At 36.7% G+C, this 72,089-nt stretch overlaps 4 protein-coding genes across 5 annotated transcripts; 3 read left to right on the forward strand and 1 right to left on the reverse strand.

Annotated features, from left to right (window-relative positions):
- Positions 1–798: 798 nt before the first annotated feature.
- Positions 799–35,967, reverse strand: usp45 (ubiquitin specific peptidase 45). Of its 2 annotated transcripts, none has more exons than XM_048152843.1 (18): positions 35,665–35,967; positions 33,542–33,607; positions 33,141–33,310; positions 32,635–32,735; positions 32,104–32,204; positions 19,003–19,151; positions 18,235–18,330; positions 17,979–18,109; positions 10,982–11,069; positions 8,099–8,180; positions 7,818–7,909; positions 7,509–7,565; positions 7,253–7,381; positions 6,033–6,687; positions 5,692–5,789; positions 4,563–4,649; positions 4,315–4,456; positions 799–2,087 (listed from the first exon to the last, which is right to left on the reverse strand). In XM_048152843.1, exons 2-18 carry the CDS (start codon positions 33,603–33,605, stop codon positions 1,957–1,959), a joined length of 2,373 nt encoding a protein of 790 aa, XP_048008800.1. In that variant the 5' UTR covers positions 33,606–33,607; positions 35,665–35,967; the 3' UTR covers positions 799–1,956. The 2 variants fall into 2 exon arrangements, with proteins under 2 accessions (XP_048008800.1, XP_048008799.1); XM_048152842.1 differs by having other exon boundaries at positions 33,542–33,650.
- Positions 35,968–36,415: 448 nt separating this feature from the next.
- tstd3 (thiosulfate sulfurtransferase like domain containing 3) lies at positions 36,416–39,504 on the forward strand. The gene is made up of 4 exons (XM_048153141.1): positions 36,416–36,720; positions 37,009–37,197; positions 37,283–37,442; positions 38,994–39,504. Exons 1-4 carry the CDS (start codon positions 36,594–36,596, stop codon positions 39,058–39,060), a joined length of 543 nt encoding a protein of 180 aa, XP_048009098.1. The 5' UTR covers positions 36,416–36,593; the 3' UTR covers positions 39,061–39,504.
- A 405-nt stretch (positions 39,505–39,909) lies between these two features.
- zgc:172323 (uncharacterized protein LOC564165 homolog) lies at positions 39,910–46,332 on the forward strand. The gene is given in 12 exon segments (XM_048153140.1): positions 39,910–41,457; positions 42,573–42,726; positions 43,411–43,560; positions 43,935–44,042; positions 44,044–44,055; positions 44,142–44,237; positions 44,317–44,451; positions 44,605–44,715; positions 44,840–44,950; positions 45,040–45,164; positions 45,316–45,660; positions 46,140–46,332. Coding segments are annotated over 12 exon segments (1,659 nt in total). The 5' UTR covers positions 39,910–41,233; the 3' UTR covers positions 46,228–46,332.
- A 4,529-nt stretch (positions 46,333–50,861) lies between these two features.
- prdm13 (PR domain containing 13) lies at positions 50,862–57,782 on the forward strand. Its single transcript, XM_048153139.1, has 4 exons — positions 50,862–53,183; positions 54,647–54,778; positions 54,859–54,979; positions 56,330–57,782. Exons 1-4 carry the CDS (start codon positions 53,043–53,045, stop codon positions 57,769–57,771), a joined length of 1,836 nt encoding a protein of 611 aa, XP_048009096.1. The 5' UTR covers positions 50,862–53,042; the 3' UTR covers positions 57,772–57,782.
- The last annotated feature ends 14,307 nt before the right edge of the window (positions 57,783–72,089 follow it).

Genomic DNA, 72,089 nt, shown 5'->3' on the forward strand with positions numbered 1-72,089 from the left:
CCTATCCATCATACAGATTCATATCATACTCTTCTAGTTTCTAGTGTCCAGTGACAGGGAATATAATTCACCCAGCCTCAGACGAGTGTAACACTGCGCTGCCACCCCAAACAGACAGAGTTGCATTTGCAAGCATGACAGGAGAGGTTACATGTTGTCGAGTAAACCAGAAACACAGCTGGGTCAAAAAAGATAACAAGCATCATCTCTAACCACTTGTTATGTCTGCCCTGAAGGTATGAAGAAAAGCAAAATCCTTTTCCACCCTGACATGTCTTCACATTCAGCGGGTTCTTTTGAAAGCAAAAGCATCTCCACCCGTCTCCCATATCAGGTTTCTCTGTCAGTTCAGACCGAGGGAACGCATCCTATCATTAACTCACATTAAATCACTCGCACAATGTCCTAGAACCAGAGCCCTGCTTTAAAAATAGACACACACGCTTCACAAAGATTGCGCACTCTTGTTGGTGTCTTTACACTTGGTTGTAACTGATCACTGTCTAACAGCTTGATTTGAATGTCACAGAATGAGGAGAGGAGGAAGGCAGGAGGACAGGATCGTTTCGGACGTTGCCCTTTTCTGGATTCCACACCCACCTCCTCTTCACCAGTCAGCGACATGGTCTAAAACAGCACGCCTTTTCACCCGTCACGCCGCATCGCAGCCGTGGACAGAGTGAAAATGGCATCCTGGGATTTGTGGCGACAGTGGAGACTAATGGTCGACAACATCTTGAGAGAGAGAGAGAGACAAGACACCCATAGACAACAAAACAATTCAGCCCACTCAGAAGGTTTTTGTCAACTAAATGTATTTAAATTATTTTAAACGAATTATACTTGATTATTTTCACAAAATTCAAGCAAAAGAACAGCTTGAGGAACCCTGAAGCCTTATACACCACACAAATCTATGGTGTTACAATATCTGCCCAGTAAACAGAATAAATAGTATTGAACATGATACATATTTTACATACAATTATGTATATTTCTAATCTGTATATACACAAAACTTTCTCTTTATGCTCCTATATGAATTTAATACTTCGCTAAAGGCATGCACAAACAATCTCAACCTTCATAAACTGTAGGCACTGATCTGATGTAGTTATGAGTGAAAAATAATAATACAAAAAATTGTTTTCTATTCATATTTAGTTCTGAAACAGAAAACAATTAGGCATGAGGCAAAGACTAGGAATACTGCACCAACTCCTTAACCATTAGATATTGAGAAATATGTTATATCTCAGTTGTAAATTCATAAAACCTTATAGAAGGACCCACTCTGTCATTTAAATCAAACTATACGTTAAATAACATGAAAAATTAGTCTTGATCAAGCAAATCAAAGTTAAATGTGTAAGCAAAAATAAATGAATGAAAATCAACAAATTACAATTTATTATGTTGTTGTCAGTCAGCCTTGTGAATTTAATATTTTCTCCTAACAAATTATGACATATTGTTTGTGCAGTGACTAGCTTGTGTGATCCAGTGCAGAATATGACAGGTTTAAACAGCTTTGAAAGCAACAGCGGCATATTGTGCTGAGTTTCCCTTTCACAACAAAGGTTATAGACTCTTTTGGCACAATCTTCTCATATTATATATTCTATACATGTTTTTACCCTAAATTACTCTTTGGCAATTTCTCCTGCAAAATGAAAACACACACAAAAAAAAAAATGTCAAGCTCAAATATTAGCTGTAAAATATAAATAACTTAAATTTCAGAATATTATTTTACATCAATAATAATGGCTCCAAATTTTAATTCAGATCATCTTGGGTAATGAATGAGTCAAAAGTTCAAGCTTTTAGTACATGGAATCCATTCTACTTTAAAATACAGGGATATAGGCATGCAGTAAGTGCTCGCTGTTGTCTGAGCTGATATTGCCTGTTGCATTCATCTGGATTGTGTCGAATTCCCAAGGTCGCACGGCTCTATAGCAGTTCTTCATAGAAAAGTAAATAAGCTTGAGAGTTCAGCACTCTGGACTCCGGTACAGTCTGTACGTTGGTGTCGCTAACATACACCCACTGGCCTTGTGGGGCAGAAATTGCCTCTCTGGAACCTAAAAAAAAAAATTAAAAAAATGGAGATGTTGGTTTCCAGAGGAACACAAAGTGGCTGAGATGAGGTTGAACATCAAAAAAACATCCAGATTGCATTACTAGTCATCAGTGTTAGCATTAAATTCTTTGTGTTTCACTGTAAAAAAAAAAAAAAAAAAAAAAAAAAAAAAAAAAAAAAATCACAATCAAGTGAAAAATAGGGCTGTGAATTAAATTTAATAACTGAATTGCAGTTTTTAAATCACACCTAATATTAAACATTTAAAATCTACTATTTGTACACATTGAAATAAAAATGTGTATCAATCAACTTAAAGGGTTAGTTCACCCAAAAATGAAAATTCTGTCATTAATTACTCAACCTCATGTCGTTCCAAACCTGTAAGACTTTTGTTCATCTTCGTAACACAAATGAAGATATTTTAAATGAAATCTGAGAGATTTCTGTCCCTCCATAGACAGCTATGCAACTACCATTTTGACGCTTCAAAAAGTTCATAAAGAGATCATAAAACTAATCCATATGAATTGAGCACTTTAGTCCAATTTTTCTGAAGAAACACGATCACTTTATATGACGAACAGATTTAATTTAGGCTTTTATTCACATATAAACATTCATTAACTCACACATTAGTTATGGTAAACGGAGGCTGAAGCTTGACGTGCGAGAACCAATGAGGTTCGTTCTCATGTTACGTAGCACATTTGAGCTTCCACAAGAGGTTTATTCTCGTGCGTCAAGCTGTTATGGTCGAGTTCGCTGATCATGTTTATATGTGAATAAAAGCCTAAATTCAATCTGTTTAGCATATAAAGCGATCAAGCCTCTTCAAAAAAAATTTGGACTAAACCACTCAATTGAGCACTTACAAAGACCCGACCCCTTTAGTTACTGTTGCTTTGTCTGACAAGCCATTGCGTTCTCCTGCCACACATCATGTTCTCAAAGAGGACACTGACAACGCATCGACAGACAAGACAGAGCAGGTTACTTTTGATATGAAACAGTCTCAGATTTCAAATTTTGTAATGTTTAAAGAAATTTAAACAATAAATACCATTTTGTGGCTCTTTAATGTGTCGTGACAGATCGCCCTCGCACCTCAGTTCAAGCGGCTCGTGAACCGAATCATTTCTTCCTACTAGTTCATTTATAGCATCAAATAAACATGAATTAACATCAGAAGGAATGTTGTTTCAACCACGGAAAGACGTCAGTACACCATTTTTCAAGTTCAAGTACACTGACGTTAATCTACTTACTCTCCTGACTGCTTTGTCGGACATAACGGTGGATTCTGCGTTATGATTGGTTAGATCACCTCTCAATCAAACTCCCTGTGAAGGGTCAATTCATATTGGATTAGTTTTACAATCTCTTTATGAACTTTTTGAAGCGTCAAAGTGGTAGTTACATAGCTGTCAATGGAGGAACAGAAATCTCTCAAATTTTATTAAAAAAATCTTAATTTCTGTTCCGAAGATGAACGAAAGTCTTGTTTGGAAACGAAAGTCTCATGTTTGGAAAAACATGAGAATGAGTAATTGACAGAATTTTTTACAATCAATCTTAAACAATCTTTAACTTCAACAGACCTCAACAATCATCACCTAAACCCATTCTAATAAAATGTCACATGTGGCTTTGCCTTTATTTAGGATGAAATAACTCCATAATAACAAATAAATAACTGTGAGGATCAATCCTCTTGACACTTTAGGAATTATTTATGCTCTATTTTCAATTGTCTTTTCAAACACAAGAAGGGCGACTGGAAAAAAAAAAAGCATGGAGACAAAAGGGAAAAATGTATTTTCAGCCCTTGCTGCCATTCGAAGAGTCTTGCACTTGTTACACCTTTTTACAACAATACATCTTGAATTTGTGCACTACAATAGTTAACTACAGAGTGTGCACAATTTTTTACCACAGCTCACCCTGGGCTTTCACTCCCTGTTCCAAATGCTGCTGAAAGGCAGGCTCTTTGCTTGAGTAGGGAGTGGAGAAGAATGCATCTATACATCATCAACAACAAACAAATCCCACGTGGTCTTTACTGAACGAGCCGCATCTTCAAGGTTGCGGTGAATGGGGGACCAATGACGGGATGCTATCAACCCTTTGTTTACTCACAGGTTATTCAGGCATTTCAGAAACACAGCTGCGAAGAAGACATATTGACGCACACATAGAAACTATATACTGCTTGGTAGGCATTGTACCTGACTGGTTCCGGCGCTGCTCAGGTTTACGCTGAGTCGTGCGGACCTTCACGTAGGCTGCGTAGTGCCCCCCTCGCATCGATCCACTGTGCTCCACAATGCCATACAAGCTGTAAAGCACACGCTCTCCTGACCCGAGGTTCTGCCGCACGCATAAATACTAAGTTAACACTGCACACTTAAACGCCGAAGAATTGTGCAGATTCATAAATCACTGGTCTTGACTGATATGTAACTCTGAACAGTACCTTACAAGTGGCAGAGCAGAAAGGAGCCAGGTCCAGCATAAGAGGAAAGTCCACATGTCTATTAACTTTCCTCAGATTCATCCCCGCCTATAAAAATGAAGACAGCTCAATCAGTGCATCGCCACACAATAAAGCACATACCATAACCTTGCTCGGGAAAAACATGATTATAGATTTTTTTTTCCCCCTAGAGCTTTTCTCTTTTGAAAGTATGCTCTGTTAATAGACTCTAAAGACGGCAATGAGCGTTTCATCATATCAAACTACATTCTTTGTCTAATAGTGATGATATTGTAGCAGTTGTGTTTCGTTATAGGATTAGTTCACTTTCAAAATAAATGTTCCTGATAATTTACTCACCCCCATGTCATCCAAGATGTCCATGTCCTTCTCTCTTCAGTCGAAAAGAAATTAAGGTTTTTTAAGAAAACATTCTAGGATTTTTCTCCTTATAGTGGACTTCAGTGGCCTCCAAACAGTTGAAGGTCAAAATTACAGTTTCAGTGCAGCTTCAAAGCGTTCTACACGATCCCAGACGAGGAATAAGGGTCTTATCTAGCAAAACTCTCTTCTTCTTCTCTATTAGATTTCCAGCAGTGTAGACGCTGCTAAGTGTATTACTGCCCTACACAGGTTAAAGTTTGAACTAATTGTTATATACTTGCACTAGCATATTGTATATGATAATTTAGTTCAAACTTTGACCTGAGGAGGGCAGTAATACACCTACACTGCTGGAATTCTAATAGAGAAGAAGAAGAGAGCTAGTTCAAGATGAGCATTTATGGTTAAAATGTATAATATTTTAATTTCTTTTTAGAAAATGAGTGATGGTTTCTCTAGATAAGACCCTTATTTCTCATCTAGGATCGTTTTGACCTTCAACCGTTTGGAGGCCATCGAAGTCCACTATATGGAGAATAATCCTGGAATGTTTTCATCAAAAACCTTAATTTCTTTTTAACTGAAGAAAGAAGGACATGGACATCTTGGATGACATGGGGGTGAGGAAATTATCAGGAAATTTTAATTTGAAAGTGAACTAATCCTTTAACAAACTGGCTAAAATGACACAAAAAATGATGAATGCAAGTTTTACTCTATGAATGCATATACTGAGGATTCTGACCTGGTGAAAGCGTTTAAGGTGAAGAGTGACCACGGGAGGAAGCGCTGAGATGAGCATCTGTTTGCGGGCACTGGTGTACACTTTCTCAGCCTTCTTATCTGAAACATACATATAAAACATTTTTATATATATATATATATATATATATATATATATATATATATATATATATATATATATATATATATATATATATATATATATATATATATATATAAACTTTTCTTTTTTAATATATTTTTAAATTTATTCTAATATGCTGATTTGGTTATCAAGAAACATTTCTAATAATTATCAATGTTGAAACAGAGAATAGTGGTATGTGGTATGAGAATACATACCACTCCTCTTCATCTGTCTCTGCCTCCTCTCAGTGCAGTTCTCACAAAGCAGTTTGTTGTTGCCCATGAGCAGCTCAACAGAGGTGAACTGATGCAGACAGGACTGTACCGAGCACTCTTTAGAGCTGGGGGTGTAGCTGTGACAGAGTGCTTGGAAGGCTCCTTGGTGGTGCTGACGGTCTCTCTCCCGGATTTCGGTTGGTTCCTCTGGGCTGTGGCTGACCGGTAGAGTGTCGGTGGAAGTGTGCACCAGGCCCAGCTTGGACACAGCACTGACAAGCTGCTCCACAGCACCGCCCTGATGAGGTCTAATGGAAGCGAAGGGAGTGGGGCTCGGGCTCAGGTTAGGTTTTAGACTTGGATTGTGTGCCGTTGTGGTTGCAGTCGTTAAGACTTTATCTGATGTGCTACTATGACTGGACACAGATGGGATTCGAGGAGACCATTCGCTCTCAGAGGCCTCGCTGTCTGCATCATTACTGCTGTCCTGCAGGTTGGAGTCTTTCTCACTGCAGTCTGACTGGCTGCCCATTGTATCCGTCCGGTAACTTGCCAGGCCACGGCCAGCCACACAGAGCTCCTCCTCTTGTCGGTTAGAAACCGAGTCTGCGCCTCTCTCATCGTGAGAAGTGGATGAAAGGCGACCCTGTAGCTTCTAATCACAAACACACACACATAAAGTCATATTAAAAACAAGGAAGCTAGGAAGCACTTAAACTACCATTTAAAAGTTTGGGGTCAGTAAGATTTTTTGAAAGATAAATATGTTTATTGAGCAAGGATGCATTAAATTGATCAAAAGTGATTTCTATTTTAAATAAATGCTGTTCTTTTGAACTTTCTATTCATCAAAGAACCCTGAATGTATCTCAGTTTTCACAAAAATATTAAACACTACAACTGTGTTTAACATTGATAATAATATGAGATGTTTCTTGAGCACCAAATCAGCATATTAGAATGAAGACTGCTGAAAATTCAGCTTTGCAATCACAGGAATAAATTACATTTTAAAATACATTCATAAAGGAAAAAGTTACTTTAAATTGCAATAATATTTTACAATATTACTATTTTTATTGTATTTTTGATTGAATTCATACAGCCTTGGTGAGCGTAAGAGACTACTTTCAGAAACATAATCTTACAGACTACAAACTTTTGAATGATGGTGTATAAGAACTACATAATGCTTCTCTTATAATAATGGCTCCATCTACCTGTCCACTCAACCTCCTGCTGTTTCGATTGGCTTGTGAGTGGGCAGCTGATGAGTCATCATGAGAGACCAGACCGTCTTGCTCCCGCCCACTCTTCCCAAGTCTACCAGGGTTTGTGGGTTTAGAGATCTGGGCAAGAAAACAGACAAACCCTCAAACGAAAGCTCAGGACATTCAACGTAGTATTAAATGGATTACATTAAATGGAAGTACAATAAAGTACAATTTTGGAATAATAAAGTAAGGCTGCTCTCACCCTTTCCTCTATGATGGGAAGGGAAATGTCAATGAAGGCTTCCTTTACTGTGGAAATCTAAGAGTGAAGATATAAACATGTTACATTGTGGTATTCAGAGAGACTCCAATTTGTCTTTAGGCAGTCACTTAATTACTGTATTATTTAAATAAATACTATATTAATAAATACTATATATTATATACATATTATAATAAAATAAAATATTAGAAAATATTATAACATATAAATTGCTTTTATTTATTTTTTAAATCGCGAACGTTTATATAATCTTTGTATCTGGACATTGTACAAATGAGAAATGCTCACATGTTCACACTCTTCACACATTATGGTGCTGGTTAGCTCTCCGACAAAAATCCGATCTACAAAATTCATTTTCACTCCTTCCTTTCCATAAGCTGTAGAACATGAAAACAAGTAAAAATATGAATATTAAGCAGAACACAAATAATAGATCCTTTTTAAAATGCTAATTTAATGTAAATAGTGGCATTATTTCTAGAAGCTTGTGAATGCAAGCTGTCACTAGATGGCAATATTGTTCTGAGCGATGTGAAATGCAGGTGACAAAAGCAGAGATGGAGCACCCTTCACTTGTCGTTTCGTCTCCTCATCAGCTGTCTTCTCCGTGGGGTTGTTAAAGGCTTTGAGGATGCCTGCTTTAATGCGCTGTCAATGTAAACACAATGTGATGCCACTTTGTTAGATAATGAAGCTCAAACAGTTGCTGTCACAAAAACCTCCTTTTATCATGTTCAAAATAACAGAGGCACAGTAAAGAAGTTTGCATCTTTTAATAATGAACAGTTGACATTTCAATTAAATAATAAAAAAAGAAAAACAAAAATGTCAACATTTTAGTAATGTGAAAAATTTCCCGTATCTGTCATCTATAAACAATCAAATATGACATAGCCGCTCCCCCTCAGACTTTAAACTGTTCACCCTTGGAAGTGTTCTTTTTTTTCCTCAGGTTTTTGTTGCTGTAAATTAACTAAAGCAAACGCAAGGTCATGAACATGCACACATGGTGAAAAGTAAATGTGTGCTTCACATATTTTACACGGCACATGCATTGTATATCCCATGTACGTGAGGGCATAAAGACATGTGAAGGCCAGTGTCCCTGTGCTCTTAATGAGAGGTGACATGGTCAGTGACTGTGTTGGTGAGAGAGCTGTTAGAAGACACAGTCACAGTAAAGCACCAATCAATAGATAATTGGCCGTGGTGGCGATGTCTGTGGGGCTCGACCAGGCTCCCCCATTGTCCCGTCCCCACGCTCAGGGCGGCCTATTTAGGTCAAAAGCCTGGTTAATCCCTCTCCTTCAGCCAGTCAACCCCCAAACCCCCCATCTGTGTCGGACCCCTCTACAACACACACTAATTAATCACACAAACACACACGTACCCTAAAATAACTAGGCCACCACACTCTCTTGAGAAGTTGAGCTCACTTAAGCGCCCCTTTCTTAGCATTTTTATTCAACAGCTAATTGGTGATAATTCATTGATGTTAATTAGCATATTGTGAGCAGCAATCCTATTGGCTAATCAACATAAATATTTTGGTGTCCATGTTTAGTGACTGGCTTAAGGGGTCTCAGCTCTGTTACACCGTAGCTAAGAGATTAATTGAAGCATTCTGAAGCATGCTTCTATAAAACAATCAATCAAATTCCCAACTATTTTTGAAGTTGACAATCTTTTTTTTTGCACAAAAACTTGCATGTATATTTCACTTTTACATCTTTAGATCTGTAAATCGGTACATAACTATAAATACAGTACATATAGTTTTTCTTTTGAAAGAAGTCTCGTAAACTCAGTAAAATATATATATATATATATGTTATTTCATATCCTGCCCAATGCTGTCCTACAAACAATGTTAATATTGAAGGCTATGAAAACAAATATAGTGAATGTAACCATGTAAATCTAAAACCAAATATAATGCTGTTTAAATCACTAAATTAAAAATGAAAATAAAAAAATAAAAGGACAGACTTAATGTTAACTGGTAAGAGGAGCACACATTCACTCATCTGAGATTAAAAATTATATTAGCCTACATTTGATTACCACTCGCTTACATAAGGCCACGCCTGACAGCAAAATGGAAATATTTGCATGACCTTCTAACATTTACAAATAGAGAATATACCTGTGAAATGTAAGATATGCACTGAGGAAAACACCACATCTCAAATGCATTAAACAGCACAAGTATCTGTCAGAGCATCTGATGTGTCAGGCCACATTAAACTATATGTGTTAACTATATCTTACGAGTTATTTTGAAGTCCTGAAAATAAAGCATGCCTCATGTTTAGGACAAATTGGATTTTGCACATTCCGTGCAGCAGCTTATTCTATGTCCTCTGCTATTTTTCAGATGCGCTTGTAATATCAATATAAACAGTATTGTCTTATCCTACTGTATATCGTTTATATAACAATATATTGCACAAACTCGATATACCGCCCATCCCTAATGAGGAGCATTTAAATGAGATTGTTTCCTGTATTCTCCCCCTCTGCAGCCCCAGAGTGTGGAGGGAGGGAGGTGGGGACGGACCTCCATCACAAAGCCTCAACAAGCAGCTGACTGTTTCCCAGGATGCACAATGAGGCCAGTCGCGCCACTTGCAAGGTTCCTAAGTGGCACAACTGTCCACATTCACAAGTCTGAATGGGCCTGGCTGGCCCTGGGGCTCATCGCCCAATGCTGCACCCGCTTTCTTAGGGCAGTTAGGGCCACTGGTGGGGTTGTGTGGGTCTTGGCCCCTGGCACGTCCACATTAAGAAACCCACAAGCTGTATCATTCTACAAGAAGCACCCTATCAAACCACTATGCGTCTGCTCGTGAGAGGTCAATGTCCTAATGTCGGTATGCGAAAGCAGCCCTTTGCAGTGACTGGTATAGTTTATATATGCACTGAGGAGGACTGAGGGTGTAATGCTGAGAACAAGACCCCCTATAGACCTGGTATTAACATCCGTTTTTGGGCGTTCCAGTTGAAGCAGGATGACACTAAACAGATAAACAGGTTCTAGAACTTGACCACAATACCCTTGTAGTATAAACATTCAATCTTTAAACAAAAGCTAGGGTTCCCCTTCTCACCTGCTTTTATATTTAGACCAGCCAAATACCAACTTAAAAAAAACTAAAAAAACTAAATTGAGCATGAATTTTTTAAAAATATAATTAATACTTAATAATAATAATAATAATATTTATTTGAATACATTTTTAATTAATCAATCTAGATATGCAGCAAGTAGGGTTAGGATTTTAACATTCCCCTCAAAATGAAATCACAATCAGATGACAGAAGAAGATGCATATAAGTTAAACATTTCTGCCAGGTCTAAATGGTCTGACTTGTCTATTTTTGATTGGATCACATTAGACTGATCATCCTACCATGTGTAAGAAAAACTAAAAATCACACACACTCACCTTTGTCTCCTCCACTCTCATGGAGTCCAGGAGGTAGTGTAGCAATTCCTGACTGTCCTGTTGCTGGTAACCCTTAAAGCGAGGGGCCCTGTACACACACACACACAGGGGCACAGAATGAGAATTCCTGTCACACAAACACATTCGCACAAGTGTAAATATATCCAAAGGGACAAAAGGAGCCAAAGCCACGCAAACACCAATTAGCCACACACAAAAAGCAATCAGCAGCATATAGACGAGTAAAGACGAGAGAAGAATGGACATAATCTTCTCTCAAGGCCTTTTCTCTGATGCTGCATAAGGTGTCTCGCTTTCTCTCGGCAGGTTTCAGTATCTTAAAGGCAGCTGTTATTTTTCCCTGACAACTTTTCATCATTCAATCATTCAACCAGCTGAGGTCGGTCACACACATGCAGCCACACATACACTTTCATACACAACCAGATATATAAAAGTATTCTGAGCTTTAACCAGTTCTCTGATTCTAATGAATTACAAACCCAAGATTGGAATTTATTTCTCTCAGTTCTTTTTTTTTTTTTTTTACTTCAAAGAACTGCAAATTAAATTAAAAGTAAAAAAAATAAGGTCTGTAAGTATTCAATTACAAAGTTTTAATATGTGAAAAACCACCTCATACAGCAAAGTCATTTTTGGCATGAGTATGTATCATCTTTGCTCACTGTTGCTGATGTGTAATTTTGTTCGATTCTTCAAGGCTGGTGTGTTTATGTTGCTTAAGCGTACTTTTGTAACTGATATTTCAAATGGCCAAAAAATACTCACTGAAACTAAACTGAGAACAGCTAAGTGTTATAGTGAGATTTTATTTTATATTATATATAATATATAATAAGTGACTGCAATAAAATGCAACAAAATTAATAAATATTGCATGTATAAAAAAATTTGTAAATGCATGTGTAAATGTTGATCAATATGATACTAACTTTTATTACCATTTTCTTTACCATTTTTAAAATGAGATCAACTTAAAACAAGCTCTTTCAAGAAAAAACATCCTCATATAACAGTATTTACAGTTCAGCCAAGATTTTCTGACTATTTTCTAAAACCGACAACAGCAATTTATGGCATTTATGAATAAAAAATTGATGGTGGCCTAAATTTCGGTGCATCTCTAAACACGTCATATTTTGGTGTCCTTCAAACACATTTAACGCCACATGTTCAAAATAACTGAAATTACAGAACAGAACCAGACAAGACCACCCTAAATATTGCAGAATGGAGGACAATGCCAATATGGAGATATGTTCGTCCTTCCTCCCAGCTAACCCCATGGTAAATCTAACGGAAAAACGTGTTGGGCGTTTAGAAAATATATCTTTAGACTCTCTGCTGGGGAGCCCAGGCCAGATGTGGGCCAGCTGTGGAGGACATATGGGCAGCTGGAGCCGGCCCTGCATCAACCTGTTGAGCAGTGAGGCTGGATAGCTGGTCAAGATGATGGGAAGGCCATTTGGTCTGGTGATGAACCCAAGGGTAAAGGGGCAAGTCAAGGTGTTGGACCGGGTTGAGACGCCTGAGGTAGTACAGATGCTCAATGATTTTGCTATTACCTGCTAAGCTTGCAAGCACTGTGTGTGTGCGCGCGTGTGTATGCTGTGTGAGGGCAGGCTGGGTGAATGAATGCATGGGCAGGACGGATGGTCGGGCAGTCTGGAACGCCTCTACCATGGGCTGATGAGGTCTGACGTTCTGCCCGGCTCTGTGTGACTGAAGTGTGTTTAAGAACGTCCAGCCACCTGCTTCTAACACAGGTCATGAGCAGGGGGTCTGGAGACTCAGTCTCCCTCCCCTTCCTCTGTTTCTCACTGCTTCTTTTCTCTCAGCACCACCATTCTAATATATTAATTTAATAAATTTACTTTAAAAAATGTACACTTAAGTTCAAAAGTTTGGGGTCAGTAAATTAAGTAAATTAATAATTTTATTCAGCAAGGGCACATTAAATTGATTAAAAGTGACAGTTAAGACTTTCACAAAAAATTTAATTTCAAATAAATGTTGCTCTTTTGAATTTTCTATCCATCAAAGAATCCTGAAAAAAAAATGCATACAAAATATGTTTTCTACAAAAGTATTAAGCAGCACAACAGTTTTCAACATTGATAATGATAATAAAAAAATGTTTCTTGAGCACTAAATCAGCATATTAGAGTGATTTCTGAAGAATCATGTGACAATAAACCCCAACTTATATTTTATATAAATATTTATAAAACAATTGACATTTTTTTCTCATCATTTGTAATAATTTAATTTGATTTTGAATCCCACTGTTTATGTATATTAGATATTGACTAATATTGCTTTTTATTTTTATGTTTAAGTGTCTAAAAACAAATAAGCAGAAGCAATTTCAAAATGTCTCTACATATCTGAATCTGCCAAACAGTAGGCATAAGCTGCAGAAAGGCAGGAACAGAGTGAATGTGTTTTGGAGGGAAGCTGACGGGTGAGATGGGCTCCAGTAGGAGAGGTGGGAGAGAGACTGAGAATGTTCTGGAAGCTCATTCCACTGGAAGAGAAGGCTGAAGGAGCCTGTAGCGGTGCGCCCAATATGGCCTTGTCACAGACGGACAGCTGTAACCACTAACACAATTAACAGCGGATGAGTTAGTACCAGACGCCAGGCAGCCCCAGCACAATGCTGCAATGCACACACAAGCAAGCATACTACATCAGTCGAATATAAAACACTCCCATACATGCATCTTACACCAAGCACAAAACACACACAACAATCAGTTCTATGAAACTGAATTGTTCTGATTTTGGCCACTAAATAATTCATCTGTCCCTTGAAATATCAGCAGAATTACTACCCACAAGAAAAAAAAACAAAAAAAAACAATGGATGAAACAAATGATTGGGACCAAAAAAATAATATATCTATTCAATGCTTTTATTACATGGCTCTCCTGAATACTTGATTCTAATTGGCCAATTGCGACATTCTACAGTCACATATTTTTTGATCACTAAACTGTATAATTGACTGTTGGCCTAGGCAAGTGACTTCCCAATTAGCACTGTTAGCATGCTACGATAAATGAAGTCATTTCAATTTATTCAATTATTTCTTTAATTCAATTAATTTAATTGGTTCTCTATCTTTTTTATGTCCCACAATATTTAAAGCCCTCCTCATGAAGGCTACTGTATGTTTTCTCTGGTTCATCTGCTGTAATGATAAAATGTTATAAAAAAAATAAAAAATAAAAAAAATAATCTCAGGATTGTCCATAGATTAAAATACTTAGAATAGTATTTATTATGTATAATAAATTTATAATTATTATTTATATTTAATTAGTATTAACACAACTTTCAGAGTTCCAGTTAATAGCTGAATGTTCACTTTTTTTTTTTTTTGTTTAATGAAATTACATGACTTTTCCAGATATTTGTAATTTACTGAATAGGCAGCCTTAAAAAAAAAAATCTACAAAAACTAGAAAAATTGGTAACATTTTACAATAAGGTTCATTAGTTAAAAAGTTAATGGATTAACTAACATGAACTAACCATGAGCAATACATTTGTTACTGTATTTACTAATCTTTGTTAATGTTAGTTAATGAAAATACAGTTGTTCATTGTTTGTTCATGTTAGTTGACAGTGCATTATCTAATATTAACAAGAATGTATTAGTAAATGTTGAAATTAACATTAACAAAAATTAAAAAATGCTGTATAAGTGCAGTTCATTATTAGTTCATGTTAACTAATGTAGTTAAATAATGTCAACTAATGAACCTTATTGTAAAGTGTTACCGAAAAATGTATATTCTTTATAAAAATGTGTATGTAGTTTTTGGATTTTATTAATGTACATGACATCTAGAAATCAAACTTTTAAAATTAGACTAATTCATTTATTAAGGTTTTCCAAGAACATTGGAACCCTAGTTCTTCAAAGAAAAAGAAAAAACACAGTTGTTAAGGGTATGAACTGGATTTTTTGTTGTTTTAGCTTATTTTAATGCTTGTTTTATCTTATTTTAAATCATTTTAAGACATCTTGAGGTCCACTTTGACTTTTACAGAGGCTCTCCAATCAGCCTGCTGTTTGAGAAGCAATGAATTATTTGGTAAGCAGCCAATAAACTGGACACTAATCTCATCTAGATTACCACCCCTACATCGATCATCAACAAAACTGTCTAACTAGCTACATTACATTACATATTACGTCTACATTATCCCTCACATATAGACAAGAACTAAACGTAAAGAACATGAATGCTGTCGCAGATGATCTAGAAATCTAACAAACAACAAGGAATAAATTAATAAATTTCTGATGTTCTTGCTCTTTTAAAATAAAGAACAAAACTAACACTAATCAGCCTTTTGAGAAAGCATAACCTGTAACCGACTTAGTTTTGTACCCCATAAAATTGGTAACAATGGAGAGAATTTAGGAGATATGAAGATCAAAATCGCAGCCAGTGTGACTAAAGTCTATTATTCCACCTCTCATAACCAGAACATCCTTGAAAGTGCTGCATTTCAAACCGGTGCATGTATGCTTGAATCTCTGTACTAAGAGACATGAAATAAGTACCATTCCACCTCAATGTGAAATATGCAAAGGGTTTGAGAGCTGATTATAATACAAATTCAAATGTAGTTACAGAAAGCACAAGATGAGGACACTTCACAAGCTGGGACCCTCAGTAGCACCAGGAGCAGTGTGTGTTGAGCAGGGAAGGCTGCTCAATGCTCTTTGGACTGCTGCTGGCGCTGGTGCTGCTTAGATCTGTCCAGCTGGCAGCGTGACCTGGCCCTCGACCAACCATGCCAACAACACTCAGCTGTGTAACACACACAAACACACACACTACTTGTTCTTCACCCATTTAATGGTTGGTGTCATCCCACCTTCAAAAATACTGTCCTTTAAAGCACAATGTCTCAAAAGATGCCATTCTGCCACATTGACCAAAATAGCAAATGTACAAGATGGCGTTCAAGATGGCGCAGTAGTTCAAGTACCCCATCAGACCAGCAGCTGTGACCCGCAGTTTGCCAGTCAACAAATGCATTAAACAAACAGGATCTTTCCCGTCAAGGACATGTTGGATCACACAAGCACACACACACATAAACCGTGCAGTACAGAACGCCTTCACTTGACCCTACGGGCTGCTGCTCTAGTGCTGAAAGTGTGTGCATGTGGGTCTGCCGTGCAGAGAAGGAATTAGATTAAAGGTGTATGCAAGGCAGAGAGAATCACCGTTTTAAAGGGTTAGTTCACCCAAAAATGAAAATTCTGTCATTAATTACTCACCCTCATGTCGTTCCACACCCGCAAGACCTTCGTTCATCTTCGGAACACAAATTAAGATATTTTTTAAAATATCCATTGGTATTGCCAGCAAGAAAATTAACAGTTTCAGATGCCCAGAAAGCTACTAAAGACATATTCACAACAGTTCATGTGACTACAGTGGTTCAACCTTAATGTTATGAAGCGATGAGAATACTGTTTGTGCGCCAAATAAAATTTAATAACGACTTTATACAACAATATCTAGTGAAGGGCGATTTCAAAACACTGCTTCATGAAGCTTCAAAGCTTTACGAATCCTTTGTTTCGAATCGGTGATTCAGAGTGTGTGTGTCGTTGTATCTCGTATCCTCACTGCTTCATAACATTAAGGTTGAATCACTGTAGTCACATGAACTGTTTTAAATATGTCTTTGGTAGCTTTCTGGGCATCTGAAAGTGTTAATGATCTTGCTGGCAATGGAGGCCTCACTGAGCCATCGGATTTTATCAAACATATCTTAATTTGTATTCCGAAGATGAATGAAGGTCTTACGGGTGTAGAACGACATGAGGGTGAGTAATTAATGACAGAATTTACATTTTAGGGTGAACTAACCCTTTAATGCTTTCACAAGTTAAACACCAGACTTGTGTGTGAACTTCTGTGACTAGAGAGGGTGACAACTGTGTTTGACTTGCATGATAGGCCAGTTAATTGGTCAATATTTGAGCTTTTAAAAATATATATCACATCTGATTTTTGATCAAATAAACAGCTTTGGCAAGCATAAGAAACTTATTTTAAATTAAAACAACAACAACAAAAAAACTACAGTCCCTAAACTTTTAAATAGTAGTGTATGTGGAAAAATTAAGTACACCCCATGAAAGTTTTGTACTTTTTCAACATATTTTGGGCATGTTGAGTTCTTCCTGAAGCATCTTGTGTTCAACTCTTGAGATGGCCCAGCCAGAACAGACTGTTCTGAAACCTTTCATTTATTTTACTTTAAGTGAAGAGAACATTTCAATAGCTTGGAAAAGATTCATATATTTCAACCATTGTCCTTCTGAGGAGCTTTTCTATGAACATTACAAAATGTACAGTCCAAGTAGAGCTTGTAAATTCTATTGCTTTTAATTTTTTAACATTAGCAAAATGCCTATATAATATAAAATGCCATATGTCGAAGAAAAAAGTATATTTTTTCATGGGGTATACTTATTTTTTACAGCACTGTACGTTTTATGCATTCGTAATGGCTGATGTGATGTGTATATGCTCAAATGAATTGGTGCGCTTAAGGCTGAGATGATGCCAGGTGAGCAGGACACACATGTACACATATGCAAACCCACAGGTCTGATAAAGGCACAGTACCTGAGTTAATATCACAGAAGCACCAGAGAGACACCCAACTGCCTGGCAGGCTCCTGTCTGAGCCACCCAACCATTCAGCACGTTCAAACAACGTTTAAACAACAGCCAGTGAACCGTTCAGCCTGTACACGGCATAAAAATCAACCCCCGAGAGCAGGGATCCAACCAGCCATTTAAGTTCAAAACAGGCTTGAAACCGCTTGGCATACAGTGACGATCAATTAGCCACATTTAGATCCACCATCACACACAGCTTTTTGAGACTTTCATAGTATATATTTACAAATGGCGACAATGTAGACATACTTCTGACAGAGCTGGTTGAAAAGGATCTTGGGGGAGACAGGCCCTTTCCCAGGCTCCTTCATGCTTTGGAGAAACAGAAACATGGCTGAGGTGAGGGGTTCTGGGCTGGGCAACGTCACAGTTAGTGGCCCCTACAAGAAAGCATAATACTCATATCACATCTACCATTCAAACGGTGAGTTTTTTTGCATATTTAAAAGAATTAGAGATTATGAGAGAAACTGTTCTAGTCCAGTCCAGTTTAGTTGGAACATACCAAGTTAGCCTCAGCAGAGGGAGAGATCTTCATCTTATGGCCTTTTTCCTTGACGTCTTGAATCAAGTCATTCAGCATGTGAGTCTGGGAGAGATTCTAAACCAAAACAAACAATGGAAAAAAGGAAAATTATCACACACTCCACTTTTAGAATTTCTCTGTGTTTTCTGTTTTCCCCAAAGACGTGTTTGAGAAAACAAGATCACATGGCATATAGATATCTTCAGATCGAGGTTTCCAACTCGGCTGCAAATAATATTAGGGCTGCAATGCTGAATATTTTGATAATCAATATGATTTTAAGCTATTAACTAATAACATTTTTTAAAGAAATTAATAGCAGGCATGCATTAAATTGATCAAAAGTCATTAAAGACTTTCACATTGTAACAAGATTTCCATTTCAAATAAATTACTTTCTATTAATCAAAGAATCCTTTAAAAAATATATATAGTTACAGTGAAGTTTTTGCTTTTAGTCACAGTGAAGTTTCTTATGTGAACTGTTTGACAAGAAAAAAATCTGAAGTGTCATTCAATATACTGACTCCTTGTCCCTCTGAAACGAGCAAGCATAAATTGTTTGCTCAAGGCCACAAGGGTGAAGGGGCCGTGTTTACAACTCTTCCAGATAATGCATTTGAATTGATTTTTGTTTACAGCCCAGATTAGAAACCAACTGGCTTAAACCATGCAAAACACACAGAACTAACACAAACAAAAGTTAAAAGTAAAGTGAGTAACGCGAGTTCTCGGACATGACTTTACCTGCATCACAGCATTGAAGAAGCAGGTGTTACCCAGGTTGTTGATACCCTTGACAGGAATAAGTGTGCTATTCACTGGACTCTTCCCTCTCTGAGTGTCCACATACTCAGCGGGTTCCTCTCTGAGCTTGATAATTTTTGAGGTTGTTCCTAAAAGACGAGAGAAATCAAGTTGACAGATCTCTAGTTAACACACTAATTAGTAAAGTAGGTTTTCTACATTCAAAAATGTTCTGCCGCACGTAAAAAAAAAAGGCAGAAAACTCGACTTAAACCTTAAGTCAATTTATTTGAGAGAAATTTTCGGTTATGTGAAGATCTAGGCTACATTTCTCAAAAGAACCATTGGCATCAATAGTCTCTAGATCAACTTAGCTCACAATGCTTTTGTGAAACGCAGCCCTGGACTGGGCCTTGTCCCAGTGTGCTCTTGATTTTCTGTAGCAGAAATGGGTTAACATTCTGGGTAGCAGCTGGGAGAGGCTGCAGATGACAGCTGGATAAAACTACGCTGGTTAGGGAGCAGGGAACAAGCCCAGCTGCTCCCCGCTACTGCCACAACTCTGCGGGAGCTTCTTGGCCCAGGCGGCTAAACACAAGGCCCGCAGAGAGAGAAAGAGAGAGTTTTTCTACACAAAAACAGCTAAACTCCAGAGAAATGACGGGTGCACTGCCCTAAACACTCAGGAGATATGAAAGCAACCTGCATGATAATTCAGAGCGAGCAGTCGGTCCCGTAAATAGCTCTCAGTCCTTCAGAAGAGAGGCTGATGGTGCAACAATAAGGATACATACAAAGAGGCAATTTATTTGAACAATTATTTCTAACAATGGCTACTTCTTTGTGCTAACATTTATTCTACAATGACAAAAAAAAAAAAAAATCTAAAAAGTTATAGTGGAAATAATAGTGTATTCTAAGGCATATTAAATTTAAATGACACTGACTATTATACACAATTCAGTGACAAGAAGGTCATAAAAATTATTAAATTACCGAGCATTGATTAAGTATTTATTTTGTTCTGTATTGTGTACAATCTTTCATCATCTAATAAATATATAGTTTATATTATATAAAGTGTATTTAAAAAAAATAATATCATAATGTTATTTAACAGAAGTCTCAATTTTGTGAATCTGGTGAGTAAATAGTAGATATCCTATACCCAATGACATGCAAAATACATAGTCAAAAAGCCATGAAACAATGAACTTTCAGAATACAATATTATGTTTGGGCAAAGTAAGGCAAATAAAAGTACTTAAATTCAAAATATAATATTATGTATGAAAATCTGTCAACTAGATCCATTTAACTTTTTATCATTGGTAGCAAGGACAGAAATCTCCAAGATGGACCTTTGTAAAATAGGGTTGATGCATATTTGACTCCCATTTTTCATTTATGTAGATTATGAAGTACAACCCTTAAATTAGCCTTTATGAGACAACATTATCTTTTACATGCATTGACATGCATCCACTGGATAAAACCAGTTGCTCAGTGGATTGTACAGAGTGGACTACACATACACAACAGAAATTTTCTGGCAATGTTTGCATCAAAGATACAACTAAATTGCATTTGGGAAAAAATGCAGTTTATTTTGGTTTTGTTCCCCACTCTTTTAAGAGTTTTGATTTGGTGGATTAATTGTCAATCTAGGTGTTGGACAATGGACAAGCCATAACAAAAAACTGAATCCATGAACAGCCCCGTACCCATCTTTTTTATTTTTATCCTCACTGGCACCATTTGTAAAGGAGAACACAAGTGTTCTGTCAAATTAAGCATTAATGAACAACAGCAAGCACCCAAGGCACTGAGAATGAAAGAGAAAGTCAGCATGGTGCTGCTTGCCACTACTACATATTAATACTTACAATCTTTTGCACTGTTATTTATGCAAAAGCAGGGCCAATTAAGGAAAATAAAAGTACTTATATTCTAAATTAGTTATACATTTATAAAATGATAATATATTTAATATTAATGCCAAAATGGGTATCAGGATTTCAAACAGACTGAAAATTCAGACAAATTTAAATATCACTCAGTAAGTTCCAGCTAGTTTGGGACCAAATGTTGTTTTGTAGTTATTAATAAAATTATATTTGCCATAAATTATTTTCTTTCTTTGTTCTAATGCTGTAAAAAATGTAATGAGACACAAGTGCATCATATTCATGTAATGTGCCCGAAATAACTTCAAAATGACCTGAAGTAATTCATATCATATAGATGAGTGCAGGTTTTGTACATATCTACAGCTTGTTCTTCCCTCAAGTGGAATAATATGCCTTACTCTTGTGTCCCAATTGGTTTATTCTTGCATGAATGATTTCTGTTAAGAAAAGTGGATAAAATTAGCAGTTTATGTTTACATCCCTTAGTGTGCATCAATTTCCCCAACCTCTTCAGTACTACCACCTTTTAGAAAAATCCAGAAAGAGGACAACACTCACTGACATGCTGTGAACAACAGGGAATATGATGTGTTGGAGGTCATCTTTTGGACAAACTACACAAAACCAAAGCACTTATAAATGTTGCTTTGCATTCTCGTATCCCCATGAGATTGGAAACTATTACAAGAAAAGACACTTTTTATGTACAATTATCGACATGTCAGGCTGTTGAAAGGCTGTGCAGATGGGGGGGTGTTTTCATGCCTGCCGAGGTCAACTCAAGACTTGTCTTTGACGAATCTCTGCTTGGACAATACCAGGGGTCTTCATACAGCTAAAACATAGATGACTTTAAAAACTCAAAGGCTGAAAATATATGCACTTAACCCTTCAAATTCGGCCAAGCATATGATGGGGGTGGAAAAGGTAATTTCTGACAACAGAAGGGCAACTATATCTCTTGCGTTGTGTTTCAGGTTCAGCTAACATTGCTGCGTCATCTTGTTTAGTCCCCTGTCCTGAATCCATATTGTCACACTGCCACATCTGAGGGGAAGCCCAAGGACAAACCATGTTCTCCAATTCAGGAAGTAAATTGGTTTTCCTTTGTGCAAAAATGCTCTCCAGAGCTGCCCCAAATGTTATGCAGATCCACACACACTTATTGTACAAACTGGCCCAGTATTAAGCCCCGTTCAGGAAAAATCCATTAAAATCTGAAGTGGGCAGCTTCTGTGCCCCCATGATTTTCTCACAGGGGTTAATCAGGCATCAAAACAATAGACTGGAGTGCTGCTATTCCTAAGTGGGGCCAAAAGCATCTGGAGCGCTACATGAAAACATCTGGAAGTTTGTCTGTGTCCATACAGCCATTCGAGAGGGAGCCCATATGTCCATGAACACTGTGGTGCAAACAAGTATAGACAACGGGGACACACAGCTCATACAATGAGCAAACAGGAGAACGAGTAAGCGTAATGGGAAAAAAAAAAAGGTACTTTTTGCATTTTGTCAGTTCCATTTTTTAATGGACCAGGAAAATAAAAAGTGCAATGTGGGAATGTCTATGGAGTTACATCACATCTGGGCCCACTGATCAAGGTAAACAATGTTCAGAGAGCCATCTGCCAGCATGGCAGCGAAGGAGATACATAGAGGGGACTTGGGGGGGAGGACAGTGCCCTGAACAAGCATATGGAAAAACAGATTTTTCCTCTCCCTGCAGCAGTTAGCGAAGGCAAATGTCAGCATGCACCACGGCCACGCTTGACTGTCCTGCACTCGGCACCACCACCTGGCTCTCCTTGCCCAGCCACCGAATATGGGCAGGAGTGACACTGTGGAGCATGTCCCCGGGGTAGCCTAAACGATCAGCAATCCACTCCACTCCTCCCCACCCAGCTCTCTCCAAAACACACAAGCGCCAAAGTGAACTGGATGTGGTTTCCTGATAACTGTTAAAAGATCTTCCCTAAGAGCTTTGAGGCAAAACAAGAACTGTGAAACCCTTTAATTTCTCACCCTCATGTCATTCTAAATATGCATGACTTTCTTTCTTGTGTGAAACACAAAAAAGGTATTTAGAAGAATGTCTAAGCTGTTCTATTCTATACAATGAAAGCAAACAGTGACCAGGGTGGTCCCTGGTGCCCATCCACTTTCACACACACATATATATACACACACACACACACACACACACATATACACATATATACATACACATACATGTATTTTATTTTATATATATATATATATATATATATATATATATATATATATATATATATATATATATATATATATATATAGATATAGATATAGATAGTGGTCAGAATTATTGGCACCCCTGGTCCAACTGCATTCAGCATTCGCTTAGTGAGGTCTGATCGCGCTCTGACATCACTAACCGAGTGCTGAACGCAGTTGGACATAGTGGTGTATTAGAGGTAAAAAATTATATAAATACCGTTCGGTTTCTCGCACAAACCGATCATTTCGTGTCTTAGGACATCAATGTGTCGTCACGAGCCGCGGGGTTTAATTTGGATTTGTCTAAGCAAGTTTTATTTACTCTTATAGTAGAAGTTCCTATCCACTCCCATTATTTGATTGACAGATGGCAGCGGTTGCAGTTAAAAATCATCATTTGTGTTCTACTGAAGAAAAAAAAGTCACCTACATCTTGGATGCCCTGGGGGTAAGCAGATAAACATCAAATTTTCATTTTTGGGTGAACTATTTCTTTAATTATTGCCCTGATGGGGGAAATGGGGATTTTCAATGCTTAAGCTATTTTCTTACAGCCATTTTCTATTTTGTGAAGCTCAACAATCTTTTGCTGCACATCAGAACTATATTCTTTGTTTTTTCTCATTGTGATGAATGATTAAGGGAATTTGGCCTTTGTGTTTCCTCATGTTTATACTCCTGTGGAACAGGAAGTCATGGCTGGACAATTTCATGTTCATGATCACCCTGGTGTGCTAAAAAAAAAAAAAAAAATGTAAATATGAATGGGAATATACTTCAGAGATATTTTACTTATAAAAAAATTTAGGGGTGCCAATAATTGTGGCTAACTTGTTTAGGAGAAAAACATTTTTCATAATGTGATTTTCCCCCCACTTTCAATTCTCTTCCTTCAATGAAATGTCAGATTTTTGCTAATTTTATGAATTAAAAATCAAAAGGATAAACAATGCACATTTATTTTTATAGTCATCTTTGATAATATTTACCAAGGGTGCCAATAATTCGGACCACCACATGTATGTATGTATGTATGTATGTATGTATGTATGTATGTGTGTGTGTGTGTGTGTGTGTGTGTGTGTGTGTGTGTGTGTGTGTGTGTGTGTGTGTGTGTGTGTGTGTGTGTGTGTGTATATATATATATATATATATATATATATATATATATATATATATACATATATATATATATATATATATATATATATATATATATATATATATATATAGTGTTAGCTGTATACAATGTTAGCTGAAGTGCTACTATACATACACTGTATGCATGTATAATATATATATATATATATATATATATATATATATATATATATATATATATATATATTTTTTTTTTTTTTTTTTTTTTCACATACTATATATACACACACATATATATATATATATATATATATATATATATATATATATATATATATATATATATATATATATATATATATATATATATAAAACACTGGTAGGCATCAATATTAACATTATAGCAGTTCTATTTTTAGCATTTAGCATATTTTAGCAATTTGCAGTTTAATTTTAAGTTAAACACTAAAAACTAAACTAAACTAAATTTTAAAACACTAAAAACTAAACTCAATCATTGTTAAATGCTACAAGGGAATTTAGGCATTATAACATTATGTTGTGCATAATAAATAATGGATATTAATGGATATATATTTAATATATATTAAGATTATATTGAACAGTGGTATTAAATTCTTAGTTTTAAAGATTGAGTGTTAGATGACAGAAAAAAAAGGTCATCTAAATATAAAAATAGGGGAAATGAACATGAACACATAAATATCTAATATCACTTAAAAAAAAAAAAAAGTCTCTTACATTGCCAAATACTCTTTATGTGTACATCCCTAGAAAAAAAAGCTGCTTGGACATTCTGTTAAATATCTCTTTTTGTGTTTTGTGGAAGAAAGATAGTCATACATGTTTGGTATGACAAGAGGATGGAATGACATTTTCAGTTCAGGTGAACTATTTACACTTGGTCCTAGACAAAAAAAATATCACACAAGAGAAGTAATTATATCCATTTTTATACACTCCAAAAGCTTTTTTACATGACTCCAAACTAGCACCACTAGTCATTTGTACTTGCAAAAGCACTGAAACAAAAGTAATAAGTGTTTGTAGCATTGCAGCAGAGAACTTTACGAGAAGAGTCAAGCACAGATTTATAGAAGTTAATGCACTGAACATGTACACTATTCAAAATCTTCCCTTGTTTCTCACAAAGTGAAGGACAGCTCTCCTCAGGCTGAAGACAGCAAGCAGTCATGAGGAAGGCCGAGCAACACCAAATGTCTTATTAATTTGTTAATTTGTTGTGGCCATGGGGCATGAAAACCGTGCTTCATTGCCATCTGAGGCCAAGGGTATCCAACGTCTTGATTCCTTCGCACACACACACGCGCGCGCGCGCACACACACGCACGCACACGCACACACACACACACACACACACACACACACACACACACACACACACAAATGTGCTTTTCACATTGGCCCTGGATTGACCTAAATAGAAAAGCTTTCTCCCACCCGAGGCTAACCATCCTCAGTAATCAACAAGACCTAGCAGTAAAATCCTCAACACTGACATATTAAACGTAAAACAATGTTTAAAAACCACACAAGTGTATATATCAAATATAGGCTAATGGGTTCCAATGAACATTTGAGATTCGAAAATGAAGTGAACCGCTAAAGAAAAATAATAGTGTGGTGCAGGGATGACGTCAGAAACTGGAAGACTAATTCACCAGTGGTTCCTTCAAGATTTTCCTATGGGGTTTATAATGGGGTATTTCAATTTATGAGTAAAATAAAGCCTGTTGTAAATATAAATTTGACGATACTTTGATGCTTTGTTCTACAATGTAAACTGCACACACTCATACATCTTATCTGGTTACTTATTAAAAACATCAAATATAACCATAACTGCTTCAGCATTCCAGTTTTCTGGGTGTAATTACACAGTTTTCCACCCAAGAACAGTTATTATTGATTTATCTGCCATTTCCGCTATTGTCCTTGCTCGCTTGCTTTACAATAGCCTACATGCAGAACGTCTGATGATTCGGCTGTGCAGCTCCACAACGTTAATACTGCCTAGATCATGGGCTGGCATATGCAAAAGTTGGGGGCTTACATATTAATGATCCCGACTGTTGCGTCACAGTCGGGGTTATGTTGAGATTCGCCTGTTTTTCTGTGGTCTTTTGCACAAATGAGATTTGCTGAAGGAGGAGGAAACAATTGTGTTTGAGACTCACGGTATGTCATTACCATGTACAGAACTCATATTATTCAACTATCCCAAGGTAAATTCAATTTTAAATTCTATGGCACCTTTAAAGGAACCACTGGCGAATTAAGACTTCCGGGTTCTGGTGTCATCCCTGCACCAAACTTATTTAGGAGGCATTTAGTAGATTTGGAAGTAGAAATGCACTGGTATTAAAATTATGGCTGATACCAATAAGCTAATAATTATTTATTATGAAATGGCCGACAAAATATAAAAATTCTACACTATTTTGTCAAAATAAATAAAATTACAAACATTTTTTTTTACATTTGAAAATAGTTAAATGCTACAAGTGAATTTACAGATCACAACATTATAATGTATAGTATGAAAAATGTATATTAAGTTTGAGACTTGTTAAGGCTAACATTTAACAGTGTTATTATATTATTAGTGTTTTTAAAAAAATGACTTTAAGTGATTAAGCCACTGCAAAAGTAATCTAAATGTAAAAATATGGGAAACAAGCATATACAATTAAATATTAAATATGACAAATAATTAAAAAACAAACAAACAAAAAAAAAAAAACTTTAATATCAGCCAATAACCAATATGGTACTGATATATATTGTGCATCCCTACTACGACCATAATGGACTACAAAAGAGACCTTGAGTACAAGTACTCTATGCTAATTTTAATATTATCAACTCAGTCAGGATTATCATGCAATTATTGTTTACAACCGTTTAAAAAAAATAAATGAATAAAACCCTGAAATGTAAAGTAAAACCAGTTTGGACACTCACCTCATGAAATATGAAATGAGACTGAAAAATCAATATGAGAAAATAAAGATTCAACTGCTGCATGTGCCAGCTTGTGATGCGTATTGAAGCAAAAACATTTTAATTTCCTCAAACAAAGCCTCCCCAGCTGTGTTTCAAGCACAAGCCCGGCTCTCTGAGGTCAAGTCTCTTTCTACCAAGACTCTGGTACTTGAGCTGAAGGCCTTTTTGGTGAGAGAGCGCAGTTAATAGATTTTCTTTCTTCTCCCTGCTGTTGTTGTGGAAAACTATTATGGATTCTGGAAAATTCTTGCTGGGGCTCTTTTGTGCCATGAGTCTATGAGAAAAAGCGGACACAACAACACGCTCTGTCTAAAAACCCTGGCCTTCAAATATTGCAGAAATGCAATTTCACCAGCTCCACTATGTCAGCGCCAGTCCATTTCACAGTCACAATGGCCGCCTGTTTCTTCCTCATTTAGTCAGCCCGCCTGGAACAATGAGCATGGAAGAATGGCAACAGGTAATTTAAAGAGCTGGGTAAGAAGGATGTGGGCAGGAGGTGGCCTAACTCTGGCCCAACACCACAGACCACCACCAGCTACCTTCTGGCCCTCACCAGACAAAAAAAAACAAAAAAACAAGTGGCCGACTGTTTACCCTTTTCTGTCTTCAGATTTTTGGCTCTGAGCTTTATCACGCTTGGTTGGAAAGAGATTCTAAAAAAAAAAATATCATCTGACAATCACCAAGACGTTTGAGTTATGTCAAGGCCATAGTGTAAAGATATATCCAGAGTCTGTCTGGACTGGAATGGTTTTCCACTATAAGAAAGAATAAAAGTTTGTTCCCAAGCTTAGTTGTAAAATGATCAAAACTGAGTTTTGTGTTTACATGTTTGGAATAAATACAGCCATTTCATAAGCAAAAAAAAACCCTTCACAACATCCGCCGCCTTTCAACAGCTGAGGATGCTTCCCTCCTGAAGAAAACGAAACCCTCTCCCAGAAGCTTGGAGTGAGCAAAGGGGAATCATGGGAGATGTGGCCAGGCAGGGGGAGGAGCAGAGCTCAGGATCCCATCTCCACACAGCTGCAGCCGTTCTTTAGGGAATCCGACCGGGGAGCACCACTCAAGCGCCTAATGCCATTAATGAGCGCAGCCATGCGGCAGTAACGGAATTGGAGCGCAGCTTCTCTAGCAAGAGCCTGGCTGCCCCTGGAGTGGCGGGAGACCAGTTAGCCTGGGCTTAACTGAACTTAACTTTGATACACCAGAGCATGAGGGCATGGACAGGGACAGAAACTGATTCAATGACAGTTAAGCATCATGCAAGGATAAGGTGGTAGCATATTTCACTGCTATGTGAAATTTTGTACACTAGCTTTTGCTGATCACTGAAAAGAGAAATGAGAATTTTAACAGTTATTGTTCATCGGTATTTACTGTCAGTTGAACATGTCGTCTAATCTTACATACCAGAGAAAACAAGCTGTCTTTCATGGCACATAGCTGAAACTTGAATAATAAAAAAAATAAAATAAAATAAAATGACAGACAACTGTGACAGAATGTATTTAAAGTTGTTTCTTCGTAATAATGAAGAAATACAACTACATGATCACACTCTGTTATGCTGGTCCTCATCATTTCAGCCAGGCTTTACAAGATGAATGCCTTACATGGGTAAATCTAATTAAACTTGCAAGAACATGTCCAGGACTCCAGATCTTATTTTTACTGAAAAATCACTAAATTAAAAAAAAAAAAAAAAAAAAAAAAAAAAAACACATCACAGGAAAAAATATGGACCCACTTTATATTAAGTGGCCTTAACTACCATGTACTTACATTTAAATTAATCATTTGATACAATGCACTTATTGTGTACATACATGTTTCTACATTGTACTTATATTTTAAAAACACCTGCATGTAATTACATCTGTAATTAATTTCTGTAATTACATTTATAATTACACTGTTGACCCATCCCTTAACCCTTACCCCATCCCTTAAACCTACCCATACCACCAAAGCTTTCCCTAACCTTACCCGTACCCCACCTCAATAGCAGCAAAAGTGTTTTTCAATACAATATGAACACAATAAGTACATTGTACTTATTTTTTGATGTAAGTACTTAGTAGTTAAGCCCACTTAATATAAAGTGGGACCAAAAATATTTTGCCTGAAGAAAATGAAGCCTATAGACATATTTATCCATTTAAAAGTTGGGTTGATAAGATATTTTTAAAGAAGTCTCTTATGCTCACTAAGGCTGCATTTATTTGGTTAAAAATACAGTAAAAACAGCAATATTGTGAAATCTTATTGAAAAGAAATAACCGGTTTTCTATTTTTTTTATATATTTTAAAAGGAAATTTATTCCACTGATGGCAATGCTAAATTTTCAGCAGCCATTATTCCAGGCTTCAGTGTCACATGATCCTTCAGAAATCATTCCAATATGCTGATTTGATGCTCAAGAAACATTTCTTATGTTCTTATTATTATTATCGATGTTGGAAACATTTGTGTCGTTTAATTTTTTTTTAATATTCAGTGATGTATAGAAAGTTTTAAAAAAAATATGACCACAAACAATGAACACTAGTGTACATTGTGACATTGTTTATGACCCTTAAGCACATTGTCATGAAAATTTCACAACGTAAAAGGGGGGTGGACTAAAAATAAGCTTCATTTTCTTTATTAGAAATATAAATATTTTATATTTATATTTTTTCTAATTATGTTTTTCTTCTGACTTTGAGGTGACCCACATATGTTCTTGACAGACCCATAAAAAAAATTCCAAAAAAGTAAACTTTGCAATGCAGATGATCATGACGCACATGGACATGACCTTGGAAACAACTTCTCCAAGAAACATCAAGACTAGAAGGTGGAGAACTAATGGTGAACCTAAATAATCAAAGGAGTATTTCTACTGTGCTGTGGGGTTATAAATAAGGAACAGGATTTAAAATACTACACTATGCATTCCTAGAAGTTGTGTATACTCTTACTACAAGGACAGTCCCACTCGAGCAACCTGGGGTTAAGCCTCCTGCTCTAGGGAAAAATGGCAAGTTCATAAATCACTCCAACAGACTAAAAACAAAAGTGTAGCAGAGCAACTTCATCATGCATCCAAGGCAGCGATGCTACTAGAGCTCTAGGTGGAGCCATGGAGCTGCTGTATGACAGACAAAATGACATGCAGAAGCTAAAGACTGAACCAACAGCATGTGATTCCAGTACCACAAAGTTTAATATATCATCTATAAGAGAGAAATTAATGCTAAAAATGAGGGTGTCAGTGTAGTTTGTCTTTAAGCAGTTTTAAGTCTTTACAGCAGTTTCTGTACGGTACCCTACTGCCAAATGAAGCACCCCTTTATTACAATAATTAATACATTTAACTGAATAGCAAATTAATTAATCAATATTATCATAAATATTCTCGATTATAACTGGCCAAAGTTATTGTGAAAACAGAGTTAGCACAACTTTTGCACGGTTAACCCCGCATTGCTGTGTATATTAAGAAATTATTAGAAATTGAAAATATCACAGTTATATATTTTGAGGTTCGTACAGTAACCGAAAAGCTGTGCACTGTATAAATTTTTTTTTTTTTTAAATTGAGTAAGTGAGACTAGTCATTATTTGAACAGGTCAGTTGTGTACTGTATGTATTCAATCATGGTTGCAGACACCACAAATATTCAAATAAGTATGTGAAAGGGTTTAGAAATGTACCTTGTGAAATTTCAGACTATAAATACCTAGGATTAATAAATAAAGAATGAGTAGTGTGAAATGTGAGACAAAATAACCCAGGATTCTATTTACCTGGGGTTTAGAATGACCCAAGGTTAATGCTTTCAAGTTTGAAAAGCCTTATATATTGTGAAAAATGCAATACATACAAAACTGAATTCAAGTGAATGTAGGAGAGGGAACTCAAGAAAACTCAAGAAGCAGATTTTTTATCTATGAAATATCACAGTGCTTTCTGAAGACTGTGTATGTCTCCTCATTGTATCTAGAAAACTAAAAACGAATCATCCCCGGACAAAGGTCAGTGACGACAGATGTGCCAACATGGCATTGCTATGCATAGAGAAACAATGAGGAGCTTCTAAAAGAGCTATTTGAAAGAAAACCCAGCTCTTATTTGAGCTCCCAAAAGCTTTAGAAAACAAGGCAATTTTCAGGTTTTAATCTGTAAAGAAGAGTCAGCTTCTATCACAGGCCCCGTTTACACTAGTGCATTTTCATTTTAAAACAGCATTTTAAAAAGAAAACGATCCTTGTCTACACTGGCGTTTCCACAGCATTTCAGAAACGATCTCCGTCTACACTACACGACCGAAAACGCATGTCACATGACCGTTCATACACACTGGGCATGCACGTTCAAGTGTAAATAGCTGCCTCTTGTGCATGTAGGCAGCTGCAGTATTAAAAAATGCAGAGTTTATCTGCACAATGGCTGCTAAAAATGACAACAAAGCCAGCAAAGATTGCAGTTCAGTCTCCATGGTATTGTTTACACGGTCATCAAGGATACGCAGAGCAAACGTGGGCAGCGACGCCATCGTTTTCAAAAGTCGTTTCGGTCCATTTATACTGAAACGCAACCCCGGTGTTTTCAAAATAAAACGGCGTCTGCAGTGTTTTCAAAAGTCTCTGTTTTCGAGGTTCGAAAATGTTGCCGTAGTGTAAAAGACAGGCATAACCAAAATGACTGTCACTACTATTAGCAGAAGAAAAAATAGGTGTTTTCCAATAATTAAAGATCAAATCACACTTCTGTTTGTTTTCCTGTGGAATAAATACCTGAGGTGGCTTTTGCTGAGTGCTTCTGCAGGAAGTCCAGAGTCTGAGCCAGGGCTTTCTTATTGCAGTGAGTGGAGAGCTCTTCCTTACATTCAAAGCACCTGTTAAAAGGAGAGAAAAACCATCAACTAATGTCAAAATGCAATATATTAAGTCTTTGAAAGCTGCATTTATTTGACCAAAAATACAGTAAAAAACAATTATTGTGAAATAGTATTGCATTTAAATGAACTGTTTTGTATTTTAATCAATTATGTAATTTATTCCTGTGATGTTAAAGCTGAATTTTTAGCAGCCATTACTCCAGTCTTTAGTATCACATGATTCTTCAGAAATCATTCAAATTTGCAAATAACTTTTTTCTTATAGAAAGTTGAATAGAAAGAACAGCATTTTTATATAAAAACAATGTAAATACTAAAATTAAATGCAGCCTTATTTATTTCTTTAAAAAAAATAATAATAATAATCTTACTGATGGATAAATGGTAAAATAATCATGCAATATAGTAATCAATTGACGTTTCCTACCAGGCCTTCCATGTACTGAGGCTGATTGTGATACAGTGTGAGTCAGAGCGATGAGTTTGCTGGTGTTTTGTGGAATGCTGAGTTTCTGCCTGGTTACAGCCCTGGAAGAGAGCAACATTAGCAAGGTTGCCATATATATTATGATCTGGTCAAGTTTTTTCCCACTGTCAAATCAAGGTTAAATAAAGTCTCTGCCATACTCCCAAATGGGCTGAACAGCTTAAATGACCCAAAACAAATATAAAGTAAAAGTCTTACTGACCCCAAATTTTTAAGCAACATATTCACACATCAGTGTGAATTTAAGCACATACATTTTTACACAAAAACGCATAAATGCTTGTCAAAAAACATGTCATTTACCCAGCCATGTGTGGAAAATATCTTAATAAATTGTGTTTTGCCAGTAAAGTTTCTAATATTTGTGAAATATGTCACCGCGCACTGACAGAACTGCATACATTGTAACACAAAATATTTAGTGCTGCAGAGTGAGAAGATCTCACCTGGAACCCACACTTGAGGCACACAAGGATGTCATGTGCTCCTGCTGGTTCTCCCTCAGGCACATTCCTCTCTTTAAGGCAATCGGAGCATACAGACCACAGACTGCCTGTCACTGCCTTCTTCACTGAGCTGAGGTCCACAGCCCTGCTCACATGCTGGCAAGTCAACCCTGAATGACACAAGAATATACATTTTTACTGAAGAGTTTACAGCTCTATATGAGCATTGTTAAATCCACTATCTGAATCGGAATTACAAAGGAATTAGTACATGCATGATAGATCCTTAATGTCTGATAAATGCTTTGTATGCCTCTCTATGATTTTGCAATGGGCATCAAATGTACCATGAACAATGTACTAGAATGAAAAATGGTATTGGCATCAAAACCTTTCCTTACCGCCAACTTCGTCAGATGATTCTTCATCACGAGGCTTCTTTGGCTTGTTAGACCGCTTGGTCATGTCTGCGGTTTTTAAAGAGAAGGGGTCTTTTAAACGCATTTGTATCTAGAGTAAAAAAAAAAAAAAAAAAAATCATTGATTAAGTATGAGAGCCCCCAGTACAGTTAAAATTGTGTTTCTGAAGCCTACATTATCACATAACACATTCACCTGAGGACCTCAGCACACTCCCAAGCTGGGCACAAAATGACTTAAATTATTAATTATAATAGTTTAAAAAGAATAATATAATTATAAAATAACTATATTAAATTATATATAAAAATTATTCATTAAACAATCCACTGTAATTATAAAATGTTATTAAATATACACACACACACACATATACACATATATAAACCCGATTCTCAAAAAGTTGGGACACTGTACAAATTGTGAATAAAAAAGGAATGCAATAATTTACAAATCTCATAAACTTATATTTTATTCACAATAGAATATAGATAACATATCAAATGTTGAAAGTGAGATATTTTGAAATGTCATGCCAAATATTGGCTCATTTTGGATTTCATGAGAGCTACACATTCCAAAAAAGATGGGACAGGTAGCAATAAGAGGCCGGAAAAGTTAAATGTACATATAAGGAACAGCTGGAGGACCAGTTTGCAACTTATTAGGTCAATTGGCAACATGATTGGGTATAAAAAGAGCCTCTCAGAGTGGCAGTGTCTCTCAGAAGTCAAGATGGGCAGAGGATCACCAATTCCCCCAATGCTGTGGCGAAAAATAGTGGAGCAATATCAGAAAGGATTTTCTCAGAGAAAAATTGCAAAGAGTTTGAAGTTATCATCATCTACAGTGCATAATATCATCCAAAGATTCAGAGAATCTGGAACAATCTCTGTGCGTAAGGGTCAAGGCCGGAAAACCATACTGGATGCCCGTGATCTTCGGGCCCTTAGACTGCACTGCATCACATACAGGAATGCTACTGTAATGGAAATCACAACATGGGCTCAGGAATACTTCCAGAAAACATTGTCGGTGATCCACCGTGCCATTCGTCGTTGCCGGCTAAAACTCTATAGGTCAAAAAAGAAGCCATATCTAAACATGATCCAGAAGCGCAGGCGTTTTCTCTGCAACTTGTCTCCTCAGTCCCCAGACGTTTGCAGACTGTTATAAAAAGAAGAGGGGATGCCACACAGTGGTAAACATGGCCTTGCCCCAACTTTTTTGAGATCAACTTATTTTTCCCTTAAAATGATACATTTTCTCAGTTTAAACATTTGATATGTCATCTATGTTGTATTCTGAATAAAATATTGAAATTTGAAACTTCCACATCATTGCATTCTGTTTTTATTCACAATTTGTACAATGTCCCAACTTTTTTGGAATCGGGTTTGTACATGTATATATGTGTGTGTATATATATATATATATGTGTGTGTATATATATATATATATATATATATATATATATACACACACACACACATATATATGTACAAACTCGATTCCATATATCAAATGTAAATAAAGGCTAAAAACTGCCAAAAATGTAATAGAATTATAATAAAATAATCCAATGTAACTAAAAGTCTAAAAAGTACTAAAATCAATATGCACAACATGTAAACTGACAATATAGCTATTTCTTATTCAGTTTTTTCCCCCACAACAATGTTTGTTTTTACTGAAGAAAATAAAGCTCTTGAAAGCTCTGGAATATCCATCTCAAATATCAAACACTGCAATGCCCGACAACTCGTTCTATCCGAAACACATGTATACTGTTTAAAAGATGACAGCATTTGAAGACAGTTTATCCTGTCAGCAATATAACCATTATCTATAACTGACGAATCGGTAATTGAGGATAATAAACACATTTGAGAGAATAGCAAGCCACTGTACCAAAGCAAACAAGAGCACGACACCTGAGACTTGCCCAGGTAACTGATACAAGTACTGACAGCAGGTACCGGCTGGTTAAAGGCCTTTGCTTCCCTAGTATTAAGTAAGATCTGTTTATAACACATGGTTGTTTAAAAAATAGTGGCTATAACAGTAAAAAGGTCGTTGGCTTATAGTAATAAACCCAACTCACCCTGTTTATGTTCCCCTCCTTTCCAGGCTCGCAACCAAGTTAACGTCAGTTGTCAAGTGGCCAGGTGGAAGAGCGAGGCTAATAACTTGCATATGCTTCTAAGTTTATAAATACGAAAGAATTTCTGTCGGTAGTTTGGTGTTCGGATCTAACACTTCGACAATCAGGAATCTAGCAATCCCAAGACAGTTTGTATTTTGATTAACAGAGTTTGTCAGCGTATTTAGTGGCATTTGGAAAAGAAGAACAGAAAGCACAAGTATCACACATGTCACGTGGTCACATCCTCAATGACGCGCTACGGATACTTGTATGGCCAAACTCGTTTCTCAGCCGGAACATTTTTAAAAGTACCGTAGTGTTTTGTATAAACGTAAACAGAAAAGAGATATTTGAGAATTAAATATATAATATAATATATATATATATATATATATATATATATATATATATATATATATATATATATATATATATATATATATTTTTTTTTTTTTTTTTTTTTTTTTTTTTTTTTTTTTTTTTTTTTGCATAAGTGCATTATATATTTTATTGTGCATGAACATTCCTGCATCGCATAGCAGCATGTGTTAAACGTATATTATGCATTAACATGACATATCCATAACCATTTCAGGTTATGGCAAATAAACACTTGCATGTCAAAATAAAATACTTTGCTAAACAGAAAAAAGGGAAAGGAGAAAATATAAAGAAAACGCAAATAAAAACGAAAAAGAAAAGGAAATAGCCTACGTCACTGGTAATACGTAATAGTATTTGTGCGCATGCGTGTAGGAGTAGTGGTAGCTGAAATCGTGCTATATAACCTAGACTCGGTCTCACCGTGTTTTCGTTAATATTTAAATATAAAACAAGGAAGAAAGTAACATCGTCATTCTGTCGCTTTCTTTGCTTTAAATTCTAGCATGGCATTAAATGTGTATTCACGGCTGACAAGAAGTTTTGTCCGCGTTTTAGCGAGCAGAAGTGTCATTCCTGTCACAAGACCTCTGACAACGAGTTCATGCTGGACACATTTACGTTGCTTACAGCGTGAGTGTTGAAATGTTGCAGTGTGCATTTAACAGCTAAATGTAATACATCTTGATTGACATCGATAGTTCTGTAAAATCTTTACCGCTTAACATATGTGCTTTTTCCCTCTACGTTTTTTAAAAGGTTTGGGCTGTTATAAGTACTTTTAAAAAACACGAGCTTGTATAAATTGCTCTAAAAGGTGATATTTTTATTTTAAGAGGTATACTAGCACATAATGACAACTATACGTCTTGCAAAAGAACTGCCTCTGTTGGTCAAGTGTGTGTGTATGTGATCTTTCAGATATCCGCGTCATTCGTTATGATGGTGCTTCATTACGAAATTTCAGCTCTTCTAGCCAGCCTTCAATAGATGTGTCATATGAGCAGCTGAAGAAACTGCTGGTGTCCCGATCTAGTGTGGTTATAGACGTCCGCGAGCCGTGGGAACTCAGGGAATACGGGAACATACAGGGATCAGTTAACGTTCCACGTAAGTCAGTGACTGTTCTCATCCTTTTACTGTATATTTAAATGAACATTATATAAATTACAATACTGTACCCTCTCATCTGCAGTGGGACAATTGAACGGAGCTCTCCAGCTCAAACCTGATGAATTCAAGGAGAAATACGGAGGAGATATGCCATCACAATCCCAAAATATAGTGTTCACCTGCCTAGCTGGTGTAAGAAGCAAAACTGCCCTGGAAACTGCAGTGTCTTTAGGATACACCAAGTGAGAAATTATGCTTATTATAGAACCAGTGCTTGTTTTAGTTTGATTTCTAAACAAAACTTTGAAAAGGATGACTTTTTAGGACTATTATTTTTTTCAGTCCAGAAATAAAAGAAAACGACTCTAAATATGGCATTTACAGCATCTGTTATACCTTACGGCAGGGGTCATCAAATGGGTATTTACCAATTAGTATTTGATTTGAAAGTAAATTTGATAAAGAAAAAAAAAAATCAAAAGTATTAATCAAAAATGTAATATTAAGCTAACTTCAACCAAAGCTGAAGTTCAGCTATTATCCCTCCTACATAAAAATGTATATTAAGTAACATTAAATTGTAATGTACATGATGTATATGGTTCTGTACGTCAATAATGATTATTTTAATGCAGGGGTGCCCAAACGGTTTACTACGATGGGCCAAAAATCAAACTTGATTGAGGGCCTTAGGCTGAAAGTAAAGGTTACATTTTATATTCTCTACATTTAAATAAGACAAAAAAGGTCAAACAAATGGATATATTAGAAATGAAATGAAGATATGCTTCAATGGCATGTTTATTTACTATTTTTCTCCTCCTGATATGGCATGGCAGGCCAAATCAAAGGTCATCACAGCCCTATTTAGGTTTTGCCATCTCTGTTTTAATGATTTTTCATTGTTATTCTTATTACAAGTATTTAAATACATTAAATGTACACTATGTAACTTTCTTTTTGGCATTCTAGTGGTTAATAAGCAAAACTGCATGAGTCTTGTGGAAGAACATTGTATCCAGAGCTACTTCTCTCTGTTTATGTATATGACGAGTCACACATAGTGTTAGTGTTGTCAAAAGTACCGACTTCGATACCAAGTCGGTACTGAAATTTTAAAAATGTGATGCTTTGAGTGCTGTTGAGCGGATTCGTGAACACCTGATTGGCCATTGTGTTCACACGCTCATCAAATATGTCTGTGATTGGCTACAATGATCAACACTTCAATAGTATGTTGTAAATAGACATCAATGAAGCTCTTCACCGAGCACTTACACAGATACACACGTCTTATCTATACACGTCTTATCTATAATAAGACATCTGCTTTCAAATTCAAACACTTCCGTGTTCTTTCAGACGCTCCCGTGCGTTGATCATTGTAATTAATCACAGACATATTGAACGTGTGAAAACAAAGGCCAATCAGAGGTGTTCACGAATCCGCTCAACAGCGCTCAAAGCGTCACATTTTTAAAATTTCACTGCCGACTTGGTATAGAAGTCAGTACTTTTGACAACAGTAAGTGTACCTTTAATATAGTATGCACACATTTATAGGCAGGTCTACTGTAAATTTTATTCAGTGTACTCCAGGTGTCTGTCCACCAAGAGGTAATTGGCCTGAAAAAGGTTAAAATTCCATGCCTTAATAATGCCTTCACTGAAGAAGAAACAGAAAATGCACATTTAAACCAGATTTGTTTTTATATCAATATGCTACACTACAGTATATTGAAGTTCTGTTTGTATGGCCTTTGTTGCCTAATTGATTTTCTCTCTTCTGATAGGGTTCAGCATTTTCCAGGCGGATGGCAAGAATGGGCAGAACGTGAATTAATACAAACCAAAGAGTGATTGTTCCGTTGCAGTTATGTCAACACTGTGATAGAAGTTTGACTGAATCTCAATTGATACAGAGCTAAAATGTGCTACTAAGACTGGATAATTCAATGGTATTGACTGGAAGTAAAGAAATTGTGTGATTACATTATAAGCCAAGATGCACTATACTACATGTTGTGATCAATGCACATTCTACTCCGATATTTCATTTGACATACATAGCCTACTGTAGTTGGAATGGGAAGTGCAGTGGTGTGCAGTGTGTATGTTACGATTTCTGTTCAAAGGGCTGATGGCTATTTGCCTAATGCTTAAACCTAAATATTTTGAGCAAGCAATCCAAAAATCAGGCCGAAAATATAACTTTTATCCAATGATTTATGGAGTTTGCATAGTACTGTATAAAATTAAGTGGAGCGTTGTTTTTGTATTCTTGAAAATAAAACTTGAATGCCACATTGTGTGTATTGTGCTTAGCTGAAAAAAGTATATGTGCATTATTATCCTGCATTTTTGATAAAAGAATCTGCTCAATAATTAAATGTATATTTAAACAAACCCCTAACCTCAAATATTAAAATTCAGGGTGTAACTTCATTTGAATGTCATCATGCACAGGCGAGAATTACTCGCATTTTCTTCACAAAATATAAAAAATCTGATGTAAACATAATTCATGTAATTTAGTGAGATAAAACTATCAAGACAAAACACTTTAAGATAGTTTATGTGTAATATATATTTATTTTAAAAGAAATAACATTCTTATTTTTTATTCAGCAAGGTTGCATTAAATTGATCAAAAAAATACAGTAAAGTCATAATGAATAAATGACATTTTAAAATATATTAAAACAATTATTTAAAATTTTTCATCATATTTCACAATGTACTGTTTTACTGTACTTTTGATTGAATAAATGCAGCCTTAGTCAGCATGTAACTTCTTTCAAAAACATTTAAAGATTACAGATTCCAAACTGTATTGTAAATGTTCAACAATTTCTACCAATAAGAAAACCCTCTTCAGCATACATAATCTGACTGGCACTTTATAAGCCTTTGTTATTGACTTATACATGTTGCAAAGTCATCTGTGACAAGAAGAGCTATACGATGTACTGCCATTTTATAATCATATCATCAGAATTTCTTACACGCTAGCATGTGTCTGAGCCATAAGTATGTATACGATGATAAGAATTATGTGTACCATGCCATTAATGTGGATGTGATAAAGCCGTCTTTCACCGATAAATCCGAAATAAAAAAGTAGTTTTAATTATAACTGAGCAAAGCTGCCTCAAATACAACTGGACAAAGACAATGCTGCCTTATTATTGACAATAAAGAGGCTATCCTATTGTCTTTATCAATGCTGTCATTGTTTTTTTTCTGTATAATGAGCACATACAGGAGTGACTAATGTACTGTAATTGAATGAGATAGCAGGAGTAAAATAACGCCTGAGTGATTCAGCTCATTTAGCCACTGTTCACATCTCAGAGAGATGCAGACCCAGCCTTTCTCCCACATGCCTGGCAAATCTTAGATCGTTGGAAAGAATCTCATAAACCACATTCGGTCAGCATTAAAAAACAAAAACAAAAAAAAACAACAGCATTGTGTAATGAAAAAGATCAGAGCATAATTTGGCTGCTACTCTAATACCATCTGCACCATTTTTAAGAAAAAATATATTTGAGGTTCTTTAGGTTGCGAGGACTTCCCACTTACATCCTTTAGTCATCTCAAGCATGAATCTCAGACAGGCCATAGAAAAACACTGGGGTTCATTTCCCTTTGCATTTCTCATTTTTACACATACTTCCATATAAATAGTGACCAGATTAATGTCATCTCTCACATATCAGTATCCCTTTGCACAGACTGACCCTGTGACACTGAAGCATGCGTAATTAAAATCCTTACATATCAAAGCACATCACATCACGACTGCACCTCCTCTTAATTTAACCCTCCCTTCAACACCTCTCAAGACCCTGACAGATGTTTGAGTGACAGGCCCATTTCTTGATGGTGCAGAGGCTCAACATTCCCAAAGCACTGACTCATGTTTATAGCTGAGTATAAAATGCCTGGACCTCTGAGAGTGTGGATTTGTGAACAGAGCTTGCAAGAGGAACATCAGCAAAGTAAGGCCTAAAAGTTTAGCCACTGACCCATGATGAGTCGCAGCCCAGAAAGGATCTCATCCTATCGCCGCCACTTCGAGGACACCAGCACCTCCTCTTACCAGGTGAGGGTCAGCAGCCCTTCTCCTGTCAGACGGGATGTCGGGAGGTGCCGTTCAGCCAGCTACTCCCGTAATGCCACGGCTGTGAGAAGCAGCATGGCAGTGGGCCGGAGGACCATCTCATCCTCACGCAGCCAGCCTCTCATGACTGGGTAAGCATCGCCCATCCTGTCAGCACAGAAGCAAAGGAACAATACAGAACATCATCATATGCATCAGCCTAAATGCTAATTTTTAAACCTATTGAAGAGGAGAATTTTTTTTTTTCTGCCCAGCAATGGAATTCATGATTTCTGACATTTATAGGAGGTGCACAGTGTAAGCGTTTTGCAATAGTAATTTTATACAGTACAAATATATAGTAAAAGTAATTTTATTAATGAGTATTATATCCATCCACATATATAACATTACTATATATATACACTGTAAAAAAATATATTTTCATTCATCACAACATTGTGGTTAAGATAACATAATATTTTTCTGTTTTGAGTTTCGGTTGATTAAACAAATCGCCTTCATTGTATTAACTCAAATTTTTAATTTCAATGAACTCAAAATTTTAAGACAACCAGGAAACTTAGTTAAACTAAGTTAAACCAACAATTTTTTTACAGTGTTTTATATGTGTATGTGTGTTTATATTTTACACACTCCCATGTAAAATATAAATTCCAAAATTCCACTTTATGGAAGATATATTTTTAATATATTTTGTATTACACTTAGCAAATAAAATATATAATTAATAATACTTTAAATAGTTGTGTAACTACAGTATGCTTAAAATTCCTTTGTTATAGTGACTTTTTATTGTTATAAGTTTGTCCTCATGAGTTCTTATTTATATTTTTTCTTATTATATATAATGATTATTTATATGATATAGGCTATATAATGATTTAAGAATTTTTTTAATTAACCACAAAACAAAACTAATATAAAAACTGGGTTGCTTGCAAATAGGTGGCTTTAATAGAGTTTCGTATTTAATTAGTACTTTTTCATATATTTTATTGACTGACTGCAAATAATTGCTTTGTTAGAACTTTTTCATTTGACTTATTAATCCGTTACAATTCACACACAGCCTCTAGGAGACTCGAGCGCTCTCAATAACTGTGTGACCTAATAAACCCCAAAGTGACAAATAAATAAATCTTCACCATCAGTAACATCACCTTGCATTCACTTCACACTCACAGTTGGTCTCATGGCGTTTTACCTTGGAATTCAAATTGTGCTAAATATGAATTTATTGCAGTCTCGGAATGGGAGCCATCTGTCTTAGTGGAGGGGGTCCAGGGGTCGATCTTGAACAGGCTGCTGCCGAAAACCGTGAATTCCTCAGCACACGAACCAATGAGAGACAAGAAATGGTTCTGCTCAACGATCGACTGGCAGCATACATTGAGAAGGCAAGCGCACTTGCACTAAAAAAAAAAAAAAAAACAAGAAAACAAACAAAACAAAACATTGCATTATACAGTCTTAAAATTAAAGGTTCCAAGGACAGCGATGCCAAAGAACATTTTCTTTGTTCCATTCAGTGAACTGTTCTTAAAAGAATATATAGGCCTATATATATATATATATATATATATATATATATATATATATATATATATTTTATATAGAACATTTTATGATCTAAAGAACTTTCTTTCACAATAAAGAACCTTTTGTGGAATAAAAAGATATTGTATATTAACCATGTATATTATATCCATGTATATTAGCATTTCTTCATGGAACTATACCAATAACCTTTCTTTTTAAGTGTGTAGCTAATATCAGTTATGTCACATATGAATTTAAATTATAACATCATAAGCTACTATAACTGATAGCCTAACAAATATGCTATATTTTACATTCTTTAGCATTGCTCTTAATGCTCTTGGAAACAAGCCTCATTTTTAGAGCCATCTTTGACAGCATTTGTCTGATCTGGCCACGCTTGAATGCGTCGCGCTCACTGGCAGTGTGGAAATGCCACTGCTGGCTCACGAGATAAAGCGCATTATTCGCACTCCTGTGGGCATACAGACAGAGCTCATAACACGCGTACTGTGTTTCCTTATTCTCCTGTCGAAACAAAGGTCCGGTCGCTAGAGCAGCAAAACAAATTGTTGGAGACGGAAATCGAGGCCCTAAAGAATCGATTCTTGAAGCCAACCGGCCTACGCTTGCTGTACGAGGAGCAACTCAAGGAGCTGAAGAGGCTGGCTGACCAGATGAGACTGCAGCGGGTAACCATTTGAATGCATAAAATAGCCTTATATATATATATATATATATATATATATATATATTTTTTTTTTTTTTTTTTTTTTTTTCTTTCTTTCTTTCTTTCTTTTTAAACGACTACAATAAATGTAGGCCTGGTAGCCTATATATATTCAGCCATATAGTTTAACGTCTAGCCTATTTGTAAATGACTTGAATTGTCCGTAAAATATTAATACATATTTACACATGGCTGTTTTGAGACTCTTCAATATGCCCAATGTTGTGTTGGATAAGAAACTCTGAGGCGATAATTCGAATTGAGGAGAGAATACTGTCTGACTTTGACAAGTATGTGAATTAGGCTATATGATAACACTTTCAATTAATTTTAAAGGACCTTGCTATTGCTGCAAAGGATGCTATGGCGGGTCAGTTGGAGATGATTAAGATTAAATATGAAGAGGCCTTAGAGATGAGGAAGAAAGCCGAGCTTGACATTGAAAGCTTTCCGTCCGGTATGATTCCCATAAAACTTATAACATTTATTTTTATAAGCAAAGAAAAGTGATAGAATGAGATATCTTATCTTTTATATTCTCAGGATGTTGATGCCGCAACCTCCGCGCGCATTGCTTTGGAGAAGCAGCTAGAAAACCTGGAGGTGGAACTAGAATTCCTTCAAAGAGTACACAAACAGGTAATTAAAACTCAAAATATTCTTGTACTTGATAAATAAAATCGAAATGTTTTAATATTTCAAAACCGAACGCTTTCAGGAAATCGACGATCTTATGAAACAAATATACTCAGCCCACGCCACAGCAATGGACATCTACAGTCTCCCCGACCTCTCAACCGCTCTCAAGCAGATCCAACACCAGTATGATGACATTGCAGCTAAGAATTTGCAGGTGGGTATTTTTACACGACATAAAATGTTTGGAACTGAGGTGGCTGCAACATTGCACGCACGCACGCACACAAAACACTGAGTTAGAAGTTTAAACAAAATGTGTTACAACACTCCCTGGTCTTCATATTAACAAAACAACATTTTTGTGCAGGAAATGGATTCTTGGTACAAAACTAAATTTGATGATCTCAACAACAAAACAACAAAACATGTGGACAAGGTGCGAAGCGTGAGACAGGAAATTGTCACTGCGAAGAAGGATGTAAGTAATAATGATCTTTCTTTAACATGCTTACATTGGACAAAAAATATTTTATACTTTGTTCATTTTTACTATGACAACATCCAAAATTAACACAGTATAACATTCATTCATTGTTTTTTAGATTCAAAATAAGCAGCGTGATTTGGACTCTTTGAACACCAAAAATGAGGCTTTGGAAGCACAGATCCGTGAGACTCAGGAAAAGTACAGAAAAGAACTAGAAGAACTGCAGGTGAAACAAATATGCTTTGGCCTACATACAAAGTAAAATCGAAAAAAGAAATTTAATATATGATAAACACATCTGATGTTTTTTGTCAGGCAAGAATTGAGGCCTTGCAGCTTGAGCTGAAGTCCTCCAAACAGAGGATAGCGCTCCTCATGCGTGAATACCAAGATCTGCTCAATGTGAAGATGTCCCTTGAGATTGAAATTACCACATACAGGTAACATTTAGCAACTTATGATCAAATAATACAGTTTAAACCCAAACAAATACCACAACTCCAAAAACACTTAGCTTTAAAACATACCAGAATTGAATAATTTCGAAAGTGCCGTTTTCTTCAATCCTTCCTCCTTAATTGTTGTTCATAGGAAGCTCATTGAGGGCGAGGACTCTCGTCTGACTTCCGTCGCACAGAGCATGCAAACCATGTCCATCATGAGTGGCAGCATGAGTGTTCACAGTGCTGGAGCCAGAGGTGTTGCAGGTGCCCTGGGTGCAGGAGTTGCAGATACAGTGGGCGGAGGTCTTGCTGGAGGTCTTGGTGGTGGCCCTGCCACAGGTCTTGGAGGAGCTGTTGGTGGTGGCCATGCCACAGGTAATGGCGGAGGTATTGTTAATGGGACCACCGGTGGGGTTGGCGGCCCAGGCACCACTATGGACTACACTCAAGAGCAGGCTGTGGAGATGACGGAGAGGAAGACTGTGCTTATCAGGTAGCATTAAAATTAAGCTTTCTGTCAGAACCATGGTTTGCGCATGTGCTCTTTCTGTGGTGTTTGTGCAGGAACTTGGGGCCAATTCTGGCCCTGAGTCATATTCCCATCTCATTCCCTTTCTCTCTTTCTACAGTGTTTTATGACCTTTCTCAATTATCTCTGCAAATACAAGGTACAAAAGCTGTCAATAGGGCAGTACCCTTTCAAAAGATACACCTTTGTACCTTATTTACCCCTAAAGGGTACATATTAGTAACTAAATAATAAATATTAGTACCTTTTGAAAGGGTACCACCCCAGTGACAGCTTTTGTACCTTTTTTTCTGAGAGTGATGGCAAAATAAAAATAAATCGAAGCATCCTATCCATAAACTTAAACAAAGAAAATGTACTGTTGAGCTTTGAGAAAATAAAAAGTGTAGAATTAATGTGTTTAATTTTAGCCTGCTGATATTCTGCATTGTTTTCTCCCAAAGAACAGTTAAAACTGAGGATGATACGCTGGAGAGCAACACACAGGAGAAATCTTATTCCATCTCTGGCGCAGCAGATGATGAAGAGTAGTGGTGTTTTCTGCTCACCAGTCCTGCCTGCAGATGCGTGTGCCTTACTACTCAAAGATCAGCTTGCATTGCTTGTCCACAAATGGAAATAAAGCTCTGAGCATCATGTCCTTTTCCGGGTTTGGTTTCTACATTGTTTGTGCATACAATCCACTTCTCCACAATATCAACAGGTGTTAGATGCACGGCACCTTATGACTGTATAGGAGACAGATGCTGAAGAAGGAATAGACAGGAAAACATCTTAAAATAAAGGCAGGGAGTGTGATTGTGTCACTCAAGGCTCAGTTTATCACCTTGATTCTTTGGCCAAAGGGGGGCTGTCATACGAATGGCACTGCCACAACAAGCAGTCACAATCACTGTATGGCCCCATTCTATCTAAATTTGCCCTCTTCATGTGCATCTGATCCATCCTGATTGCTTCACACTGGAACATGCCAAACACTCAAACTGTGTGAGGTAGATGTGCACTGGAGTATTTAAGCATAAAACTACTGTCGGCAAAAGGGGCACTGTTGTTGACACAAAACAGTCACAGATACATAAAGCATGGCATGTGGCTTGCACTTGCAAAAAGTATCAATTTAACACATTTTATTTAAAAATCTATTGCATACAGCATTTATGCTGTTAATAATCCAATCCAACATAGACTTTAAATGAAATACTGCTTATTCAATTCAAAACAACTTTCAGATCGTGAGTCTGACCCTGAGCACTGACAATACATTTTTAAACTACACTTCATACATGCGAGTCAATAGTCTACAGTAAACAAAAGATACAGTAAATGCTCACAAACACTAAAACGTGTGGAACTAGAAATAATCAATTAAGATAAGGAAGTCTAAATGTTCCTGGGACCCAGAAAAAAAAAAAAGTTTTTTGAATTTAGTATTTTTTCACGTCATTATATTGTTTAGAGCATAAGAAACAATAAAAAATAACATTTTTGAAAATTTATATTTTATTCATATGTTATGCTATGTCCTGTGTAGTGGACACCAGGACTAAGTTTTAAAAAAAATAAAATGACATGAAAAGACATGTATAGGCAAAAACTATATAGGTATAGGTTTTTTTGTTTTGTTTGTTTTTTAATTCACCAATCAATTTTTAGGCTTCAGGATTTTTTTTAAACCAAATTTTGTTTAAAGATGATTCTCAACTATGTTATGAAAGATTTAATGGAATTAATTGATATACCATTTTATTACTTTAATGCAATATGTGGGTAAAATAGCCATACATGGGTTTTCCCATTCAATACAATGCATCTATACATTGTATCTAATTTGCATATTAATATGTTCTTGGGGCAACATGTAATGAAAAAAGAAGTGGAATAATGGGAGTTATAATTGGCACCATTTTCATAATAATATCTAATAATTCATAGGAATATTGATACATAATTTATTTCGCTATTCACTGGTTGTGTCTCCTAAAATGCCTGATAAACTTGATTTAAGTCCTGTTGTCCTCTACAGTGGACATGTGTAAAATCCATGTTCTGTTTTGTAACAGAAAGTCATATTTTGATTAGAAACCCCATAACATTTTCCTGAGATGTTGATTCATGACAAACAATTTGAAAATTATTCAGATGTAAATGATAATAACAAAATATTATCATATTTCCATAAGGGTGTTAAATTTGATCACTAAATCAATGTCAGTCATATTTAAAGACCAAGGAGAGGGAGTGGACATGGTGAAACCTCCGAACATTTGGTATCTCTGAAAAGCCCTGAATGTGCTCTTTACAGGACATCCAGACATAAAACTGTGACATTTATGCTGTCAGAGAAAATCACTCAAATATAATGTCCACTACAGAGAACAAAAGTCTGTTCCTGGGTCCCAGGAGGATACAATATCTGATGAGAGAGAATAATTCAAAGGCCTCTTCACAGGATCTGCATGAACTTTAGTGCATGTACAAAAACAGTCTGACTGGAGACAATAAAGACAAGTGAAATTCATTACATTGGTAACACTTTACAATAAGGTCTCATTTGTTAACATCAATGCCTTAACTAACATAAACTAACAATGAACAATATATTCTTACAGCATTTATTAACCTATGTTAATGTTAGTTAATATAACTTAATATTAAAAATGTATTAGTAAACGTTGAGATTAACATTAACTAAGATTAATAAATGCTGTAGATATATTATTCATTATTGTTAATGTAGTTAACTAATGCTAACAAATCAAACCTTCATATTTCATTTTATTAATATACTTTTATGCCTATAAAATACATTACACTTATTTATTATTTTAAATGCACACATAAACACAACATGTATTATACTGTGTATAGCCCAAATACACTTTAATACACAATTGAATTAGCCTTACTGTTGACTTTTTATTTAACATTCTAAGTGGTGATTTAAGGTCATGTGATTATTTAGAAGATTTGGGAGAATCATAGACCCTCTGGGATTAACAATAATAATTTAATCTAAAGCAAAGGGGATTACACCGGATTAAAAGACGTTAAAACAGCCATCCAGTCATTTAGTCGCTTGTCAAAATAGGTTAGCTCGTCGTGACAGCAGTTCGTTTCATTTTTAACACCGAAACAAAAACGATAACAAAATGTATTACTATTATGCTTGTTTCAGCCTACTAGATTTCTTTTTAATTGACAGCACTGGAAAGATTCAGGGTCTTGAACATATCGGGTTATTCAATAGACCCTCATTACTACTTTAGCTACGGTCATCACTTCCACAAGCTCATCCCACCCGAAACGGAGGCGCAATTAACGGTCAGTACTTGCATTGTTTCTCCGCAGAAATGCTCTGGACATGTCAATCCTGTCCATTAATGAGGGGGCTACAGACAGTTTCCATTGATGGTCGCGGATTCATATCATTAGTGTGCCTTTTGCCAGTCATGTAATATGCATTCCAAGCTATAAGCGTTGTAAAGTTGGTGATATGCATTACGGCATGATAAAAAAATGAACTGCCCCATGCTTTGCCTGCATGCGTGCATTATCAATGTAATTAGCTGGCGTTTACATGAGTGGCTATGTGACCTTTCAAAGACGGGAGCTATCCAGGGTCCTGCCAGGCCACATGAATGCTGCTGAAAAAGGATTTAAATCTGGTCATTACAGCTTATTAGAATCAATGTGCAAATGCAACTGCCTCCTTTTATATTTAAACATTTTTCCATTTATTTTGATTGAAATAAATTATTGAGGGGTGGGGGTATTAAAAATGAATAACAGGAATTTCTATGTTAAACCTTAGGCCTCCTACAGGACTCAAGATGTCCCAGCATTCTCATCAAGTAATTTTTTTTCCCTCACAAATTATATCCAGAACCTTAGCCTGCATGACGAATATTTTAGGACAATTTATTTTTCGGTTCTTCAGAAAATGTTATGCAGACACCCAAATTATTCTAAATGTTTTCAATTCATGACTGAATTGAAAGAATCTCGTCAAAGGAATAACTAATGATCCGTCTGTACATACCAGCACACAAAACTCCCTCAGTCTTTTTTTCCCAGCGTCCACTTAAATGATCTGAGGATCAAAAGGGGGCAAAAGTTGGTGCTCTCTAAAACCTGAGAAATTCTGTCACTTTTTGCATATGGTTTTAGTGCCTTAATCCCAATTAGGCCCGGCTGACACACAGAACTATTCACCGCAAACCTCCCCTGCATACATTTGCCTAAAAATGAACTTCACAAATAGAGCTCGCGGTAAAGGCGTTCGACAGCAGAGAGAATCGGATAGACTGAAGGTTCATTCTTACGCGCTCGAGTGAAAAAGGGTATGAATTTATAAGGTACACCGAAACATTTCAATTCAGACAAGTTTACACCCCATTATGCGAGGCCTTTCAACTGGGACAAGAGAGGTAAAGTTGGGGAAATTCGGTTCAAAAGGCAGAGCTAACTTTGTTCAGGCTTTGAATACTGAAACGAAGCAGCCCCCTTCCTTTTGAGAGCATTTAGAAATGGGAGCACGCATGAACAGAGTCGAATCGGTAGCCACTTATCTCGCCACTTTCTAATGCGACTTTGAATATTAGTCTGGGTTAAAATCCCAATCATGTCATCTGGTGGGACTCCCATACAAGCATAATTACTATTCAATCGCGTCACTAATGTCCCACCCGCATCCCCTATCTGCGACGCAGCTGGTCCGTCCTTTGTGAGGCGTGCACTTTCCCGCAACAAGAGCGAGAAGGTTAAGCGCATAAAAATAGGTAGCCTATGTAAGATTAATATTTGTAGCCAAACATATTTTCGTTCGTGTTAAATAGGCTAAATAAATAATAAAAACATGTTTTTAATTTTTCTGACCTTTATATTTGTTTTAAGCATGTTACGTTATACTCGGCCATGCAATGTTGTGAATTCAGGGTGATTGGAAAAAGTGTCCCAATCAACCTGAATTCACCCTATAACTAAAGTAAAAAAGAAATGCAGCAAATGATTTGTATACAAAAAACGTTTCCCTTATTTGCACTGGGAATATATGAAAGAGAACGATGAGAAAAGAAAGTAAGAGCCTATAAAAGGAGTTTGTATGGCAGAGCGTTTATGGTTGGCGTAAAAAAAAAAAAAAAAAGGTTTTCTTTAGAGCTCGGGCATTGTGCATCGTTCAGATAGAGTGGTGAACCCTTGGCACTCAAGGCCAGTTTGGACGCATGAATGAAACCCCTGGTGGGACACTGCAGTTCTTCACACAGTCGCTGTTACTCTACATTCATGCTTCATTATTTGGCAACCTGTTAAATCAAATCCCACATTTAGCTCGAATTGTAACGCTGAGACCCTGAGAAAATGCTTTCAACCACTTGAGCAACACTTTCTCCGAATCTCACAATCCGACACGTAAAAAAAAAAAATGTCCTGGAATGCTCCGTTCGGGTCCACAATATTGTTCCGAAATAAAGCTGCTGCCGTGTAATTAATGTGCCATTTAAAAGACACGAGGACAATGCGAGCGTTCAAGCTATTTGATTTCATTTAATTTTCCATCCCATTTGCTCTGAACACTGCTTTAGCTCCCAAAACCTCTGCTCCAATGAGCGCTCTGGGATGACTTTCACCCTTTGCTTTTCCCGGTTAGGAGGACAGAAAAGAAAACGTCCCCGTTTCCGCCTTTGTGCACAATTTATTAGTTGGAAAACTTCGACTTTAAAGACACAAGACGAGAATGAGAATGGGCCCGGCTGGTGTGAGAGCTGTAGAGGCCGGACCCGCTGTTGCAGAGCGGATGGGAACCAGTCACAAATGGCAACATTAATAAATAACCCACCACACAGCCGGCCTTTGCATGCGCCTATTCAAAAATTGTTCGCGTGTCGTTCACGCTCTTTGACTCATTAAGGAGCCCAAAGAGAAGGCTCCCAGAAAGGAGCAGTGGGGTACCTTTTCCTGAAGAAAGAAATCCCACCTCTGCTTCTCCAATTACAGCGGAGTGTCATCGCAGAGTCGCCAGGGCAGAGGTTAGCGGGACATGTTCATGGCTTGAATTTATCGCCCACAAATTCTTGTTTCTTTCCTTCGGCCTCTGTTCAGTCATTGAGGACCACGATCAAAGAGGTCAAATTAAGTTTTAAAACCAGTGGTAACAATACCACTGAAGTCACTTCAGATGACACCCAATGGTCCTGAGTGAAAATCTGAGTGGGCTCCTCTTCTTGACACACGTCCAAATGATAAAAAAAAGAAAAGACATTTAACATAAAACACTAACTTGTTATTTATTTATAACTTTGTATTCAAAAGAGCAATGCCTTAAAAATGTTACATGGATCAAGTAGGCTATATTAATTCGTAGAGGCTAAAATGATCACTTAATATGCATTAATAAAATGTATTTAGAAAGTATTATTGCTTTTCCTTTGAAAACATTCTATACAAGTGAAAGCCGCTAAAAGATTTCGTGTTTTGTCCTGCGTCCTTTGATAAAGTCTTCTCCATTAATTCTAGAGCCCTGCAGGGCGCTTCATCAAAACTGAATGCGACCATCCTGATACGTGATCTGTCGTCAAAAAGTGTGAAATGATAAGGTGGTGGTTATTTTGAAAGCGGCTCTTATTTTTTTGGCTGGTTCTCCCGTTGAGTACCTGCCCGGTCCCAGCACGGCACACGCCGGGAGTCAATAGAAGTTAACAAGTCTCCCAAACATTCCTGCTCCTTTTGTTGAAACGGCAACAGACAATGCAGCCAGAGAGAGAATAAAGAGCTTTGAAGTACATAAAACCTAAAAGGATGCAGCCAAGTAGATTTAAAGTAGTCACTGATTTCCAAAAACTGGTTTGTATGGGAACAATAAAAGGGGAGAGAATTTATGGAGAAATTATACAGTGGATTTGTCACTTAAAATATCGGAACTGTCTGGAGGACAAAGCCACATGCTGAGGATTAATGGTTGCGCCAGACCTTTGATTCTGCACTCTCTTTTCTCTGCCCTTGACAAATTGGATTTTGGGGATGGGAAGGTCGCTGGGGCCTATTGTCTCTTGACCGTTTGGAGCGGTTCATTATGCGTGAGGGTGAGGGAAAGTCTCCATGTGACCATTTCGGAGGGTTCTACAGCTGCTAAAAGAGCGCAACTCTCTCATAGCGCGCTGCTCGCCCTTGCGCATTAATGTGCCGAGGGGTACCTGACTGCGCCATAAGTAAAAGCCGGATCACACACGCCACCGCGTCACTTGGCGGGCGGATATTAGTCTGTCCTCATCTCAGACTCTCTGCTCATCTCAATCAGTGCCTGCTTGGTCGTCCTGGTTCTGATAGCTCAGCCCCACGCAGAGCTAGCCATGCAAGCGACTCGGACACCCACTATCAGTGTGTTCGCCGACTGCAGCATCCCAGCCGGGCTTCGGATAGGTCCGGTCCCGGGCATCTTCAAACTGGGGAAGTATGTTTCGGACCGCAAGGAACTTGGAGTGAAAAAGAAGGTTAGTTTGATTTTTGTCCTTTAAGAAAGATAAAGAGTGTTAAACATTTTATTATGACTTGAAAGTTTTTAATAAAATGCACACCGAGAGAAATGTGACATTTTATGCATTTTATTACAAAATTATGCATTCGTGAGATTTTGTGCAAAATATTGTACAATTTAGAATAGATATATGCCTTTTCCATTTGTATTTTATTCTGCAGCTTTTTATTTAATCTATTGAATGACACCTACATATAAGTACAAATAAAATACAATTATAATAATAACAACAAATTATTATTATTGTATTTTTATTATTTTACTACTACTACCACTAATAATAATAATAATAATAATAATGCTTTAATCTGAAAAAGAAACAAAATCAAAGAAATCAAAATATCACATTTTTTATACATTTAGAAGTAATTTGTATGTAGTTAAAAAAAAAAAAAAAAGGTTAATAACACCTTACTTTTCCAAGTGTGGATACTGACCTGTCACTCTTCATAAAGCATCCTCGTATTAATTGGTTTGTGCTGTCAGGTTAGAAATAATTGAGTTATATTAGCAGGACAACATGTCATTCTGTGCCTTTTACTTAACCGCCTTAATAGGGTGAAGTGAGTTTCTGCGCGAGATTTCATGCCCTCTACCCTATTAAATTTCAAAGGCTTGAGGGCTGGTTTTTCCCATGTACCATTTCATTTTGATATAAAGATAACAGTAAACCAGACAATAACTAAGCAGTTGATAAAATACAGATTATATGTAACTGGAAACACTACATCAAATATTATTATAAATCACAATATGGCCAAGGCATTTTATTAAAAAAATAATAAAAATGTGGAATATTCGTAAATCAAAGGGGTTTAAAAGGCGTTACATGTAAACGGCTTTTACTTTCCTAAATAAGTTGTAAATAGACTGGAGCTCTTTACGCTGTCTGCTTCTGTGATTGATGCGCGTAAATGCAACGCCGCGGGCCATGGGCGATCATCAGGTGCAATCTCCGTGTCAAATGTCACGCTTTAATCTTTAATTTGTTTGAACAGAATAGAAATGCTTTGACACTCTTCAAATTCGTTTCTCATATCAACTCAATTATGTGGCCTGTTCCATGAACATTATCGCCATTGTCTAATAGACCATATAAAACGACATTAACGCGCTTTTGTTTGAAATACCTTGGGGTGATATAATTAAAAATGTGTGGGCAGAAAAACAAAGAAGAAGAAGAAGAAGAAGAAAAAAATAATAATAATAATAATAATAATAATAATAATATATATAATATATATATATATATATATATAAAAACATTTTTAGAAAAATATTCTAAAATACAATTTCAACAGCTTCACAGGTGGCAGACATCATGAGCCAATTTTTAGTTGACTATTTTAGCTACCTTTCGTTATGAACCAAGCAAACAACATTAAAACAGGTTATTCATGTTAAAATTTGTATTTGTAGATCCGTCTGGTGAGGGGAGAATTTGTGGATGAGTCTGGCAGCGCAGTTCCAGATTGGATCGGGTTAATACGCGCGGCCAGGAACAGTCAAGAACAGAACCTCGAGGCAGTCTCGGATTTACCTGGAGGACAGGTGAGTAAGGAAAAAATATAATGAATTCGATCCTATGTAAATCACAGACTATTTCTAATACTGTTCTTTCTTTTCGAAAGATATTCTATCGCGTGATAAGAGAAATACAGACTGGAGAGGAATTGAGCGTTTGGTATTCCAACGCACTGGCGCAATGGTTTGATATTCCTACGACTGCAACTCCAACTCATGACGAAAAAGGTGAGAAGTGCGTCATAATTTCGTTTATTTAAAAATGTACAATAATTAAATACAATTCTTGAAGTAGAGAATACCCCTTAGAATTTTTCACTTTACATGAATATATTGCAGAACTATAAAGTACAAGATGTATGTACGCCATTCAAATTTCAAAATTATTTTAAAATGAAAATGCATTTGAAAAATTAGAATGAAATTCCAGCAATTTTGTAATTATCAAATAAAGCGACAGTGTAAAATATAAGCATATTATATTGTTAAAACTAATAGTTAGTTAGTTATGTTTTGATGGGCTATGAATGAATTTTTAAGCAACACGGCCACCAGCACAATCAAAAACAAATCCTATTCAAATCCGATTTAATAGGCTTATCTGAGAATGTTGTCAGATTATCCCTGTTTAGTATTAAATCGAAAGGTCTGTCGTCTGGGGCAGTAACTCCTATTGATTGGCTAAGAATTACTGAGCACACACACACAGATACTGCAGGCTACTGTATTTGCTAGCTATATATTAACATATGATTGATCATGCTCAGCTACAGTCTGTATTATCTCTCTTAATTAGTTTCATTCACTAATAAAGTCCTGGATGTCCTCTCCTGGGCCGATGCGCGGTGTATTTCAGCGACGGGAAGAGGTTAACAAATGTCATCTAGTCATTAATATTCATGTATTCAAAAGCAAATAAATTCAAAAAGGTGCTCTACGGTAAATTAGCTGCCTGCATAAGGTATTGTTAGCTGGTGAATGCAAACTTTTATGTGGGATGTATATTGCCCTGATTTGCGACGCTGTACTGTGAGCGCTGCTCCCGGGCCAATACGCGGTGCGCTCCTTGACATACGCTTCCTTTTCTCCAGCGTCAACAGATGGGCCAGCCTCATTGTCTTATGCGACTCGCGATTTCAAGCAACAGCTGCCGTCAATTCCACGGGAAAGCGCACAGGGAAAGTCCCTATTGAATGTATTGGTTTGTAAGCGCCAGATTGGGCCGACGCTTGCTCTTTTGATGGTGACAATAAACAACGGGGTTTTGAGGATTACAAAATCATTACATCTATATCATTGACCCCAGACTGCCCAACTGGTGTCATGCCAACGTGACCAAGGCGTGGTGATAAAAAGTCATGACTGCAGGCTTTAAAATAAAACTTATCAAATTCAGCAAAGAACCATCTTCTCGTCAAGTATCACTTGCAGTCGTTCTTGAGTTGCTAATGGAGATTAAAAACATCTTTATGACGCATTATTTTTTATTTTAAAAAAGGGTCGTTTCATAATGCATTTTAAGAGTGTTGCAGCTGAAAACAACGTCATTTAATCGCGTCTTAATTTTTTTTGTTTCAGGCGAGGAGCGCTACATTTGCTGGTACTGCTGGAGAATATTCAAATACCCGAACACTCTGAAAGCTCACGTGCATTTCCACTGTGCGTTGAGCAACGGCAGAAGTTTGGTGAGCAACGAGCAAATGAGAGGCACAGACAACTTCAACAGATCTCCGAAATCCGGAGACATTCCGAATACGTCGTCCTCTCCACGGAACGGCCACAGCACCTTCATGTCAGACGCAGTGAAACCGTTCGCCAATAAAGCGGGACTATCAAAAAAAACGAGCGCAGAGGAGCAGGACAGAGCCCTTGACATGAGTGTGACCTCCGCCAGGAACCCCGGTCACATCCTGGGCCTCGGCGGGACGTCGTCTGTGCTCAACAGCATGGGTTTCCATCCAGGCGTGCGCTCTGCTTTCAAACCAATGGGACTTTCAAAGATCTCCCCGGCTGAGGTCGCGAGAGATGAGCCTACTGTGAAACCAAACAGTATTGGGTTTAGTAAACTGCTTGGAAACATCAAGTCAGTGCGCACCCTAAATGACCCTCCACCAAACGTTCATCCCACAAAATGCGCGCACCCCATGGACAGCACGCCTCCCGTGATCCCCTGCGCAAACACCATCCGTGGCTTTCCTCTACTGCCACATTTTGAGGAGACCTCAGCTTTCAAACACGTTGAAAGCCGCATGCACCCTGCCCTGTCGCCCTCGCGCTACTCCCAGCTTCCAGCCGGGTTTCACTTCGAGAGGTTCTCCTTGCCACAGTTTGACGGGGGAAAGTCCTACAATGGAGACTGCAACATACCCCTCATGCCATTCACGGTTTACAACGGAGAGCTCCTTTATAGCTCCCCGTACTACCCTCTGAAATTTCACTTCGGCAACCTGCTCAAATACCCAGACTACTTTGGCGCGCCCGCTCTCAATCCAGACCTAAACGCGATTACGAATATAGACAGGGAGATCGCGATGCACACGCAACAGCTGTCTGAAATCGCCGTGGAGAAGAACCGTTCACGGCTGGAGTCTATGCCCGCATCGAACCCAAACTCGGGCAAGCCAAAAAAGGGACACCTGTGTCTTTACTGTGGCAAACTGTACTCTCGAAAATACGGGCTGAAGATTCACATGAGGACTCATACAGGCTACAAACCACTCAAATGTAAAGTGTGTTTTAGGCCTTTTGGCGATCCCAGCAATCTCAACAAACACATCCGACTGCACGCGGAGGGAAATACGCCATACAGGTGCGAGTTTTGCGGGAAGGTTCTCGTGCGCAGGCGAGATTTGGAGAGGCACGTCAAATCGAGGCATCCTGGTCAAAGCATTAAAAAATCCGACGACAAAATGGAAGGCATCTTCGAGGACGCCGAGCAAAAAAGCGACAACGACAGCGACGTCGACGTTTGCTTTACAGATGATCAGAGCGACCAGGAATCGAGTAAAAACAATGATTAATGGACCGATTTCTGGACATACTGAAAAAGACTTTGCTCTTATGTAGCTAAATTATGCATGTACATACATTAGTTATGAATTGTTTATTTTATAAAATTATTGTGAAAAGAAAACCTTGCAGAATGAGCAAATGTTCCCCCTAGTAAATTAAATAATTCTGTGAAGGAGGCACTCATGAAGTTAATCTCATAACATGTTTATTGGTATTGAGTACATCTCAGCGCCCCCAATGTGGAGCTGCACTTTATAAAGACGGGTTTATCTTTTCTTGTTAATCCTTTCTTTAAAAATGTCTGACCGTTTCCTTATAACACAACGTTGGAATTACCTGTCAAATCCGCACTTTCTTTTACATTTTTTTTTTTTTTACCAAAAGCATTTAACTCATTCTGTATAAATGATTTTTTTGCAGAACAACGGGCACCTATCAATAAAAATAAAGTGGTGTTTCAAAGAAATATTGGTGTTTCTATTTAGTCGAAAAGCATTTGTAAAATAAACAAACAACCAAACAAAAAGTGAAGTTAAAAAGTGTGTTAAGTAACAGCTGTAGGTTGTATCGTTTATTATTATTAATATTAATATGAATTGATATTGTATATGACGATATTTTCCTTAAAAAAAGGGAAAGTCCCTATTTCCGAAAGTCCGTTTCTAAATAAAATGAAAAAAAGGTTTAAGATCAAATATAAATTAAAATGTGTAAATGTTAAGTTTAGACTGGCTTCATAGTATTTCATAGTATTTTTGAATCCACAGCAAAGAAACGACGAGAAAATGACATTTTCCTGGATTTACAGACAGAGCATTGTTCCCTTTCTATAGACACTCTCAGACATTAGATACGTTACACATATAGCGGTTAATTATTTCCAGGAACTCAATTTCATCTTACACTGTAAAAAGTGGTTATAGGCAGCTGTTACCTTACAGAGATCTTCACTTTTAATTGTATTACCTAATGTAGACACGTTAATTCAGTCATACTTTCTGGCATGAATAAAAACGGTTAATTAAGATGTAATAAAGCACATTTTTAGGTTACCTGACAAAACATTTTCTACGTTTTTATATCATCTGGCAGCTTCCTTGCTATCTACATTAATTATTTCCATAGGCCTATCTCGCTTCATAACATGTGTAGATATTTAGGCAAAATGTATAGAGCAAATCAACATCCTGAGTGAATAAAGGGAGGTCTTCCAAGTTGTGAACAATAGCAAACAGCCACAATGAACGAAGTTATAGAAATTTACTCTTAAGGTTGGAGGATGAAGATTTAGTGTATACAAAAAAAAAAAAAGCAGCAGTCTCTCTCCACACAGTATTCTATGATTTCTTTCTTTCTCTGTCCTTCTCCATCTTTGGTGTGTCCTTGATGTGTGACTTTCTCTTTCAGAGCCTCGGCTGTTACCAGTCATTGTGTCTTCAAGGTACTGACAACACAAGAACAGACTGTAAGTTATAGCATCAGCACCATGATTGTTTTTATTTGTTACCGTGGAGTAAATGAAAGAGGATATACTCATGTGTAATTATTACTTCTGTGCAAATGAACGTTTCTTTAACTACAGACAGGGTTTACACTGGAGAGTCTGCGTGAATAGCATGAAAGAACTTTTGAATGAATATAATTGCATATTTTTTTTTCTCCCTCGGGGAGTCTGTTATTTCTTCACTTGTTCACTCTTCTTTTGCTGCTAATATGAAAGATTTTGGATACGAGCCAGAGATAACCCGCTCGTCCCCTTCCCCTGGTGCCCCCCGCCCCCACCAGCGCTCAAATCAATTAGTGCCGTTGATTAGTGCAGACACCAGAAAGAGGGATTGATACTGTTGAGAGACTGTTGGCTTTTCACAGTCTGGGAGCTAGAGAAGTTTGGCAATATTATTACATCTGCAGAGAATCGACCAAAGCAGCAATTAACCAATAACACAAATCTTTTAAGCGAGCTGTACCATGCTGTGGAAAAGCGCCAAAATATATACAGTCTACTGTACAAAGGTTTGAGGTCAGGATTTTTTTTTTTATATATATTTTTTGAAAGAAGTCTCTTATGCTCAAGGCTGCATTTATTTTATCAAAAGTACAGTAAAATTGTGAAATATTATTACAATTTAAAATAACTTTTCTATTTGAATATATTTTAAAATATAATTCATGTGATGGCAAAGCTGAATTTTCAGTCTTCAGTGTCACATGATCCTTCAGAAATCATTCTAATACGCTGATTTGCTGCTCAGTAAACATTTCTTATTATTATCAATGTTTTTGCTGCTAAATATTTTTGTGGAAACTGATTTTTTTTCAGGATTCTTTGATTAATAGAAAGTTCAAAAGAACAGCATTTATTTGAAAAGAAATCTTTTGTAACATTATAAATATCTTTACTGTCACTTCTGATCAATTTAATGCATCCTTGCCTAATAAAAAAAAAAAAAAAAAAAAAAAAATCTTACTGACCCCAAACGTTTGAATGGTAGTGTATACACACACAAGCCACTTTATTAGGTACACCTTGCTAGTATTGGGTTGGAGCCCCTTTTTCCTTCAGATCTTCCGTAATTCTTCAAGGCATAGATTCAGCAAGGTTCTGGAAACATTCTTCAGACAATTTGGTCCATATTGTCATGATAGCATCACGCAGTTGCTGCAGATTTGTCAGATGTACATCTGATCTGGTGACTGTGGAGGCCATTTGAGTATAGTGAACTCATTGTCAGGTTCAAGAAAACAGTTTTAAATGATTTGAGCTTTGTGTGTGCTATCCTGCTGGAAGTACATGTCAGAAGATGGATAGCACTGTAGTCATAAAGGCATGGACATCTGCAACAATACTTAATACGATGCTCAAAGAGGCTCGAAGTGTGCCAAGAAAATATCAGTTTGAACTTCAGCAGATCGTCTTGAACATGTCTACATGCTTAAGTGTATTGAGTTGCTGCCATGTGGTTGGCTGATCAGATATTTGTGTTGAACAAGTGTACCTGATAAAGTGGCCAGTGAGTGTGTATAGACTATACACTGTAAAAAAAAAGAATTGTTGGTTTAATTTAAAAAAGTAAGTTACCTGGTTGCCTTAAAATTTTGAGTTCATTGAAATGAAAAATTTGAGTTAATACAATGAAGGCGATTGGTTTAATCAACAGAAACTCAAAATATTATGTTTTACAGTGTATGTACAGTATATCTATCTATCTATCTATCTATCTATCTATCTATCTATCTATCTATCTATCTATCTATCTATCTATCTATCTATAAATTACATTTGGTAAAATATGTTTAAGCTAAATAATAAATTTGTAGATATTAAAATATGTGCCAGCCTGGCTTCATAAGAAGTCATAATAATTCACACAAAACTGAAAAAAATAAATAAAAAAAAGGCATAAAAATTTATGTCGAACAATTTTGCCATCTTATATGAATTATTTCAACTATAAATAATAATAATAACAGATAAAAGAAATATCTTCACTTCCACATAGCTCTGTGATGCGTTCACATGACAATCTCAGCGCATGCCTGTTTATGCGGCATTACCGTGAAACAACTGGGCCTGGAAGACTTTACATCAGTCCCTCTTCTTCTGTTGCAAACAGTGGGTTAATTTGTAGGTGAACTAACCCTTTAAACTTACATATTTAAAATAGCCAGTAAAAATGAACACTGACTTGTCTTGTTACTCCAGCAAAGGTACTTGATGGCATCACTTTGAAAGAACAGCACAGAAAGTACTGGTTTCTGGAAATCAAATCAACCAATGCTATAGAAATAATGACAATAACACAAATCAACTTATATATAAAGTATAAAGCAAAAGTAAATATTTGTTTAGAACTTTGCAATAGTAAATATCAAAAAACCAAAAACGAATAAGATGTATTGCAGTCCTTGACAGCCAGGTCAAGGAACAGGACCATAGAATGATTCCATTTCCTTCATCTGCACCTTGCCACCCATCCACCACACAACCTATTGGAATTGTAGGTGTTTGTTAAAGACTGGTTAGCCATGAAATTCATAGAAGTATAGAAAATGTGTTGACAGGTGAAGGGGAGAGATGCGAGCGTTAAAGCACAGAAGCCAACTAGGTATCTCATCCGTCACCCTCTTTGACCCACCATAAAACTGAAATCTCTGTGCAGCGTTATAGCATATCAATAAGAACCCAGTATTATTATTGAAGAATTCCTTTTAAAAATGATAAAGAATTAAGATTGAATAAAAACAACCACTATATAAAATAATGCATGGTAGATTCATGTTTCTGCTCTTTAGCACGAATGATGTTTCAGGTTAACCAAGTCTCATCCGTATCCTCTTCTGAAACAGTCTGCATTCTGCGATTTCTATTCATCTTGCTCTCATTTCATATGCTTGCTTTATCAGTGTAAAAACATAATTCTTCATCACATCAAGAGCAGTAAATAAATACCTTTCATGGCTATTATATAGTTACTTTACATCCTTGAAACACCAATGTACAGCTTGTGCTTGAGGAATGAGAGGCAGAGGAGTAGAGGGACATAAGTAGGTTAGCTGAATTTACCACACATGTATTTGTTTCTACAAGCGCCACACAAGCTGAATGTACTTGTTGATTTAATGCCATTTAACATGGCCACATAAAGCGCTCATAGATGCTGTATAAGCCATAAGTACCATGTTGTGTTCATCAGAGGCAATGTAAGTTTTGATTACATTTTAAAAGCGAAAACAAAAGTCTCCAACAGGGCTGATTTGAAAAATAAAGGCTGCGCACAAGAAGCCACAAGTCTAAAAAGAGAAAAAACTGTTTTATGCAAAAAAATGTACATTTCAAAACATTAATATCCTCTGTGTGAAGTAAACACATGGCATTTTTTTTTAGTCTGACTGAATGCTGAAAAGTAATTGAGGAAAAAAAACAGGAAGAGACATTGAAGAGCTCAAGTGCCTCAGTCAGGTTTCTGAGGCTTTTGTCTGGTCACGTGACTTTATCTGCAAAAGAGTCTGTGTGTTGGCGAAGCGTATGTGGGGTTCTGGGCATGCCACGCTTCTGTGTGTGATGTTCAGGGATGCCAAAGGCACTTCTGATTTGGGATCAGATGATCCACTTGTTTCTAAGGCAACCGAGATGTCAATGCCTATCAGGATAAGAATGAGCCCTCGAAGGAGTAATGAGTAAAGCCGTTCTGTAACAGTGGGTAAAGAGATGGGAGATGCAAGATGTTGTTGCACTGTGGCTAAACTGATGGCATGTTCGGGTGACATCATAAGATACAAACTTTATCAATAATTCATCTTGTTTAACTTATTTCATGTTTCTATACACCTCCACACACATGGGCTGCATGTGTCCAAAATAAAAAAGCAGCTGCCAGACAATGACTTGACTTAGACTGTGGAAACTATAGGTTCCCGACAGGCTTCCAACACACCAGAATGTCTTGCTCAATGTTCTAGAACAAATTCAAGTGAGGTTTAGAGATAATGAGGCAAATATTTAATTATTATTTTATTTATAATGTAAATTATTTAAAGCATTAATTCACCAAAACATAACATAAAAAAAAAATCATTTACTCACCCTCATATTGCTCCAAACCTGCATAACTGACTTTATTCTGTGGAACACAAAAGATGATTCTTTAAAAAAAAAAATTTTTTTTTAGTCCCTATAATTAAAGTCCTTGAGTTCTATGCAGTATAGTTTGGACCTGAACAGTCTTGAAAATATCTTCTTCACTGTTTCTTCAATCAGAAGACAGATGCAGGTTTGGAACAACATGAGTGAGTAACAGTATGACAACCACTTTAATATTAAAGGTGGTACAGGGGATGTTTTCGTCGACTGAGTTTTTGAAATGAGCGCATGCGGAAGAACAATCCCCCTCCTTCACAGCTCATTTCAAGTGAACGCCTCCCAAAACTCGTGCACGAGTATCGGAATACGAGTGTTTACCACCGGCATTCGCTGTGTTATTAAGCCGGGCACACATTTAACGACTAGCTAAAACATTCTGACTATGCTCAACATACAGCGATTGTTTCCTGCTCCTGAAGCAGATTTATATTCTTTCACATGGAATTTGAACACCGACTGGAATCGCAGACTAAACGCAACTGGCTCTGACTGGACGCGTTTGAGCGCGATCAGTCATAAGTATCAATTTACATTCATAATCGGCCTTACAATCATTAAGCCACGCACACACTTAGTGGATTCATTATGTCGGACTCACCGCAGGTAACTCATAATCTGCAGTTGTTACTCCTGTCTCCCGACAAAAAACATTGCATGCGGCGCCTGTAGAGTGTGGAAAGTTACTAGAGCGTGCAGCCGCGCGTCTCTCACAAGGAACATCATGGCAGTAATTGACAAGACAGAGGGCCAATCCGCGCACGTCTCTCACAATGGCAGTGATTGACAAGCCAGAGGGCCAATCGTTTACGCAATGATCGCGTAAACGATTGGCTGATGTTTTTAAGGCCCTACCTCGTGCACAGATGATGTATATTAATAATATTCCTTTCAGTGCACTTAATAAATAGTCTTTTATCACTTAGTAAAGACAGTTTCAAGTAATATTGCAAAAATGTATAAAACAAAACATCCTCTTTACCACCTTTAATATCAAATATTTGAGCTTTTATTTTCATTTAATTATGTGTTTTGGTTTAGCTTACATTTAATAGTGGATTTTCTATTAAATTTTTATTCCTTATATTATTATAAAAGTATCATCAAATCAAATTCACTTACCCCATGCATATCATGTACAGAAAACAAATCGGTATTAGTTGATTTACATATTAAAGGGCTAGTCCAACCAAAAATGAAAATTCTGTCGTTAATTACTCACCCTCATGTCGTTCTACACCCATAAGACCTTCGTTCATCTTCGGAACACAAATTAAGATATTTTTGATGAAACCCGAGAGCTCTCCGACTCATCCATTGACAGCAATTTAACCACTTTCAAGGTCCAGAAAGGTAGTAAAGACGTCGGTAAAATAGTCGACGTGACTGCAGTGGTTTAACCTTAATTTTATGAAGAGACCAGAACACTTTTTATGCGCAAAAACAAAACAAAAATAATGACTTTATTCAACATTATCCTCTCTTCTGTGTCATTCTCCTACGCTGTTTACGCTCAGCACTTCCAGGTTTTACTTCAGAATGCTGAAATACAAAAAGAATACAAAAAGTATTCTTGTTGCTTCATAAAATTAAGATTGAACTACATCGACTGTTTTGACGATGTCTTTAGTACCTTTCTGGACCTTGAAAGTGGTGGTTAAATCAAAAATATCTTAATTTGTGTTCCTAAGATGAACGAAAGTCTTACGGGTTTGGAACGACATGAGGGTGAGTAATTAATAACAGAATTTTCATTTTTGGGTGAATTAACCCTTTAATTAATCTAACTAAGTGAACAGACCAATGGCAGAAGACAGACCGAAATATGAAACTGGCCAGATTTTGGACACTTACTTATAACAACCGTTCTCTCTGTCACACTCAATCTCTATCATGCTCATCCTCCACCTCTCATGCCTCCAGCTGTGATCTTGCCTGTATCTTTGTCTAGCCATCAGAGCTGTGCCTCCTGCAGCTGACTAAAATCACGGCACACAGGCACAAGGACATTCATTCGACAGACACACATCCAATGTCACCCAGACGCCCTGTCACCTGCAAAAAAGCTCAACGTTCCACTATGAATGTTGCCGTTTAATTTTCACTTCACTCGCTTCTGATCATACCTCATCATAAGCTTTTCACTATAAAGCCTGAAATATGTTAAAGCTGACGGGGACCACTTTTGAGGTGATGCTTTCAAAATTACCCCAAAAACTGTGAACACTGTCATTGTGTGGCTCTCTTTGTTTAAGTGGGCCAAAAAGGAAACAATGGCTCAACGAATAAGGTGGGTTTCTCATTGAATATCCTGTCTTACTCAGAAACATGCTTCAATACAGTAAAGTTAAAAGATTTTTTAAAATGTTTTTATACTGGCTTTAAGAAGGTAAATCACATCTGCAAACCATGGTGGGAAAAAAATTCAGAATCGAAGAAATAGCTCTTTTTCAATAATGATTATGAATTTAAATTGAACTGACCGCACCCCACTGGAAGTTGAATTGGAATTTGAACTGGAATAACAGGAAGAGGAATTTAGTGAATTGAAATTCAAAGAAAGCATTTGGTGAAGGTAATGAATTCAGGAAAAGGAAGTGTTCAAGGCTAATTTACACTTCATCGTCAAGACGCCGACAGCCACTAGATTACAGTACGTCATTTTTCAGACATTCCAAGACCCAATAAATGTTCAACACGTTCAATTGGTGAAAACGAAAGCCGATCAACTCCGACAGACGGTGACAGGTGTAACACACTGATCCAATAAAATCAGTCTGTTGCCTTCTGTTGGTTCAATTTGATTTAGCCTTTGCACTCTGGGCCACAAAAGTTATTGTAGTTCTCAACTCTGGTCCTGAGTGAGGACCCACCGATCTGCACAGTTTGTCTTCAAGCATGTTCATGCCATGTCGGAATTATTTTTTAATTAATTTTTTTTAATTAATTTTTTTAACTGCCTATTTTGAGGTATAATTAGAAATGCGCCGATTCATGCTGCGGCCCCTTTAAATCTCGCGCTCTCCGCCCCCTCCAGAGCTCTCGACTCTATCACTGCATAAACAAAGTTCACACAGCTAATATAACCCTCAAAATGGATCTTTACAAAGTGTTCATCATGCAGCATGTCTAATCGCGTAAGTATGGTATTTATTTGGATGTTTAGATTTGATTCTGAATGAGTTTGAGGCTATGCTCCGTGGCTAAAGGCTAATGCTACACTGTTGGAGATATTTATAAAGAATGAAGTTGTGTTTATGCATTATACAGACTGCAAGTGTTTAATAATGTAAATAGCGATGACTCTTGTCTCCGTGAATACAGTAAGAAACAATGGTAACTTTAACCACATTTAACAGTACATTAGCAACATGCTAACGAAACATTTAGAAAGACAATTTACAAATATCACTAAAAATATCATGTTATCATGGATCATGTCAGTTATTATTGCTCCATCTGCCATTTTTTGCTGTTGTCCTTGCTTGCTTACCTAGTCTGATGATTCAGCTGTGCTGCTCCAGACATTAATACTGGCTGCCCTTGTGTAATGCCTCGATCATAGGCTTGCATATGCAAATATTGGGGGCGTACATATTAATGATCCCGACTGTTACGTAACAGTCGGTGTTATGTTGAGATTCGCCTATTTTTCGGAGGTCTTTTAAACAAATGAGATTTATGTAAGGAGGAGGAAACAATGGAGTTTGAGACTCACTGTATGTCATTTCCATGTACTGAACTCTTGTTATTCAACTATGCCGAGGTAAATTCAATTTTCAATTCGATGGCACCTTTAAAAGGTACACTAATTTTTGGCCCTCTAGCAGTTAAAAAAACTGCATGCATTTTGAGGAACAACATTGTTTTGGTTGTGCTTCGGCTTTGCGTGACTGTGTGGATGAATATGATTATCCTATATTGCTCATAAAACATAGACAAGTAGACTTAAGCGATATAACCTGATTCAGTGGTAAGGATCTCAAGCTGACAAGCTGAAGACATTACTGTAGCTTTACCCATTAAAAGACACAGAAAAACAATTCCAGCACAGCGCTACAACAACCATAATGACCATAGATAATGCTTTAGAATGAACTCTGTTAGAGAGCTACATACTGTATGGCAATTTATCTGTTCAATAAAATAACTTACTTATCTGTTGTGTGATATAAACACCATCTCTGTGCCACTTTCACAACATTTAAAATCCCTAAATTCTCACCATCTCCAAAAAGCCATGGCAATGTTGATTCTCATAGACTTAAAGAAGTTAAAAATCCACACACTGTTATTTTATTTATAATTGCAATCCTGAACCTCAATTTAAATTTGACTTAAATTCAAGAATTTAAAAGGTAATTTTCAATTCAATTCTGAATGGCACACAACCCTGCTGCAAACATAATAAACCTGTAAAGACAAGAAAAAAGGACAAGAATAACTCAGAATGTGATTCATTAAAAATAATGTAAGTCAAGTATGTCAAAATACCACACTCAGGTTTTCAAAATCAGACTGGTGTACAGGGCATGCTCTTGCTAGAACGACCAGTCTATACAATAATACCTTTAAAAGACTCTGAACCTAATAAAATGAACCTAATGGGTTTTTCGTCTTGCTCTTGATCCCACACCCTTCTCAAAGCCATTTTAACTTGTCTTTGCCAGACCAAAAAAGGACTAAATAAAGATGTTTTTTTATTTAATGGTACTGAATGGTTTTGGAAAATGAGCCATGTCAGAATAGCAGGCCAAATGTTCCTCTATCCTGACATCTCTCTTGAGCTGAGGGGATTGTTTGTTGTTGTATACGTTACTGAAAGTGGCTGTGACAGCTCACTGAGGTTGAAGTTGATAGTCTGTGTTCCTGGAGCAGGTAAACCAGAGAAGCAACACAGGTAGAACACACGCACAGCTGGTCACAACATCCAAGAGAAGGACAAGGACATGAAGGCCTTAACATAGCCTGGCTACACACACACACACACACACACACACACACACACACACAATGAATCTACAACACATCTCTTTTTCTGGATGTCTTGTACTACTCCATTAACCACGGCTCATTGTGTTTCAGTGGTAGTGGTCAATAACCCACAGATCTTGACCTTCAAGGTCACTGACCTCTTCCTCCCCATTCACACCAATAGAAATGTCCCAGTTCAGCAACAGCTTTTACTGCAGTCCAGTTTATAATTTAAGCATCACGTCCACATAGGTTTTGATAGAGTGGCCTTCAACAAAGATCTCAGCTCAAATACAAAAATGTATTTAATGGCTTGATTAATGAAAGAAATACTTCAGATGTGGTCTTACAATGCAGACATCATGGTTTCATGTCTATCTTGACACATCCAATTTTTTGCACAGCTCAATTCATAACTATACAATAATCCAATTATGTTTTCTCTCAAATGTAGCAATGTATAGCTCTCAGATTTGCAAATTAATGCTCTTTTGAATCAGACCTAATTAACAATTTTATTCAATAAATCGATCAAATATGACAGTATAGACATTTATAATGTCAAAATGATTCTGTATTAAAAAAATACTGTACTTTTGAGCTTTCTATTCATTAGAATCCTGAAAAAAAATGTATCACAGTTCCATAAAAATATTTCAAACATTGATAATAATAAGAAATGTTTCTTGAGCACCAAATCAGCATATTAGATGATGGATCATGTGACAATGAAGACTGGAGTAATGATGCTGAAAGTTCAGCTTGACCATAACAGGAATAAATATTTAAATAAATATATATATGTATATTTTAGAAATTAGTTATTTATAGTAAGAAATACAAAAATAATGTGACTAACCCCAAAGTTTTTTTTCTTTTTAAATAAATTACATTTTATTACAACATGCTAAAACTTTCCCTGCTGATCGATTAATTTTAAGTATGATTAATGCAGATGCTGTTTATATGTGGGTTTTGACCTGAATTATGAGTGCAACAGCTTGAAATAAGACACATGAAATACAATAAAACACCATTATGTGTCTATATGGCTTCATTAAAATTTGAGCTTATAAAATGGCAAAAAGATAGTAAAAAGAACATTGAATAATTTATTTAGAAACAAATTGATAAAACTGATTCGAAAATACGTCCAACGACTACCACTCTGTTCTCAAGCCATCTTTTCAGATGGTCTTTCATCATATGAGACCCACAGTACCTGCAGGTAAGGGCGCAGTTCACACCAGCTGTGTTTTGTTGGTAGTTTCTCCTCCATTCTTGGGCCTCCACAAACAAACACATGCTAATCACAGCTCACGCTCACAGACCCAGCTCTTACATTCAGCTGCAAATGAGGTCAGGCTTTGGACCCTGGGCTCCCTGAACCCCTGTTTGATGTGGGTCACAATGAGAGGGTCTTCTCCACCAAAAACATGAAACCGTAGCAGGTATTGTGTGGCACACACTGCATATAGATTTCACTGTGAAGAGAAATTACCACAAAGGATGTGATTTCTGAGGTTGATGCTGATTTTTGTTCCACCAACAGAAACACCAAGGCACAAGAAGAGGTAGGAAACACACACAAGACTAGAGGTTAAAGAGATCATTTCAGAATTTTCATTTTTAGGTGAACTATGTTTTCCACTCTCATATTGTTCCAAAACTATATGACTACATTTCTTCTTCATTTTGGAAAAAAAAAGCCTCAATTTTTTTTGGTCCAAACAACGAAAGTCAAAGGGGTCCAGTGTTGTTTGGACTGCAACATTCTTCAAACTGTTTTCCTTCGTGTTCTACAGAAGAATGAATGTCAAACATTTTAGAATTACATACATGCGAGTAAATGAAAACTTTTCATTTTTAGTGAACTGTTTATTTTAAGAAATATGGTCAATTACAGGAAAGCTGATAGGTGATATTCCAAAGAACTGAAACATTTAAACATTCTAGCAAAAAAGTAGCTGATTTGGTTTCATTGACAAATGTTGGCATTAATTTGAGCAGCTAATTGAGATTGACAATGTGGTTCTACTCACAAGTATACCATGCGCACACAATGCACCATTGTACACCCTTTCTGACTGGTAGTTTCCAATGATGTGCTCCAAACACAAAAACCTAATTCTCCTTATCACTTGCTTCTACAAGAGCCAGTTTCCGGTCGGCCCATGTTCCTCACATCCAGGGACGGAGCCAGAGGCATAGTGACCAGAGTGATTAATGGAAATTTGTTTACTTGTGGCCATGCTTTCTGTCCAAGTACTGCTAGAGCTGGGCTAAATGCGTCCCATTGATTTCCTCATTATATTCAGCCTAGTAAACAGGCAAGCAAACCAGGCTGTTAATGTACCAGCAATTACGACACCCTCTTTTCCATTTAACTATCACAACAGCTCAGGAAACTTAATAATGACATGTTTAGCATGAAACATACCTATAATTGCAGATTTGAAATTATGCAGTATGATATACATGACACAAGAACTGAAAACATTTCATTTAAAGTTAATTCCTGTACACACTATTTTCACCATGGACCAACCTTGATGAAGGGTACAGTGATAATAAAATAGGGTTCATGGGTTCATCAACCTTTGTGACAAGAGCAGACATGTTTTGTCCATTAGGTTATTACCACCAAGTGAAAACACTAAAGTGAAAATGTTATTCCAAAACTGTATGACTTTCTTTCTTATGTGAAGCATGAAAATATATTTTGATTTCTAAAACTGTTCTTCAAAATATCTTCCTTTATGTTCTGCAGAAGACAGACATCCAGGTTTTTAACGACATGAGGCTGAGCAAATGACAACAGAATTTTCATTTTTTTGTGTTTATGATAATGTAAGACCTTCGTTCATCTTCGGAACACAAATTAAGATATTTTTGATCAAATCCGATGGCTGCATTGACAGCAAGTTAATTTACACTTTCAAAGGCCTAGAAAGGTACTTAAAACAGTTCATGTGAGTATTGTGGTTCAACTTTAATGTTACGAAGTGACGAGAATACTTTGTGCATCAAAAAACAAAACAAAATAATGACTTCATTCAATAGTATCTTGTGATGGGCAATTTCAAAACACTGCTTCATGAAGCTTCGAAGCTTTACAAATCATTTGTTTCAAATCAGTGGTTTGGAGCGTGTATCAAACTGTAATCAAAACACTTATGATGTAACGAAGCCTCGTTTACTAAAATCACCTGACTTTGGCAGTTTGAGATCGTTTGATATATGCTCCGAACCACTGATTCGAAAACAAAAGATTTTTAAAACTTCGAAGCTTCAAGAAGTAGTGTTTTGAAATCACCCATCACTTGGTATTGTTGAATAAAGTCGATATTTGGTTTTTTGGTGCACAAAAAGTATTTTCATATTCAGTGACGTTAAAGTTGAACCACTGTAGTCACATGAAGTGTTTTAAATATATCTTTAGTAGCTTTCTGGGTGTTTGAAAGTATAAGTTAACCTGCCAAAAAACCTCACTGAGCCATTGGATTTGATCAAAAATATCTTAATTTGTGTTCCAGAGATGAACAAAGGTCTTACAGGAGTGGAACGACATGAGGGTGAGTAATAAATGACATAATTTTCATTTTTGGGTGAATTATCCCTTTAATATCGGTGAATCATTATTTTAAACGGTGCCCAATTTCTCCCAAAGGAGTCAATGTCATTTCCTTCTAATAAGAATCGTCAGCGTTTAAT

This window comes from Megalobrama amblycephala, linkage group LG13 (assembly GCF_018812025.1).
Source record: "Megalobrama amblycephala isolate DHTTF-2021 linkage group LG13, ASM1881202v1, whole genome shotgun sequence".
Taxonomy (NCBI): Eukaryota; Metazoa; Chordata; class Actinopteri; order Cypriniformes; family Xenocyprididae; genus Megalobrama; species Megalobrama amblycephala.

Coding starts and splice junctions, on each gene's coding strand:
- tstd3 (XM_048153141.1), top strand. CDS start 36,594: ATGGCATTAAATGTGTATTCACGGCTGACAAGAAGTTTTGTCCGCGTT. Junction 37,198..37,282: donor GGGATCAGTTAACGTTCCAC/GTAAGTCAGTGA, acceptor TCTCATCTGCAG/TGGGACAATTGAACGGAGCT. Junction 37,443..38,993: donor GTGTCTTTAGGATACACCAA/GTGAGAAATTAT, acceptor CTCTTCTGATAG/GGTTCAGCATTTTCCAGGCG.
- usp45 (XM_048152842.1), bottom strand. CDS start 33,644: ATGCGTTTAAAAGACCCCTTCTCTTTAAAAACCGCAGACATGACCAAG. Junction 33,311..33,541: donor ATCATCTGACGAAGTTGGCG/GTAAGGAAAGGT, acceptor TGTGTCATTCAG/GGTTGACTTGCCAGCATGTG. Junction 32,205..32,634: donor CTCAGTACATGGAAGGCCTG/GTAGGAAACGTC, acceptor TCCTTTTAACAG/GTGCTTTGAATGTAAGGAAG.
- prdm13 (XM_048153139.1), top strand. CDS start 53,043: ATGCAAGCGACTCGGACACCCACTATCAGTGTGTTCGCCGACTGCAGC. Junction 53,184..54,646: donor AACTTGGAGTGAAAAAGAAG/GTTAGTTTGATT, acceptor TTGTATTTGTAG/ATCCGTCTGGTGAGGGGAGA. Junction 54,779..54,858: donor CGGATTTACCTGGAGGACAG/GTGAGTAAGGAA, acceptor TCTTTTCGAAAG/ATATTCTATCGCGTGATAAG.